The sequence below is a fragment of the Cajanus cajan genome, chromosome 9 (assembly GCF_000230855.2).
Source record: "Cajanus cajan strain Asha chromosome 9, NIPB_CcT2T_4, whole genome shotgun sequence".
NCBI classification, from domain to species: Eukaryota; Viridiplantae; Streptophyta; class Magnoliopsida; order Fabales; family Fabaceae; genus Cajanus; species Cajanus cajan.
The window spans coordinates 26,422,443-26,494,531 of NC_138525.1; the positions used below are offsets into that span (position 1 = coordinate 26,422,443).

At 30.4% G+C, this 72,089-nt stretch overlaps 6 protein-coding genes across 8 annotated transcripts in view; 2 read left to right on the forward strand and 4 right to left on the reverse strand.

Annotated features, from left to right (window-relative positions):
* Positions 1-2,648: 2,648 nt before the first annotated feature.
* LOC109815995 (pre-mRNA-splicing factor) lies at positions 2,649-9,315 on the forward strand. The gene is made up of 3 exons (XM_083063655.1): positions 2,649-2,806; positions 3,403-3,776; positions 7,124-9,315. The coding sequence occupies exons 2-3, from the start codon at positions 3,424-3,426 to the stop codon at positions 9,069-9,071; spliced, it is 2,301 nt and encodes a 766-aa protein (XP_082919781.1). The 5' UTR covers positions 2,649-2,806; positions 3,403-3,423; the 3' UTR covers positions 9,072-9,315.
* A 2,431-nt stretch (positions 9,316-11,746) lies between these two features.
* Positions 11,747-18,356, reverse strand: LOC109790220 (DUF1997 family protein, putative (DUF1997)). 3 transcript variants are annotated; one of them, XM_020349343.2, is made up of 8 exons: positions 18,213-18,356; positions 17,977-18,052; positions 16,816-17,046; positions 16,118-16,226; positions 14,352-14,397; positions 13,716-13,801; positions 13,208-13,266; positions 11,747-12,045 (listed from the first exon to the last, which is right to left on the reverse strand). In XM_020349343.2, exons 2-8 carry the CDS (start codon positions 17,994-17,996, stop codon positions 11,934-11,936), a joined length of 663 nt encoding a protein of 220 aa, XP_020204932.1. In that variant the 5' UTR covers positions 17,997-18,052; positions 18,213-18,356; the 3' UTR covers positions 11,747-11,933. The 3 variants fall into 3 exon arrangements, with proteins under 3 accessions (XP_020204932.1, XP_020204926.1, XP_020204936.1); XM_020349337.3 differs by having other exon boundaries at positions 18,136-18,288; XM_020349347.3 differs by lacking the exons at positions 11,747-12,045; positions 13,208-13,266 and adding an exon at positions 13,282-13,594 and having other exon boundaries at positions 18,136-18,288.
* A 1,810-nt stretch (positions 18,357-20,166) lies between these two features.
* Positions 20,167-23,420, reverse strand: LOC109818952 (mraW methylase family protein). Its single transcript, XM_020384509.3, has 4 exons — positions 22,804-23,420; positions 21,682-21,750; positions 21,015-21,207; positions 20,167-20,776 (listed from the first exon to the last, which is right to left on the reverse strand). Exons 1-4 carry the CDS (start codon positions 23,335-23,337, stop codon positions 20,379-20,381), a joined length of 1,194 nt encoding a protein of 397 aa, XP_020240098.1. The 5' UTR covers positions 23,338-23,420; the 3' UTR covers positions 20,167-20,378.
* A 12,326-nt stretch (positions 23,421-35,746) lies between these two features.
* On the reverse strand, positions 35,747-37,354 carry LOC145952046 (uncharacterized). Its single transcript, XM_083064266.1, has 3 exons — positions 36,925-37,354; positions 36,052-36,745; positions 35,747-35,945 (listed from the first exon to the last, which is right to left on the reverse strand). The coding sequence occupies exons 1-3, from the start codon at positions 37,352-37,354 to the stop codon at positions 35,747-35,749; spliced, it is 1,323 nt and encodes a 440-aa protein (XP_082920392.1).
* Positions 37,355-46,875: 9,521 nt separating this feature from the next.
* On the forward strand, positions 46,876-47,994 carry LOC109795442 (guanine nucleotide-binding protein subunit gamma 2). Its single transcript, XM_020354947.3, has 4 exons — positions 46,876-47,186; positions 47,313-47,365; positions 47,514-47,558; positions 47,709-47,994. Exons 1-4 carry the CDS (start codon positions 46,998-47,000, stop codon positions 47,788-47,790), a joined length of 369 nt encoding a protein of 122 aa, XP_020210536.1. The 5' UTR covers positions 46,876-46,997; the 3' UTR covers positions 47,791-47,994.
* Positions 47,995-71,873: 23,879 nt separating this feature from the next.
* Positions 71,874-72,089, reverse strand: part of LOC109817767 (uncharacterized protein At2g24330) — a 6,253-nt gene continuing 6,037 nt past the window's right edge. The window contains exon 5 of the mRNA XM_020383114.3: positions 71,874-72,089. This exon is cut by the window's right edge and continues 251 nt beyond it. The gene's annotated coding sequence lies outside the window, so the exon portion shown is untranslated.

The following is a 72,089-nucleotide window of genomic DNA, read 5'->3' on the forward strand; positions in this document are numbered from 1 at the left end:
GAGTTTTGAGCTTGGATACTTCCCTCTAAGGCTTTGGCCTTCCATCCGAGAGTTCTCCTTCTCCTAAGGTGTTGATACAATCGGTTTATCTCCATTGAAGTTGATCCGAGCTTAGGAGGAGCTTTGGAGGAGTTTCAATCTTCACTTCTCCTACTCTTTCTATCATCTTCTAGTGAGAGTGCGTAGAGTATATGACCCAACATGTATTCGTAGACTACCTTAGTATATTGTTAGTGATAATGCACAAATGTGATATTTTTACTAGCACTACATACATGATAACATGTAGTCCGTGTCCATTACATTTGCATTATAATCTTATTTATTGTTTCTTATTATGCTATGAATGAGTTAAATAGGATGATGCGTAATTGCGTATGTTATACCTTGTTATATGTGTTATTTGTGTTTGACTAGTCGATTTACATTCTTGCACCATGAGATAGAGTGAGATATTTCTCACTCCTTTTCCTTTTTTATTGTTCCCTTGTGATTTTTGTAGGTGATCATCAACACGGTGCTGGGGATGTTGGTGATGAGGCCTAGACCTCAATGTTAGATTTTGCTCTGATAGGATACATGACCCCAATGATTAGTTAAGACTAGTTAGGATTTGGTTTATTTAAATTGAGTAGTTGATTTTATTTCCTTTGTAATTTTTTATTTTCGCAAGTCTAGTTTATGTCAAAATGTGATCCTCTCTACTTGTATGACTTTTGAGTTCATTTATTAGATTGAGGTTATTTCATTTTTCTATTATTCATATGTTATGAAATATGGGGTAGAGTGTATCATATATAGTAGTATCAAAGCTAGATTGATTAAAAACGGACGTGTGTATTGTGTGTTTATTTGCGTTTTCTTTCTCTAATTATGTATTTGTTGTGTTTGATGTGATAATTAATTATTAATTTTGTTGTTATGTATCAAAATTATGGTTGATAGGAATAACCATGCTATTGGTATTGCTCTTCAAGCATTAATAAGAGCTACAAAGACTAACGGGGTTGGAATTGCTCTTAGTTGGTTGGAGCAATTTTAGCGTTACCACCCGCCCTCTTTCAAGGGAGGATATGACCTAGAAGGCGTGATGATTTGGTTGACTAATATTAAAAAAATCTTTAAGGCTATGGAGTGTCCTATTGCTCAGAAGGTAAATCTGACTACTTTCATGTTGACATCTGGCACTTACTTTTCGTGGGAAGGAGCTTTACAAAGGATGATGGTTGAAGCAATGATGATTAATTAGGATAAATTCCAAAGATGTTTTTTGAGAAGTATTTTCCTAATGACGTGAGAAGTCAAAAGGAGGTAGAATTCCTTGACCTGAAGCAAAAGGATGGTACGGTTGCATAATATGCTGCTAAGTTTGATGAGCTTATTCGTTATTGCTCTCGCTACTATGATGAGAGTGGTGAAAATGCTAAGTATATTAAATTCGTGAACGAATTTCGTCCTAAGGTGAAGATGACAATAAACTATTAAGAGATCTATTACTATCAAACGCTTGTCAACAAGTGTAGGATTTATGACCATGATCACTGGGCGTGTGCTATTTTCTACAAGGGGTTAATTTCACTTGCACTATAACTGTGATTAGTTTAACAAGTTTTTATATGGAGAGATCAAAAGTAATTTACTCTCTATATAAATTACTAAATATTATATATAAATCTTGTATATAATATGTTATAGTTATCAACGTACTTTTTTAATAATAAATTTATATATATATATATATATATATATATATATATATATAGTATACAAAATAATAGACTAAATTGAACTTTTAGTCTCATTATCTTTATCAAGTAATTTTGGCCTCTTTATTTTAAAATAGATATATTTATTCTCCTTATTTTTAAAAATACATAATTTTGGTCCTACATTCAATTTAGTGTTCGTCTATCGTTAAATTTTGATATTATCTACTAATTTATCATCACTTAATAGACGTGATATAAGGATAAAAATAAAAAAAAAATAACATACAAAATTTCTTGTTTGTACCTAAGTATTTATTTTGTTAATAAATCTTATTTACATATTTCATATATATATATATATATATATATATATATATATTATATTAGATGAACTAAAGATCTCTATTATAAAATAGTGGGACCAAAATTATGGATTACCAAAAAATAAGAAGATTAAAAGTACAATTCAACAAAAATAATATTATATATTTATAATTTTATGTGTATTCTCTTTGGATTTCCCTTTTTTATATGTTGAAAAGTAATTTTTAGAATATAAAAATAATTTTCAAAGAAGTAAAAGTGAGAAGAGAAAAAAATTTATACTAATATATAAAAAAAATCTATAATAATATATAAATGAAATACTTTTTTTTAGTAATCATCTTAATCTTCATATTTATTAACTATTATATCCTTTTATTTAAAAAAATTAAAAAAATATATTTTAATCAAATTCAAATACTTAAAATTAATAAACTAATTATAATATTAATTAAATCAATATATTTTTATTATTTAATTTTTATTTTATCTTTAATAAAAACATAAAGTGTCTTAAGAATAGTCTTGCTTTCTTAGCGTTTCAAATAGATTCAGCCCACAAATAAAAAAAATGTTTTCCGACTTATTTTATTTTATTTTATCTATTTATAGTCTTGTTTTCACCCAATAATCAAAGTCGCTGCGAGTAAAACCAAATTCTGAATTTGGAAGGCGCTTTTCGTTTCGAGGAACATCGTTACAATCACAAACCCTAACTCGCGTCCTAGATCTCTCTGTCTTCAATCACAGACCTCTCTCTGGCGTGTTTGGAGGTATAATCGCTAATTCTCTCTTCTCTGCTTTCATCCAATGGCTACCTTTCCCATTCTCGATGCTTCCATTATATACACGCTTCTTCTATTAAGTATCGATCGCTTGGTTGTTTTGAGTGCTGCATCTGATTCGTCTGAAAAGTTTGGTGTCCGAAGGTGTTGGCCATTTATGCACTTAATATTGGCTTTGGGTTTTTCTTCCATGCAACTTGAAAAGGCTTCGCCTAATTATTATTGTTTTTAATGCAAATTGTTGTGAATTCTGGGTAAAATATGTTTTTTTTTCCTTGCAAGAGATTTCAAATTATGCTGATTTTTCGGTTTTTTTTTTTCTTTAAAGTTATAAAGGTTTGTGCCTCTTTGTGTTTCTACTTCTGTTATTATGTTCTTCTTGATACTTCACTTGTTATGTGTTAGCATACAGCAACGAACCTTTGGTCATTTTTTTTTTATCACAATAGACACAATTTTTTTGCTGTGTTCAACTTGTTGAATACATCAGATATATTTTTCTAGCTGTGATAACTCTCGGGATCTCTAAACTAACTTTGAACTTAGTGTTTCTAATCTTTTTGTTCCTTCTCTATTTTTTCCAGTTTTAATTTCAGTGGGTTGATATGTACAACGGAATAGGATTACAGACCCCAAGGGGGTCGGGTACGAATGGGTACATTCAGAGCAACAAGTTCTTTGTGAAGCCGAAGATTTCAAAGGTTGCTGAGAACACGAAGGGGTTTGAGGCAGATCAGGGCACTGCTGGTGTTACCAGGAAGCCCAACAAAGAGATCCTCGAGCATGATCGCAAGCGTCAGATTCAGCTCAAGCTTGTCATTCTGGAAGACAAGCTCATTGATCAGGGCTACACTGATGCTGAGATTGCCGAGAAACTTGAGGAGGCTCGCCAGAATTTGGAGGCTGCTGCCACTGAGGAAAATGACGGATCTGCTTCTGTATCTGCAACAGATAAGAAGTATGTTTGTGTTGCCCAAAGAGGGTCGCTCATTAATTTTGAATTCTGATGCTTATGTTAGGATTTTGAAAAATTGTTTCAATTAATGTTTGCATGTGTTTGCATTCCTTATGTATTGTTTGTGTCTATCATCATAGTTTGTCCTTAACTTCACTGTTAGCTTTTCTAAGAGCAGAAAGATTTATCTGATAACAAAGAAAAAGTGTTATGTGGAGGATCACTAAAACTTTTATTGACGGACTATAAATTAAAGAGTTACACAAAATTCAAATAGTTAACAACATCCTTATCTTAAAAACAAACTGATAACATCATTAAGTTTAGTTGATAGGAACACGATCCTTATCTTCACCTCAACAACATCCTTAAAGTTAGAAGCATAATTAACAAACTCCAAAAGATTAAATTATCCAATACAAGTTATAGCTTTTAATGCATATTTTCAACACACAAAAAAAGAAAAAAAAGGAAAAAAAAAATCGGCTTATTTTTCATACTTAAAGGCATGTTTATATTTATTCAACAAGTTCTAATCAAATGAAACTTATTCATAAGTTTAACAGTGAAAATTCTTGAAACAAGCTAAATAGGAGGGTCACAAGTCTAAATAGGCCCCTAATTAACTCTATTAAAGAAAAAATCATTTAAAACAAAAGCATAAATAAAGTATATAGAACGTTGAAAGGAAATTAAAATTCACCAAATTCCCTGGAGAGTTTCATGTTCTTTTGTCTTCTAAACCCCAACCTTTAATTTCTCATTCAAAATCCAATTATAAAAGTTTTTCCCAGAGGACTTAAGGTATATAGCCCAGATAGTACACCACATACGTAAGTTAATTGCTGAATATGCCTCCAATCACCTTGCATAAACTTTGAGTTCTTATCATTTATGTTAAAACAGAATCCATAGCTAAGTGGAACTTTGGTGCACATCCTGAAAAATCACTAGGAAATTCATATCAATACTTACTAATATAATATCTAATGTCATAATTGGTAATATCAATATTGAATTAGGAAGCTTATTCAACTTGACAGATCTGAAAAAGCACTGTTTAGGTGAAAGATTTACTTGATGATAAACCTCTAATGTTTCACAAAGGCTACATCAGTAAGGAGAAGGAGCAGACACTAACCCATCAATCAGAAAAATAGTGGCTGAAGATTTCTCCCTAAATTTAGTCCCCAATAAAACTTGATAGAATTGATAACCAGTGAACTACAATATGTTAGTATTCTACTCCTCATATTAACTTTATCTTCCAGTGTTCTAGAATCTTTCTATTTTCAAGAAGTGACTTTTGTATATCTTCCTCTTTCCAATGAAGTACAGAGACTTTAGTGAAAGATTATTTAAAAAAATTAGACACATTTATAGTCAGCAATAATTGGTAATTTTAAATTGAGAATATACATTCAATACTTTATGTAAAAATATATCATCAGAGAACTTGACCATGCAGAGCACATAACCTAAAAGGATAAAATTGATACTATTTACCAAATAACTCACATATTTCCAGGACCCTCAACAGCTGAAGTACGCATCATGGTAAATGGATGTGTAAATCTGCAAACAGAGATCATTCTTCTATAGATGAGAGGCAAATGCAAAAACCAGTAATATCAAACTGAAATACAGTTACAATAGTAATATAATAGCTACAAATTTTGATTCAAAACATTGACCTTTTAGCATTTGCAGATACAGGAAATGAATTAGTAAGAATTAAGGAGTAATAGGTCGGTTAACTCATCACTTTTCTTGAAAAGAAACAAACCAGAAATTTCACTTTCACAAAAATAAAATTCAACCGAATCCATGGACTTTCTTTCCAATGAGGCTACCATATAATTTATACGAGATTGATTCAAGTAAGGCAGTTCATGCTTTCATGGTCCTAGAGAACAGATTCAATCATCATGAAGTACAAGAGAAAGAGAAACAAATACGGATGTAACAGTAGTATATGTAATATTGATATATTTTAAGGATAAGATGCACCTCAAGTGTGAGATTTAACTTAACATCAACTTCTAAAAATGATACAGAACCAGCTCCACCCCATGTCATGTGGTTTATCATGAATGCTGCAAATCCATAGAAATTACTAACCAACTTTACCCTGACTATTCTTAAAAATACTTAAAGAACAAAAAATATCACATTAAATATGTATTGCCGATAATATTGATTTCAGCAGAAAACTGTGTCGAAAGACTAGCTATTAGAAAGATAATAATTTCAAAGGCTCTTGAGCAAATTTCTCCAGATATCTGGGGAAACTTCCATTTTAAGCCTTTATTAGTCAACAAAGAGTCTAAAAGACATTTTGTTCTTTTCTTTAAGAGGCCAACTAAATGGTTTTGCATCTGATCAACTACATGAATCCCATCACATTTTCACAATTTTCTCTGTTAGCACCCATCTTAAGTCCCTTCCAGTTCTTTCAGATGGGATTTATGTAGTTGATCAGTATTTTCACAATTTTCTCTCTTAGCTCTCATCTTAAGTCCTTTCCAGTATTTTCAAATTTCAACATCACCGGGTGGGAATATAAAAAAGATAGTATGGCCTTTGCACTAAGGAGAAGCAAACATCTTTCTCTCTATACTAGGGAATAATGATCAGTTTCTTTGCACAAGGCTTCTGATAGAAAATAAAAAAATTTATAGTTCAATTTTACAAGGAAGAATTTATATCCCATAAACAAGGTATGATTATACACATATAGATACCTGAAAAGTGGTTGGTTTGTTCTTTCACAACTTCTGAATCCTCAAACTATGAATAATATAGCAAAGTATCCAACAATATATCAAATATACTACTGTGTGTATATTCATTGATTCTGTCTCTCACATGAACACAAACACATGCAGTTAGATCTGTGAACATCAATTTAAAAACTTACATACTGGCACTATATGATAACTACAAGAGAATTACTTTAAGAAAAATCCAGTTATTGAATAACACTTGATTAATATATTCACTTCATGCAACAAATTGTCTTGGAACTAAAATGATTGATGTATTCAAATATAAAAAGGACTATAATGAGGTTTACTTGTTTTTGGTGGTTTGTTAATGGCATGATGAATACATGCTTGATGAATACATGGGATGTAAGATTGTTTAAATTATTTTAGAGGTTGCTTGTTGTTGATGGATGTTTTGGATGCATGGATGCTGTTAGATGCAGATTAATGTGATGCTAATTGCCCTGTGTCTGCATGGTAATGGAGACTTATATATGTCACATTTTTGTGTGAACTGTGAATAATGTGTCTAAAGTTGATGCCTAGAAATCAATAATAATAGCTCTCTTGGGAATTTTTCAGGGTTTCGGACACACAGACTCATCAAATTGCTGCTAGAAAGGAAAAGCAGATGGAAGCAATGAAAGCTGCTCTTGGCATAGTATCATCTGAAGTCAATGAAATAAATGCAGATGGGAATGATGGGCTTGGAAATGATGGGAAAAATGATTCTAATGCAGAGGGGAAACACAATTCAAAGCCTGAACATGCCTTTTTGGACAGAGATTTCAGTCGGAAGAAACAAGTGGTTGAAGATCAAAAGGATGAAAATGCTAAGAAGAAGGGTGTTAAAGATACAAGGCACCACAAGAAGGTTGAAACTCGGCAGAAAAAGTATGAATTTGATTCATCTGATTCATCTGATTCAGACAGCAGTTTGTATGATAAGAAGGGGGGAGGTAGAAGAAAACACAGTAAAGAGTATTCAAGTAGTAGTGATGAATCTGATTCTGATAGTGATGTTAATAGGAAGTTCAAGGCTGAAAAGAAACGGAAGATAACTAAGCATCACAAGAAAGGTAGGGTGGAGGATAGTGATGATACTGATTCTACTTATGATTCTGATGACAGCAATATTGTAAGAAAAAGTCATAACAAGACAGAAAAGTCTCGTAAGAGGCATGCTTCAGATGATGATTCTGATTATCATAAAGACTACTCCAAGAATAAGACACGAGAAGGGAAGCGACATTCAAAACTGAGCAAACGTCGTGATTCTGAGGAGGAATCTGATGATAATGAAGAAAAGAAATATAGTAGACTTGAGAAGGAGAAGGCAATGAAGCGTAATTCTGATGATGAGGACTCTGGTAAAGGTGGTGGTAGGCGTGTTTTGGGAAAGGACAGATTTGTTAGAAGGGGGTCATACTCTTCTTCTGACAAGAGTAGCAGTGACAGTGATTCATACAGCGATTCTAGTGATCACAGATATGAAAAAACGAGAAAAGGGGGGGATGCTGTATCAAAGAAAGGTAAAGGATATGGCATGGAAGAAAATAAATTCAGAGATGAAGCCAGAGGTAGTGGTGCTGAAAAAGGGAATGGTGCTAATGTTGATGCATTGGACTCACTAAAAAAGTCATATGGCAGAGATTTTACTGAGGGATCAAATAGGAGAAGCCGAGAAATGACACAAGGTAACAGGAAAATTGACGGAGACAGAGACAGGGAGCCTTTCACATTGGCCAAGCATGATGGAGATGATAGGAAAATTGAGTCTGAATCTAAATCTAGAATGTACCGAAATGATGATCAAGAAAGAGATGGTTATTCTAAATCAGCTAGGCATGCAGGGCGTGATGATGATGCCTCTGAGAAGAGAGGTAGAAATTATAATAAGGATGTTGAATCACATTTTGTTGGTCGAACTGCTCGCTATGCTGAGGATCATGAAGCAAGGAGGCACAAAAGAGATGATAATCATAGGGAGCATGAGCATAGAAGGGATAAGGATGACCGTGGAGAAAGAAAGCGTGGAAGGGATGAATATGATCTTACAGGAAGAAAGTACTCTAGGGGTGGGGATGATCTTGGAGAAAGAAAGCATTCAAGGGATGAAGATGATTCTAAAGAAGGGAAACACAAAAGAGATGAGGATGGACATGGAGATGACTATATAGGAAGAAAGCGCTCAAGGGATGAGGATGGGCATGTAGAACAAAAGAACTTAAGGGAGGATGATCATAAGGAAAAAAATCACTCAAAGGATGAAGATGGTCGTGGTGAAAGGAAGCACAGAAGGGATGATGATGGTGACAAAGAAAGAAAGCAGCGCAGAAGGGATGATGATGATCATGAAGAAAGAAAGCAGCGCAGAATGGATGATGATGATCATGAAGAAAGAAAACAGAACAGAAGGGATGATTATGGTCGTGGAGAAAGAAAGCACAGGAGGGAGGAGGAAGAGCGGGGAAATAAAGGTTATGAGAGGGATAGCCGTGGAGATTACTCCAAAAGAGCCAGATACTAGGTTCTCTGTTCAAGTGAGAGAGGCGATGATAGTGACTCATGAACTGTGATCCAAACGTTGAGAATGCTTATTTGCTGCTTTAATGTTTTTTGAATTAGATGTGTCAGTTGTCTTGTACTTTGCTTTTGAAGGATGTAATGTGTTTGAAATATTTTTCATGCGTGCTTGTTTCAAATTGTGTTATGCGATGAGACTATGACTGGTAATATTTAAAAAAAGAAAAATCTACTGCAGGTGTTGTATATTTGCAAGAGTGGAATAGTGTGGCTGTTATATGCATGAAAGACAATGATTTTTCTTTTGTGTTTAGTTTTAACGGACCGTGTCTGACCCCTCAGTTTTAAGATTTTTTTTTGGTTGTTGCATTTGACACTTTGTGTGTCCTTGTTACTGATGTAATTATAGAATTAGGACTCTAACTAATAGAAGACCAGGAACAAAAACTACTGAGTGTTATTCAATTCCAGAAAGGTACTGATCCAAAGCTCTTGCAAAAGAGACAACCAGAGCCCTTGCCTACTTATAGAAAACTATTCTGTCAATAACTGATTGTCCAGGCATGCTTGTCAGACACTCCTTCCTATATTCCTGTTACTTTACTAACCAATTTGTCTAGTAAGCACAAGAAATTCCCCTCCCTTCCCTTTTATTACCTTTTGAAATGAATTACTCAAATTATAAGATTACTTATCCTTTGTGCCTGAATCAAAAACTGTTATCAATCGCGAATTGCGGAAAATGGTAGAAAGCCAATAATCTGTTATATCATAGCGGATAGTGTCTCGGACAAACAGCGGGAGTTGCATAGCAGTTAAAATATATGACATGTAACAATTTTATATATGTATAAAAATGTTAGTTGTATGCAAATAAAAATAAAATGCATAAAAATTGCATAATATTAACTCAAGTTCAATTAATTGGAGACTCGGCAGAGATTACTAGAGGATGTAGGATACATGCTGTCAGCATGAACCAGAGTGGATGTAGTCATGATTGTGGATTCAAGGAATTCCTTAATGCAATTAACAACATTGATCCAACAATTGGTCCTTCCAAAGAACTCAGTATGTTGGTTACAATCAAAATCTCAAGTTTTTGAATTAATCGGTTAATATTTTTAGTAAAATACATAACATTTCTTTTATACGTATCATCTGATCTGGTGAATGTGTATCAATTGTGTGCAAATTTCCTGCAATTGAAAGATTCACCACTACTGTTGGAGTTCAAGAAAACTTGATTTGGGGAAATTCTTCTGAGGTTTCCCTTGTGTACTGAAATTAGTACTGACAAATGTGTAAATGTGTCATTAAAAATGGAATGACAATTGGAGTGACATGGACACAGATTTTGGATCTGAAGACATGACCTTTCCCATGCTTTATCAATCATTTTCAACTACTTTTTATTTTTATTTATTTATTTAGTAATTCGGCGCCTTCTGCAGTTGCAACCTGATAAAATAAAATGACTCATGACAGTGTCTGACGGAAAGCTATGAGACTATCAGTGTGATAGAACTGATCCAGAAATGGAGAAAAGAAGGGAAAACAATGAAATATGAATTTTATTTCAGCAACTGTTTTCAGGTATTCGAGAGACCTCAACTATCCTCCATTCAATGATCCTTCCAAAGATTCCTATACAGACCATTATTCCCCTTTTTATACATCACATAACTCTCTAATTAATACATTCAGTTATTTTGATACAATTTAATCCCCTACTTTCTCCTACTGTACACCCTCCAAATAGGAAGCCGATATCTATCACAGTGTGAGTATCCTCTTTGGTATTAATAAGTTTTTGTAAATACTTTTGCATCATTTGCTGGTTAAATGGAAAAAATGTGTTATGTTCTTAAGAGTAAAATATGATATTAAATACATTGTTTTGATAACTCAAGTGAATTTTATATTGTAATCAATTTTTAGCCATCAAATTTCTGTATGAAATGCTATCTATAGAGATACCCGAGTATCCGCATCATGTTCGGGTTAATTCTAATTATTTTTTCATTAAGATGTTAATACAATGAATGCAATTTTTAATATGACAAAACTTAGGTATAATTTTCTTTTAGATATTGTTGATATTATTATCCAATTAAAATTAAAGTTTAATCTTAATAATATATATTTATTTTTAATGTAGATATCAATTATATACATTTACACATTATTGATATAATTTTTATTGCTGAATTGTTAATATTCATTTTAAAAAGTTATTTTGTTTTTTAAAAAATAAAATAGAAAAAAAATTAAACTAATGTAAATACATTATATAATAATTCGTACAAATTCGGTTTTACCGGATTTTCCGACTAATACATTTGATAAAAACGCCTTGTAATGAAAAAAAAAATATTTTATTGTTATTTACACACTCTTCTTCATTATGCTTTTATTCGTGCATCCCAACGTTGCTATAATACTTGAAAAGTTTGTACCAGTACCATTTCTTGCCAAACTAGATAGAATATTAAAAAATAGAACAAACAAAGAGCCGCTTCTGAGAGTAATTTTTGTTGGAAATATGTTTAAATATTTTTAGAAAAAATAAATATTTTATTTATGTTTAAAATATTTATATTTAATTATTTTGATTATTTTAAGATTTATTTCCTTATTTTGTATCACAATTTTTTTTTTTTTTTTTATAAATAGAGATTTTATGAATAAAATTTGATTATGCTCTTCTAATAAAAAATATATTTTTACAAAAGATAAATATAAAATAATCCATCGATTTTTACATGGATGCAGTTTTTAATACAGGTCTCTTTTAAATCAAATTCTCACCACACACCAACAGTTCTTCCTCTACCAAAAATTTTGTACATTTAACTTCTCCAACCTAGAATCCTGATTTTAGAGAGTATGATTGGTTTTTAACCCATTCATCATAATCTTGTAGCATCTGCTGAAGTAGCAGTGGCACGAGCTTGTCCATCAAAACTTGCATCATTCTGTACATAGCCAAAAGAGATTAATCTTCCTAAACTAATTAAAAAGTAATAGACAAAAGTAAGACATACTTTGAGTACAAGGAGACCACACACAAAAAAAGAAAAAAAAGGGAAAAAAATCTGCTTATTTTTCATACTTAAAGACGTGTTATATTTTATTCAATAAGTTCTTATCAAATGAAACTTATGAATAAGTTTGAGAGTGAAACTTCTTGGAACAAGCTAAATAGGAGGGTCATAAATTTAAATAGGCCCCTAATTAACCCTCTAAAAGAAAAAAATCATTGAACACAAAAGCATAAATAAAGTATATAGAAAGTTGAAAGGAAAATAAAATTCACCAAATTCCCTTAAGAGTTCCATGTTCTTTTGTCTTCTAAACCCCAACCTTTAATTTCTCATTCAAAATCCAATTATAAAAGCTTTTTTTTTTTTTCTTTTTTTTTTCCGTAGGGCCTCATGTATGGAGCCCAGAGAGTACACCATATACGTAAGTTAATTGCTGAATATGCTTCCAATCACCTTGCATAAACTTTTGAGTTCTTATCATTTATGTTAAAACAGAATCCATAGCAAAATAGAACTTTGGTGCACATCCTGAAAAATCTTCTGGAAATTCATATCAATATTTACTAATATAATATCTAATGTCATAATATCAATACTGAATTAGGAAGCTTATTCAACCTGGCAGATCTGTAAGAGCACTGTTTAGGTGAAAGATTTACTTGGTGATAATAAACCTCTATGGTTTCACAAAGGCTACATCAGTAAGGAGGAAGAGGAGAAACTAAGCCATCAATCAGAAAAATAGTGGCTGAAGATTTCTCCCTAAATTTAGTCCACAATAAAATTCGAAGGAATAGACAGCTAGTTAACTACAATGTTAGTGTTCAACTCCGCATATTAACTTTATCTTCTAGTGTTATAGAATCTTTAAATTTCCAACAAGTGGCTTTTGTATATCTTCCTTTTTCCCATGAAGTAGAGGCCAAAATTAAAATTAGACACAACATCAACATCTATGGCCTACAATAGTTGGTAGTTGGTAATTTTAAATTGAGAATATATATGCAATACTTTATGTATCATCCGAGAACTTGACCATGTAGAGTACAAAACCTAAAAGGATAAAATTAATACTATTTACCAAACAACTCACATATTTCCAGGACCCTCAACAGCTGAAGTAGGCATCATGGTAAATGGACGTGTGTAAATCTGCAGACAGAGATCATTCTTTTACAGATGAGAGGCAAATGCAAAAATCAGTAATATCAAACTGAAATACAGTTAATATAGTAATAGCAACAAATTTTAATTCAAAACCATTGACCTTTTAGCATATGCAGCTACAGAAAATGAATTAGTAAGAATTAAGGAGGAATAGGTCAGCTTAACTCGTCACTTTCTTTGAGAAGAAACAAACCAGAAATTGCACATTCACAACAATAAAATTCAACCGAAACCCTGGACTTTCTTTCCCATGAGGCTACAATATAATTTAAATGAGGTTGGTCCAAGTAAGGAAGATCACGCCTTCATGATCCTTGAAAATGGATTCAATCATCATAAAGTTCAGGATTACAACTCTTCCATCCCAAGAAAGAGAAACAGAAACGGATGTAACAGTACATGTAATATTTATATATTTTGAAGATAAGACAAACCTCAAGTGTGAGATTCAACTTAACGTCAACTTCTAAAAATGATTCGGCACCAGCAACACCCCATGTCATGTGGTTTATCATGAATGCTGCAAATCCATAGAAATTATTAACAAACATTACCATCACAATTCTTAAAAACACTTAAAGAACAAAAAATATCGCACAAAACATGTATTGCTGATAATCTTGATTTCAGCAGAAATATGTGTTGAAAGACTAGCTATTAGAAAAATAATAATTTTCAAGGTTCTTGAGCAAATTTCTCTGGATATCCGAAGAAATTTCCATTTGAAGCCTTCATTATTCAACAAAGAATCTAAAAAGCAGTTTGTTTTTTTCATTAGGAGGCCAACTAAATGGTTTTGCATCACAGTTTCACAATTTTCTCTCTTTGCAACCATCTCAAGTCCTTTCCAGCATTTTTAAGATCACGGGGTAGGAAATATTATAAAAGATAGTAATGGCTTGTGCTGTACGGAGAACCAAACACCGTTCTCTCTATACTAGAGAAGATTGATCAGTTTCTTTGCTCAAGGCTTCTGATAGAAAATAAACATTTTTATTATTCAATTTAACAAGAAAGAATTTATATCTCATAAACAAAGTATGACTCTGTACACAGTACATTATTGATACCTGAAAAGTGGTTGTTTTGTTCTTTCACAACTTCTGAACCCTCAAACTGTTGATGATATAGAAAAGTATCCAACAATCAAATGGGATGATAAGTGACAAAAGGAATGTTACAAAGATTCATTTCAATCAAACTAAGGTTTATATGCATTTATTGAATCTTAGGGCATTAATTAATATGCATGTTTTAGGCGTATTATTAACTACCTTTTTTTTCCGTCTCCATAAATAAGTGGAATATAGTTTTAGAAACTTTTTTAGGCTGCACAGAAGGATAACAATCTTAGAAACTTTTATAGCTTCTACAGTATGTGGGATCTATTCTGCTCCATCAAGTGCCTGTTTTTTAAACCAGAATTTTCTGTTTCTTTGCCTGTTGTGCAGCAACAACACATTTGTGCAGCAATTTTTTCAATTCCAAAAGGCTCTTTGGCAATACCATATGAAGAATTTTAGGTAAGAGATAGGTGTGTTTAAGGAGGTCAAGAGTTGGGGTATCATTTGTTTTTCCTACTTGAGAGAGGGTGTTTTATATCAGCTTTGTAAACTTTTAACTCTTTTCAGGCACATCTTGTGCTGTGTTTTTCCTTTATAATATTGACTTTGTTTAGCAAAAAAAAAAAAAAAAAACTATCTTTTTGAAAAGTGCATGCAAACTTAGAAATTAAGAAACTTTACAACTGTGTGTGTATTCATTGACTCTCTCACATACACAAACACATGCAGTTAGGATCTGTGGAAATCAATTTAAAAACTTACATACTGGCACTATGTGATAACTACTGGAAAATTTACTTTAAGAAATCCATTTATTGAATTACACTTGATTAATATATTCACTTCATGCAACAAATTCTTAGAAACTTTAAACAATCACACATGTAACTTCAACGTAAAATTTTATAAGCATGACATGCACGAGCACGACGATCCAGTACGATCCGCACATTTTGCGATCCAAAGCAAGCACGAGCACGAAATTGGTGAAGACGATCGTAAACTCGTCCGATCTTACGCGGCAAACCGCGATTTTGACTACCATGATGGAGTTGAAGATATCTTAAGCGATTATGATTTTAACTTGCAAGATTATTTGCTTTAGAGTTTAGATAGATTATCTTTTTGTAACTAAGATAGAATCTCTATTTGATAACTAGGATGGAGCCACTATTTTGTAATTGGGAACAATGGGAAAGAGTTACAGTTTTATAACTAGGATGGGATTTTTACTTTTTAATATATATTAGCAATTTGGCTTACTAGTTACTACTTTATATTATATAAATATCATTGGTTTTTGTTTATCTAGTTGAATTTTTACTGTTTTTTTACTAAGATGAAGCTGTTTTTTTTTTACTACAATGCATATATGAATTTCATAAGCTTTGTAGGATCTTACGATCCATGTTACGATCTTCCATTTTACGATCCATACTTCCCTTTGCGATCTTGAGTAAGATCTCGATTTTGACTACCTTGTGCATAATGAATACTCATTAATCTGGAAGTGGATAGGGTATAAGATTGATGTGTCTTTGAAACATGTATAAGATAAGGGGGAAAAGGAGAATGGGTTGGAGTGTTGGGCCAAGGTTTATGAGAGGAGAAATACAAATGCAGTTAGGTGTAAGGATTAAAAGTGGTGGGAGAGTAACACAATGTATACATGACAGCAATGTGTTTTTAGGGGCTTTATCTCACGAAAAAATAAAGCTGTTACATCATGAACCAAACATTTTGTTACTTTAGGGTTGAGGAGGGGGGCACACCTTACAAGAAAGCATCTCAACCAAGCAATCTTCATCTGTTGAGGTAACCCGCAGATCCAGCGATGGGGCAGCTTCAAAGTTTAAAAATTGAAGTTTAGGCAGTTCACACCTACACATACAAGAATAATTGTTTGATTCCAGATTCATACTTCTGCTTCAAACCAAGTGCATTAAGATATGTACCAAATTTCATAAAAGCATTCGGAAAAGGAAGTATTTGTGTCTAAAATTCAGGAGCTTATGACAGTTTTTTATATAATCATGCACTGCAATATTACGCTTAGTATTTTCAACCGATTTTGAATATAGTGCAACTGATTTCATCAGCTGAACCATTTCATTTAAGGGTAGGTAGTGTGTAAGCACCAAAATTTAAGAAACAGCTCCACTTTCTTGTGGACTCATGCAAATCAGCTGCTTATCTACACATGTTCTTCATAAATAATAAATACTTCAAATTTATAAAAGATCTAATAATTTTGGGTAGTTCCCTTTGAGCAAAATTCAATGCATGATCTGTTATGTTCATTTGTATCGTTAGTGCTAAATTTAGCAGAATTAGGTGAGCACCATAGCTTGTAATCTGGCCCTTAAATCTAATTTTATGTCCCGATCAAGATGAGTAACAATATTTGCATTATCCAAACCATTGAAAGAACTACTCAAGGCACCAAAACAGAATTAAGGAGGTGGCAGACCTGTATGTGTTAGCATCAAGAGGTTGAAATGATTGCAAGGCCTTCGTGTTCAACACAGCTGCAATTCCACTAGGGTGGCTCAGAAATTTACTGATGTGATATTTCTTGCCTTCAAGATCATCACTATATGTTGGCAGCGTGATTCTCTCCTTTTTTGCTGCAAACAAATTTGCCCTCTTTGCATTTGAATCTAAGGAAGTTACTGCCTTCACCTTGATGTCCATTTTCTTCCTAAAAGTTAAAATTCATAGCCAGAACTAACAATTCTTAGAGAAGATCACAATTTACTACATTTGAGGTACACAACCAACTGAAAAAAAAAGCATAAAAAAAAAGAAGCAAATTACACTAACACTCCATGTGATTTCTTGAGATTGCACACAATATCCTGGTCTTTTTAATTCCTATATTAACACTCCTAATTATTTGAAATAAATCACACCGACACCGATACTCCACTACTCTACTACTCAAGAAACATTATACTGTGTACCTCTATAAGGAGAATTAATCTAGTTGTTAAAATGGTAGTGTGCAATCTCAAGAAACTACAAGGGATGCTATTGTAATGTTTTTAATGGCTATACGCTACACTGTCAACCAATTATGATTTACCGTTGGCATTAAATTTTATTCATTTATTGTAAAAATCAATAAATTCATCATACATGCTGATTATGACAAGATGACAGTATTTTACACTCTCATAGCATAGCCCATTTTCTCAATAACCAAACAATTGCTTGTCTAACCTCTTTAACAAAGCACAAACAAGATGTAATACAAGATTTGATGATAGTAAAAAGAAAAGTTTATCCCTAGTTAACGAAATTGAACTGGGATGAGTTGAAGGTCAATGTGGTTCACGGATAAGGAGGGTCTCCCACACAAAGAAAAAGAAACGTATACATAAGAAGCATATAAAATCAACACTTATTACAACTGCCTAAAGAAGTGATTAATCTACATCAAAGATTATAAGGGCACACAAAAGTAAGTATTTCTTTTCCAACATAGTCTATTTCATTCTGAAGTTGAGGATTCGAAATTGAACAATTTGATTAAGAAACACAAGTCACTATTCCAACAATGTTAAGATACTAATACTAATATTAATACAATGGTATTGGCACTAGTATGGGAGAGAGTTATTAGGCTAACCCGTGGGTGAATTTTTGCATGGTGGAGGAGTGTTGTTGGTGTGCGTACCATTTGGTGCTCAAAAGGATTGCTTTTGCTGCAAAATTCAAGGATGAAGGATTAATAGAAAGTCTAATTTGGCTAAAAAGAGAGAGAAAGAGAACTGAGAGAGGAAGTGACCCATTATTAATGTGTTGTTGGGTTTGTAAGATCAAGATGAAAGGAAAGGAATTGTGTCAGTGATGATTGAGAGCTACCTGTAACGGGAACTACAGGTTCCTATTTAACCGCAAAAACTCTACTCTTGCCATTTGTTTGGAAGAGACATCAATCACTTCTTTATCTTAAAGGAGACACTTTTTAATGTTTTTTTTTTTTATTTTATTGTTTCCTATAATCTATAATGTTTTTTGGGCAAGACATTTTTTACTTTATAACTATCCACGAATCACTCACTCCCAACCCACAAATTTAATTATTTTAACTAAATATATAAAAGTAGAAAATACTTCCTTTTTCTTAGTTTTTCTTATTACTGTTATTATTTAACTTTCATATATTTTTAGGTTGAATGTACGGATTTTTAAAATAATAATTATTGAAGTTAACAAACATCTTATATATAATAAGAGTTTAATAAACATTTACCCTCGATATCAATTTTTATTTTCAATTAATAAAAGATATTTGTAATAAAACTTTTAAAATAGTTATTATAAATATCCACAAATTTATTATTATTATTATTATTATTTTTATTATTATTATTATTATTATTATTATTATATATATACACACTTTATATCTTTATATTATTATTTATTCTATTCGACAATTCATAGCTAAATAGTATATTATTACATTCTAATTTAATCCTTATTCTTGTTATTAAAGATGTAAAAAAAAGTTTTTTTATCGTAAATAATTAAATATCTATTATAATTCTACTTAAAGTAATTCAGAAAACTAAACATAGACATGAGAAATAATACTTTTCACTACACGTAACGCCTCGTAATAACCACCAATCTTAAAACCAAATCATATATATATATATATATATATATATATATATATATATATATATATATATATATATATATATATATATATATATTGGTCATAGGTTCTAACTTTTATTATTTGTTTTTTTTTATAAATTGTACTAACTTTTCTTGAGATCTATTTTAAAAAATACATATCTCTTCTCTAATTTTTTAAAAATCAATTGCCTCCCTTATAATAATGTTATTAGTTAAAGTATGAGAAAAAAAAAAGTCAATTCACCTCATATAGGTATCTATCATCTATTTATGATCATGTATGTTATTTCTCTTTATGAAAATTTTCATTATTCTTCAATTTTGAAAATAATAATCTCTTAGTCCATTCTTTTAAAATTGTTTAATGAAGTTAGTATATTTTTTAAATTACAACATGCACATAATATTTAGAACATAATTTGGAAATTAAAATTGAGCTCATTTAATTGTTGGCACTTGTATTAATAATTTTTTTCTTAATAATGCACAAATAATTTTATTTTATATAAGTGTTTGTATGTATCACTTAAATAAATAAATAAATAAATAAAAGAGATGTGTATCATTTAAAAAGACCTCATAAAAAGTCAATGTAATTTTTTTTTTTTTTGATAAAGATATTTAAATTTTTCTCATCTAATCAATCTTTATAAGAATAAAGTGATATCTCTAGTCATAACTTTATACTCAAGACGATATTTAGTCTTTAATTAAAAAAAACAAGTACTAGACTACTTGAGGTAATGACTTTTGATAACTTTATTAAAAAAATAAAAAATATAAATGAGTCCACTCTATTTTTAAAGTTTTATAAATTACAATTAGTAAATCATCTGATTGAACTTGAAATTAGAATTAAAATATTTAAAATTCATTGTAACAAAATCATTAAAATCGATCTATCGATAAGATTGGAACATAAAATGTTCATAATTCTATGTTCAAGCCCTAATATTTTTAATGTAATTATAGTGGATAAAAAAAATCATGGTAACAATTTTTTTCTTTACAATGTAAATCTCAAACATATTAGACTTCCCCCGTCAAACCAAACACTTCATATAGCATTAGTTAAAACTCACACGACACTTATGCTACAATTATTATTAAGACTTCAAGAAATACGTGCATATAAACTGCTTCAATATTCAAAATTTCACCAGATGAATTACTAAATTTAAATCTTTAGTTAATAATTTGCTAGAAATCATAAATACAGACAGTCATTAGGCAATTTGCAACCTATGTGCAGATCGCCTTTGATCTTTTTTCTTTTAATGAAAAGTTGTGAATACTATTTTCTCTAAAGGTTGAAATGTAGGACTGAATACAAATATTTCTAGGGGCTCTACACCAGACAACAATTGTCATGTTTTAACTTCAATGCTTCTGAATAACTCTAAGCTTTGCACTTCTACTTCTGCGGTTCAGTTTTTCTTCTTCTCCTGACGGCGTGATTGGTCTTTTTGTGAGAATTATTCCATTTGATCCATGTATTACTTGTTTTATCCATGTTTCTTTTTCTTTGATTTCATCACTAGTCTTCTTCAAATCCCTTCCGTCCACATCTTCGCTCCCTTTAATGATATCAAGAAATGTCTGCTTCACAATTCTGTCCTCTAGACTATGAAAAGATATGACAGCAAGCCTACCCCCAGGTGCAAGGCAATCAAAACAAGAATAGAGGGAATCCTCAAGTGTCTTCAGTTCATCATTAACAGCGATTCTCAGAGCTTGAAACACCCGCGTTGCTGTCTTTATCCAACCTTGCCTTCCACCTATTACAAAGTAATTAAAATTTGTATATAGATAATTACAATGAAGAAAAATGTAAGCAAGTGCAAAGTCATGTTATAAATCCTCTTCAAATGTTGGCAAATAGATAAGGAATGGCATTGTAGAGAACATAACAGGAACATATGTGAGAGTCAATTAATGACATGCAATAGAAATGATAGTTTTAGTGTAAGAGAACCAGAAAACAGAACTGCAAAAGAAAACTGGAGAAGGAGCTACCTCTCATTGGAGGTGTAACACGCCGAACGAGATCTAGCAAGTCACTTGTCGAATGCAACCCGCCATGTAACCGGGCATCAACAATTTTCTTTTGCAGAGTTCGCCAATTACTTTCTTCCCCATACTCCCTTAGGATGCGTCCCACTTCAGAATCTGGCCAGGAATTTAATATGTCTTCTGCTTTAAGACTTGCCTGTCACAGGCCTGTCCATCAGTTCAATAGGAAAGAAAAATTATGTATTACTCTGCAGCAAACGGACAACTGGATATCATTACACAAGAAACTTGTGTTCCTTAATTACCAAAAGTATTTGTGTGGTATAAGAGGAACTAGGCACATTTCGTTAATAAGAAAGACTAAAGAAAGCCATGTAAGACACTGAATTCCAATCGATGGTTATAACTCCACACTTTCCCTCTAAAATGAATCCCTCTCTCTAGAGTAGCAGTGTACGTCTTGGATTTAACCACCCTAACTAAACAAAGAGACTACAAAGAAAATCACCAGACAATGTTAAATAAAATTTGTCTGATGTCATACCGGCAACTTTCAACAACATTACATATAATTTAGAAACAATCAACAGTTACGATCATATCTATTGACTCTATTCTTCCTCAAAAGAGTACAAATTTCACACCGAGACCAAAATGCCTTATACTATACCTGAGGATCCATCCGCATATCAAGGGGTCCATCATTGAGCACACTGAATCCTCTTGCAGGATCGTCCACCTAAAACAAAAAATACACAGAAAAAAAAAAACAAAACTTTATCCAGACTTGACCAAAGATTCAAAACAGTCAACCATGAATTCTAGTGCCATTTGATAGCATCATATCATAGTTCTAAATTTTGATCCATAACCTTATAATTTAACAACTAATGCAACTGCAATTTAAAACCATGATGAATGGAACCAATGGTATAAAAATTAGCTTGAATCAACCGGTTGGAACTGGTGATATAACTAAATCAGAAATATATGGTACTTGTATGAACCGATGTGACTTAGATAGTTGAACCAGTCCAGACGAGTAGGACGAATGACTTGTTTAGGTAAGTTTCTCTGAAAACACTTTTAGTAGACAAAAATAGAAAGAAAAATGAAATAAACCTCTCCTTAAGCTAAAATTAGCTTTGGTATAACATAATTTGTAGAAGCTCTCTTCTATTAGCTTCTTCAAATCTTATTTTTAATTTATTCATAAGCTAATTTTATTAGCTAGTAAATAAACTTCTTTCAACTTTTCTTCCTATTTTATTCTCCTGGTAGTATTTTTGTTTTGGAAAAATTTATTCAAACAGACCCAAAATTTACATAGTACTAAAAATGTTATTGGTGTTTTCTTTAATCGAAAATAGGGTTTTACCTCAATAATACTTGATGTCATTTAATGAAATCCTTTATTAATCATGTTAGCACCAACTATCAGTTTATAAAACATAAACAATCTTTGTGGAGCTTAAGCTTAAAGCGAACAATATCTCATAAGTATATTATTGTGCATCGGGGGTGTTACCACACACATACACATGTCTCCACATTAGTAAGATATTGTCCGCTTTGAACCAAGCCCTCACGGTTTTGTTTTTGGACACCATCCAAAAAGCCTCTATACCAATAGAAACAATTGTGTGTATATAAATTCACGTACATCTTCTTGTTTGAACGACATGAGACTTTGCTTGCATCCCAACATATATCCTTCAAATAAATCCCAATAACATAACCCAAAAAGATATTGCAGGTAAATAAGTGAAGGCTATAAAGTTGTGGAATGAACCTGCATAGAGGACATTCCCAAGTCCATTAAGATGCCATCAACCCCCAATTGCATCTCACCGCTTTCTCTCAACACAGACTTGACATGTCTGAAATTCCTCAAAACGGTGACCGCTTTGACCTCAGCGCCGCTTAAAACGGCGTCGAGGCGAGGCTGCGCGAGGTGGTGCGCGGCAGAGTCGACGTCCATTCCGAGGAAAAAGCTCAACTCGGGATGGGCCCTAATGACGGCGGCAGAGTGGGCGGCGGCGCCGAGGGTGCAGTCGACGAAGGAGGTTAGGGGGGCGGCGGAGAAGACGTCGAGGACCTCGGCGAGCATGACGGGAATGTGAGAGGAGTTGGTGGTCATCTCATTTAGGGCGAATTGCTTGTCGGAACGCGTCCTGCGCTTCTCCTTGGCCAACGCAGCTTTTGCGTTCTTGTTCTTTGTGACGGTGGTGGCGGACGAACGAGAAGGAGAACGCAGAAACGCGTTGGTGATGGTGCGTTTGGGAGATAGTAGAAGTGAGGATGATACCTTGGAAAGCAACGCCATTTCTATCACACACTTCTTCACTGTCTTTTGCTTCCCTCTCTGCTTTCACTCCTTCCTCATAACACCTGCTTTTGCCATCCGAATCAACCCATAATTATATTAATAAATAAATTATATTATATTTCAATAATTATATAAATAAGATAAAAAAAGAAATAAATTATAAATAGAAAAATTAAGAATTAAATTACATATTTAATTCAAAGTATAATTTTAAGTTTGAAATAATCTCTGGTTGCAATCTAAAAATTGTTGCTTGCTGGGAATGAGAAAAGGCATAATGATTTTCTCTCTGTGTTTATTGTTGCTCTCTCTTAATAATAAGTCACTCATACAAACCTAATTGACTTTTATCACTTGATCAAGTGGAATATAATGAGCTTATATATTTGAGTCTATTATTATTATATAAAAGGAGCTCAAAATCCATCACTAAAGATGAGGATTAATTTGTGCTCATGTAGTGTGACTTTCATTAACCAAGCATTATAATGAATACTAGAAGCATAAGGTCGGTCCTTTGTGTCTCAAGACAAGCCTTACAACCACTAGGCTAAGGGGACATTTGGTACACGAAATTTTTTTACTTTTTCGAGAATCTAATGTCAAGAATATTAGTTTATCGCATTTGGTTTGTTATTTAAAAAAATAATATTTGTAGGAAACATTATTTCCTATGAGTGGTTTTTGCATAATTTTCCACGAAAATATTCTCATGAAAAGGTGGGAAACTAACTTTTTCAAGATAAAAATAAAGTTTTAATGTGATAAATGTGTCATGTTACCTTTATTTGGTTATTTAATTTAGTAAAAGATCCTTGATTTCCATGTAAAATTTATAAACATTCATAGAAATATTTATGACTAATCAAACAATTTTTCATCATTCTTAAGAATCATGATTCTTGAGATTCATAATTCTCAAGTATAAAAAAAATTTTCATATACCAAATGTCCCTTGAGTGTCTTGGTTATTAAGAAATTTATTTGGTTATTTAAAAATGTATTTGATACATAGACACAACAATCGTTCATAAATATAGTACTACTTTCACATATCCGTGACTAGGGTTGGTGCTTTTGAAGGTAAGATTTTTATATTTTGATGTTTTGGGATTTTTGGTCACACATTGTTACCATGTTTAATATTTTGGGGTTTGCAATCACATGTTGCCACATTTATATTGGGCTTTGAGTGTGTGATCTAACACATGGTGGGTAAAGGATATATTTGTTTGATTCTACTTTATATCTCTAGTCTCATGACAAAGTTGTGTATATGAATACCCTATGCATGTTGTGGGTATGTGATATTCATACATGTTTGAGATATGTGTGTTGTGGGGTTTAAGGCTTCACTTTGAGGTAGACCCATTTGCTTATTTGCTTGTTTATTTATTTATGACCTTATGCAAATTGTTGTTTTAACCTTACTTTTTTTTTAATGTTAAGGGTATGTGAATTTTGCTTATGTTGTTGCTTTCTTTTTGTTTCTTTATTTTTGACCTTGTGTCCATGGTTATATTGAAGATGCCATTATTTTTTGACCCAAAGCATAATATATGGGTTGTATTCTTTATGTTTTCCTATTCTAACATTATTTTTGTGAACAAGTTAAACCTAGTGTTTTGACTTGATTATTTTTTATCGCATTGATTCATACCCTAATTTTTGTGCATATATTATCTTGAATTAATATGTTTGATATGATTTAGTCTTTGTGTAATTAGTGTAGTTATGAAATTATTAAGGACTTTGACCCTAATGTTTTAACTAATTTTATGGTTGGTTAAGGGATTGTGAAATTAATATGTGTGGTTTATGGATTATTTAATTAGTTTAAGTCCAATGTGTTAAATTGGTTTAATAATTTGGGATAGAATTGTTAGTTATTATGAATAGTTATTTTGATGTTTTTGTCCACTATGGGGAAATTTTGTTAATAGAGAAACCTTAGACTATTTAGATCATGTGACCACATGGAAATGTGACTTCAACAAGTGGAATTATTTTGAGATTTTAGACATTTTGAAGGAGATGGGTTATGTGAAAGTTATTAGCATTTGATATCATGATCCAAGTGAATCACATGAATTATCATATTTGGGCTAGGGTGTTGGTTGGTGACAAATGAGCAATGGATATGGTTGATTTGGAAAAGACTAGTAGAAATGTAGTTAGTTCTGCATCCAATATTTTAGCATCCTGAAATAGTTAATGGGCCACCTGATCCAATTGAGCAAGCCCATGTTGGTGAGTAGTGTGGGAAAAATATGGAGGACAATCCAATTGAGCAAGCCCATGTTAGTAAGAAAAATGGGTTAAATATGGAGGATAGTCCAATTAAGGATACCGATTGGTGAGTAATGCGAGCCAAATAAGGAGGATGAATAAGTTGATCTAGTTGGTGAGTATTGTGGGCTAAGTGGTCCAGTTGTGCAACCCGATGTTGGTGAACAAGTTGAGTGCGATTTAGATGATGAACCAAGTGATGAATATGATCTAAGTGAGACAGATGGAGAATACCATGATGACATCATGCCTATGGCCAAGTCTAAAAAGAACCAAGAGGAGTGGGTTATTTTTAGTAGTCTAATTTCTCTTATTTATATATTTTTTATTGTAAATATTTTCTTAATTTTTACCTTGTACTTTTGGGTCAATTAGTGTAATAATTTATTTCTTTATAATTTTTTATTTTAGGGGTGTAAATAATATTTTAGGAAGATGTAACTAGAAAATGATATATGTGCTTATTGGTCTTAGATGATCCATGAGAACATCATTGGACATGTAAGGCATCATGTTTAGACATCCATATGGTGGATAATATGTTCTCATAGCCATTCAAACTCCAAGTCACATGTGTCACACCTAGTCACACTTTTGGCACTTTGCCATGTGACAAGCCCTCATTGGCTCTTCTAGATTTAGGATATTGACATAAGTCACACTTCTTGCACCTTTTCATGTGACATGCTTCTATTGACTCTTCTAGATCTAGGATAGTGAAATTTTTTTGGATGAAAATTCAAATTTCAAATTGTAACTAGAGTTAGTAGTCTTAACTACAATTTAAACTAACCTCGATTACATGTAATCATGGTTAGTTTAACTTGTACCACAAGCTAACAAACTCTATATGTAGCTTCCTCCACATACATTTTTGTCAATTTTGAGTTGTGAATGAAATTAATTTCAAATTTCTCTCTTAAAAGCTCTAAGTTTTTTCTTAGGAGAATCTACTCCTTTTAAACTTTTATCAAGAAATTTCTCCTTGTAGCAAGCTCTTCACCACTTGGTCATCCTCAACTTGAAGTGGGATGTCATCCTCTCTTGTCTCTCCACCATTTTTGAATTTATTTCAAGCTTTGAGTTCCATAAATAAAGATCAGAGCATCAATGGAGCTAGTTGAAAAGAAACTCAAAGCTTCTCCTCCACTAGCTGAATCATACTATGCAATGGATGTTAGTTTTATTGACTTTGAATAACATACAAATGTGGGAAGATATATGTTGATGTCGATGTTTCCCTCGACCAAGGAAGTAGTAATTTAAGAAAACCAAGTATAGAAACAAGATGTGATTTAAAAAAACAAGACTCGAGATTGGAAAAACACATAAGGATGCTAAGAGTGTTATAGTATTATACTATTGAAAAAAGATAGAAAAAAAAACTAGTGATAAATTTGAAAGTAATTTACGGGTAAAATTTTTACGAGAAAAAAATAATTAAGTAAATTATTTTTCAAACAACTTTCTTTTATAAAAAAAATAACTGAAATATAATAATTTTAGTTGTGCTAAACACAATTTTAGAAAATTTTATTTTTTTCTTCATTATACTTTTTGTCACTCATTTTTTATGTTTATGAAAATTTTGTTACATAACTTTCATATTTGCGCATTATACCTTTCAACTTTACCTTCTAACTTTCAAAATTTTGTAAATTTTATTACTCTTTTAGTTGTCCATCTAACATTGTTTGTTGATCGTTAACATAACATGTTGACGGTTGACATAATATGTTAATTGTTAACAAACACGTATATCATATCATCATATATATGTCACATCATTAATCCACATCAATAATTATTGTGTAATACCATCAATTAACATGTTACATGAGTAGTTAATTAGCGATGGTAGATGACCAATTAATGAGATAATAAAATTTGTAAAATTTTGCAAGTTGTATGACAAAATGTACAAATTTAAAAATTATTTACCAAAATTTACAAAATCATGCAAGATAGACAACAAAAAGTGTAATTTATTGTATTTTATTTTATTTTTGCCTCGAGAGCATGCTTGTCTTTATATTTATGAAAGTCTAATGGTGGATCCAACAAAATGAGTAGTATTCAACAATGATAATTACATGAATGTTTAATTATATTTTTAGTCTTTATAGTTTCATAAATTTTATCTTTTATTTTCTATAATTAAAGACGTGTCAATTTAGTTTTTATACATCACATTTTTGTTCTTTTGTAGTCCTTGATGTCTATTTTTATAGGACTTAAATGATAAAATTTATGAAATTATAAGGATCGAAAATAAACAAAAATGGTATATATGTAGATGAAAATGAACTATTTTCAATTATAGAAACTAAAAGATAAAGTTTATGAAATTATAAATACCAAAAGAGTAATTAAAAATTATTTGAAAAGAAATTGTCCTACCGTAAAGTAACTAATGGAGAATTAGGATTGTTTGGTTTTATTTTTTTTATAAATAAAAATAATTATTTTAATAAAAATATTTTATGCAAATCATTTAAAATAATATTATTTTAATTTTTAAATAAAAATTAGAACATTTTTAAGTTTTTTTTTTGTAACCATGATTTAAGTACAAAGTATTCACTGCCAGAAACAATGCTTAATCTCTGTGGGGAATTATGGTTAAGAGATACAAACTACTACCACTTGTGCTAGCCAATGTTGATACGCTTTAAAATTATTTTAGTTTTTTTACATTTATTTTCTATTATTCATAGTTTTCTTACATTCTAAAAGCATAGTTTTAAAAACCGGACCGGTCATCGAACCGGTTAAGGTACTGGGTCAGTGGGTCAAAGGTTGAACCGGTGGGTCACTAGTTGAACCGCATGACTCGATTTTTATTTATTTTTATTAAAAAAATATTCATATTAAATATATTTTATACTTATAAATTTTAATAAATTCATATCTTATTTTAAATTTCAATTTTTCTATCTTATTTAAAATTATTTTTATTTTTATTTTGTAAAAAAATACATAAAAAAATTACATGTTAAACGATATATTAATACAAATTAAAAATATAAATAATATGTACATATATAATATACTTGCAATTAATATCACAAAATAATATATGTAATATTTACATAGATATTGCATTATTAAATATATAATTTAAAATTAATAATATACTATAAAAGTTATTTAAGTTGTATATATTGCAAACAAATATATTAGAACAAGTAGTCATTGTTATATTTAATAAGACTCCTTGCTTTTTCATTAAGAGATTCAATTTTCATTATTATTTTTGTGATTTATGGTCCCTTAAAAAATTTAAAAAAAAAAAGAAAAAAAAGTGGTTGAACCGGTTTGACCCACCGGTTCACCGGTTGAACCAGAAAATTGACCGGTTCAATCCGGTTTGAAACGGGTCGACTGCATAACCGATCCAACTTCAGATTCGGACCGGCTGAACCACCGGTTCCCGGTCCAACCGGTCCGACCGGCCGGGTCGGTCCGGGTTTTAAAACACTGTCTAAAAGTCATATTTTGTCTCTTCTACTCTCTAACATAGTGTTTGTTTGAAGGTAAATGAAGATGAAAGGAGAAGTTTGTTTAAATTTTTTCTTATTTGGTTCAAATTTTAAAAGGAATGAGGAGCGAAATCTCTCCTAACCTAATTTTAGTTTAAAAATTATTTTATAGAATAAAAAATAAACATAATTAAGCACTTTCTTAATATATTTTGATTCCAGTGAATTTGACTATATTTGATATGTAAGTAGTTAAAAATCGAAAAAGTTAACCGTGAAATTTATTATTTGAATATTGTTAAGCTAACTTATTGAATAATAAATATTTAGTAAAACCATTTATAGTTGATGAATGTTAGATAAAATAAATAAATATGTTTATATAATATTTTTTTTTATAAAAAACATTTATACATACAAACAGGGGCGGATGCTTGTGGTATAATGCAGGGGCCATGACTACCCCATAAAAATGTGAATAAATTATATATATATATATATATATATATATATATATAATTTTATTTTCTTATATTTTAAGTTAATTAAAATAAAAATGAAATAATTAAAAAGATGTTGATAGAATTATAATTACGAAAACAAGTTTCCAGACATATTAAAATTATAATTACAGTTTCCAGGCCACCACGAGTCCATTGTCCATGACTTGACAATCAATTAGTCACAAATCGGTAGTTCACCAGTTTCACAGTTCAACAATTCACCAATTTTGCAATTCGCCAGTTTTGCAGTTTAGCAGTTCCATAATTCTATACTTGAGAGACCCATTTATTCATTTTGATGAATTGTTTTGTTGCTTCTTTGTGTTACTCTTAGAGTCTTAGTTCCAGACTTGCAATGGCTACTAGTTAAACTTTTTTCTTTTATAACTTTTTTCTGTTCATAAATTACTTTTTTTTTATAACTTTTTTTCTGTTTAATTTATATTTTAATTTTTATTATCAATTAGCTAGTTTAAATTTATTAATTTTAAAAAATATATTTACATGTAACTTGACCCCCTCATAAAAATTAAGCTAGTTTCACCCCTACATACAAATATATTTTTGGATAATTATTAATTTGTTTGCTTATAAAAAATATTCATATGTTTTTTTTAACTAATTTTGAACTCTTATAATTATATTTTTAGTGAAAATACTTTAATTACACTTTTTAGTTTCAATTTTTTTTCATATTGTGTATTATACTTTAATCTTATGTTATTATATCTAAAAACACTTCGACTGAGTTTAAAATAAAATAAAAAATAATTTACAATTGAGTTAAAGTCATACTTTTATTATATATGTTGGTTAGTTTGATAATAATATTATGTGTTTTTAAATACCATTTCTATTGTCATATTAATCAATTATCAATATTTTGAAGTATAATGCTAAAATAATAAAATAAATAGCATAAACAGTGTAATCATGTTTAAAATAAATAATATAATATAAAATATATGAAAATAAAATAGCATGAATTAAATTTAAAAATTCCTATTATCCATAAAGGAAGTATAAATTCCTACTCTATGTAAAAAAAAAGATAAAAATATATAAGAGAAAAAGATAAGAAGTTAAAAGGATAAAATATAATATCTTGTTGAAGTAATTTATCTTATTGAAGTAATTTATCACAAAATATTACAACCTATTAAAATGATTATTTAGCAAATACTACTAATATATATTATGGTGAAACAAACTTTTTAACTAATAAAAAAAACTTGAAATTAGCTTAAGATATTTGTCAAAGATACATCTCATCACAATATAAACTTTGTTGTTGCAAAGTTGAAATGTTTTTTTCTTAGTAGTATTTATTTACAAGTAAGTTTACAATAAATAAATATGTTTAAAATTGAATTTATTAGAGAACAAATGATTTTCAAAACTCAAATTATAACATGTTAAAGAGATAAATGATAAAGTAATTGTAGATAAAGGTTGTAACAAATTAAATAGATAAATGATAATGTAGTTAGAAATGAGATATGATATTTTGTTAAATAAGATGATTTTTGTTTATCTTTCTATTGATGGTTTGTTATGCAGTATTGTTGTTATAAATATTTGTATAAGCTCTTTAATTAAATATACATTGCATCATATTTCAATATGGTATCAAAGTTAAAAGATCTTGAGAAAACCAATACGAAGACCAAGATGTATACCTATGACGATAACAAAATTTTGCCATATTATCTTAATTCATCAGATAATCCAAGAACACCCTTAGTCGTGGCGATTCTCAATGAAAAAAATTATTGAATGTGGTCGCATTTGATGAAGATAGCACTTCATGCAAAAATGACTGGGTTTCATTGATGGAACAAGGCAAATTGTAGATTATCAATATTGGGAGAAGGTAGATTCGATGGTTATGGCTGGGATCATAAATGCAATTGATCTAAAGGTTCATGGTAGTATCTCACATGCAACAACCACAAGGATATTTGGCTTGATCTTGAAGAACGTTTTGCTTAAACAAATGCACCTAGGATCCAAAAGGAGATGACTTGAGTGTAACAAAACTTTACACTCAATTCAATAGTCTATTTGATGAACTTAGGAAGCTTAGACAAAAAATAGTATAGGCATGTAGAAACCTCTATTATGAACTTAAAGCCATTACCATCACTCAAGTGTGCCTTTAATCATGTCTTGAAGGGAGAGGCATGTTTCACAGTTGTGAGAGAGAAAGGAAACAATGAGATGGAACAAGGAGTTGCCTTTTATTCAAATTTTAGAAACAGACAAAGAAGAGACAGGCCAAGGCCCAAGTGTGATCACTGTGGGAAGATTGGACACATCAATGCAAAATGCTTTGAAATAGTCAACTATCTTTCTAATTGGGACACATGTAGGACACAACACGAAAACAACAAATTGGGAGGAAATGATGTTGTAATTCAAGTTGATGAAGATCAAAGAGGCAAAAAAGATGTGGAGATGGATAATATAGGCCACGCTTTACATGGAATACGACTAAAAAATACTGGATTGTCAACCATGGCTGGTAATAAAGAGATCCGATGGATCTTGGATAGTGGCGCATCTTATCATATAACTCCCCTTTCCTCAATTTTAGAAGATATACAAACACTTAATAAACCTTTTAACATCATAGTGCCAACTGAAGATGTTATACTTGTAGAGAGAGTTGGAAGTCTAAGCCTCGATAAAAATGTTAAAATGATCAATGTATTAATTATTCTTGATCTTAACTACAATATAATTTCCATACACAAATTGACACGAGATTTAAAGCGTGTGGTCACTTTTATCAATCTAATTCTTGTGTGATATAGGACCTAGCCAAAAGTTGGATGATTGGATCGGGTAACTTACAAAATGGGGTTTATGTGTACAAAGGGATAAGACAAGGAGTTGTTTATGCAACTAGTCACAAAAACAACACGGTCCTTTGGCACAACAGAATGGGGCATCCCTTAATCAAGTCTCTTCAACAACTTGCTATCTTGATTAATTATAGTTTTGATTTCAATAAAATAAACTATTATGATATATGTCATAGGTCATAGCAATGCATACTTTCATTTCCTCATAATATTAATAAAGTTGATGGACCTTTTAATTTAATACATTATGTTTTATGTGGGAGATATGATGCTCCCTCAAATGATGGTTCCCATTATTTTCTAACTTTGGTTGATGATCATAGTCGTGAAATTTAGGTATATCTAATTAAACACAAGACTCAAACTTTCGATATCTTCATGAACTTCTACAAAATAATAGAAACACAATTTGGTGCCAAAATCAAGAAGATTTGCATTGATAATGGAACTGAATTCATCAATTTGAAAGTGCAAGCATTTTTCAAGCAAAAAGGAATATTGGAAGAAACATCATGTGTAACCACACCACAATAAAATGTGTGCATGGAACGAAAGCATAGGTATATTTTAAATATTGCAAAGGCCCTAAGGTTCCAAGAAAACCTGACCATCCAATTTGGGAGTGAGTGCATACTTGTAGCAACCCACATTATAAATAGGACTCCTATCGTGGCCAATAAAGGAGTCACACCATTTGAAATGCTTTTTGGGAGATCACCAACTTATGATCACCTTAAAGTTTTTTAGTGTTTGCATTTGGTTGGAAAAAAATCGAAACAAAGAGATAAATTTGGCCTAAGAGCAAAAAGGTGCATCTTTGTGCGTTACCCACAAGGGCAAAAAGCTTGGAGAGTTTATAATCCTAAAACTCATGAAATTTATACTTCACATGATGTGGTATTCTATGAGCATACATTGCCATATGTTATGCATCAAGGAAACATAACCAAAGAAGTACCTACTCACAACTTCCGTGATGTTTCTAAACTACAAGAGGAAGGGGATCATGAAGAGGAGAAAAATGATGTCAATGTTGAAAGTTAAAGAAAAGAGGATTCAAGTATGGTATAACTTGAGGTGTAGAATGAGAGGGAGACTCATCAAGAAAGCAAAATTGCAATCCTTTTGCCGCACACTAGACAACCACCTTCATATTTGAAATATTTTTTTGTCACGCAACACATAAACCCATAAGCATGAAGCCGAAACAATCACACTCCTCAAGTAAGGTTTATCTTGTCACTAATTTTTAGGGGTGTGCAAAAAATCCAAATTGATCCATAACCAATTCGATCCATATTGAAAAAAATCTGAACCAATCCACTTTATAAAATCAGTTCAATTATCCGATCCATTTTTACAAAGTGGGTTGATTCGGTTTGATTTGATTTTTTTAAAAAATCGATCCATGTATGAGTAAAAAATGGATAATCACACTGCACCAATCCGATCTAATTTCAAAAGAACCGATCCATATTTTAAAAAAATCAAATCGATACACTTTATAAAAAAATGGATCAGTTAATCGATCCACTTTTATAAACAGATTGGTTCGGTTCGGTTTGGATTTTTCAAAAAACTGATCCATGAACACCCCTACTAATTTTATCAATGATGGTTGTTTCTCCCACAAGCATTAAGCCTATCTCATAATAATCAACAACATTCAAGAGCCAAAATGTTACCAAGAAGCAACTAAAAGTTACGAATGGCAAAAAGCTATGGCAATAGAACTCAAGGCCTTGGAAGACAATGGAACTTGAGAGATAACATTGCCTCCAATCAAGAAGAAGATTATAGGATGTAGATAGATTTACAAAGTGAAGTATAAGCATTTGGGAGAAGTTGAAAAATACAAAACACACCTAATAGCATAGAGGTTCACATAGGTGGTAGGAGAAGATTTCAATGAAACTTTTGCATTTGTAGCAAAGATGACTACCTTTTGTTGTTTCCTTACAATGGTAATGGCAAAAGGGTGGGAGCTCCACCAATTGAAAGTGAACAATGCCTTCCTATAGGTGAACTAGAAGAAGAAATCTACATGCAAGTTCTATATGGATATGAGATCCTAGGAAAAGGAATGGTGTGCCATTTAAAAAAATCACTATACAGGCTAAAACAATTTTCATGGAATTGGTACTCCAAGTTTTCATAATCACTTATAGATTATGGCTTTTAAGAATCTCATGCAGATCATAGTCTATTTATTTACTCCATGGGAGGTGTCTTCATGATTGTGTTGATATACATTGATGATCTTGTAGTTGAAGGAAATGACAGCCTCACATGCAACAATTTCAAACAATATATAAGATGTTTTCACATGAAAGACCTTAGGCCTTTCAAATTTTTCCTAGGTCTTGAGCTAGCATAAGGAACAGGTGGGTTATTCATTTGCCAACGCAAGTACACTATAGATATCTTAAGTGAATGTAAAATACTCGATTGCAAACCATTTCCCTTCCTAATGGAGCAAAACCAAAAATTGGATTTAGACACAAGACCTGCCTTTTCAAACCCTCCTCGCTATCAAAGGCTTATTGGTCATTTAATTTACTTGACCATTACTCACCAAAGATCTCTTAACTTGTTCACATATTAAGTCAATCCATGCAGTCTCCACACCAAGCTCATTGGATACTGCTATGCATGTGTTAATGTATTTGAAATTTTCACTCGGACAAGGCATTATTTTACCCAAGGAGAATGACCTTCAATTAGTGAACTATGGCAATTCAAAATGGGGATCATGTCCATTAACTCGAATATCAACTTTAGGATACTTAATGAAGTTGGGATCAACTCCAATATCTTAGAAAACAAAGAAACACTCTACTGTGTCAAAGTCATCAAGCAAGGGAGAATATAAAGCCATGGGACAAGCTGTTAGCAAAATTATTTGGTTGCATAACTTATTATCTAATTTATAGATTCATTATTATTCACCTACTGTTTTGCATTGTGATAATCAAGCGGAAACCCATCTTGTAGCTAATCTAGTTTATCACGAGCGGACAAAGCATATCAAAGTGGATTGTCATTTTATCTGCACACACAATGACGAATCCAGAAATTTTAGGTAGTGGGGGAAATATTTAAATACATAAATTTGTCAAATATAAAATAAAATTTCTATAAAGATAAATACATATCATAATTGTTCTCTACGAGTTTTCATAGTTTGAAAATATTGAATGATTTGCTTATTTTCAATACTATCAAAAACCTCTCTCTTTATATAAGTAACTAAACAATCATTAAATCATTCGTCTCCCATACGATTTCGCATCCGATTCTTGATGATATTCATAGCAGACAAAGCTCTTTCAACTGATAAAGTTGCCACTAGTAGCATCAAGGCTAGCTCTAAAAGCAAATACACCAATGGATATACAACATGTTTTCTTATCTCCACAAGATTCATCAAAAGATCACCAATCCCTTCTAATTTTGAAAAAACACTGTCAAAAACATACATTTGTGAAATAATTTTCAAGTTGGTTATCTAATGCCAAAAGTTCAATTAGAGAAAATTCAAAAGAATAAAATTGAGCAAAACGAATCAACTTCTCTTTGTCAAATGCAGAAAATGAATCTTTTGGATTTAAACATGCTACACAAAGAAGCAACTCAGTATTTGGTTCTGTGAAACGGTTGTTTAACTCTTGAAGTTGTTGATCAATCACTTGAAAAAATAATTCAACTTGAAAATGATGTAGATTAGAAACTTGCTCTACCCTACGCCTTGACCTTCCTTGTGTTTGAAAAGTTTCATTCATATTTAGAATCACAATGTTATGTTTTTCACAAAATGATGAAACATTATTGAGCAAAGAAGACCAACCATCATCTGTCATTGCTTGTAATTTTTGTTTGGACACTGAAACTAATTTCATAGCATTTACAATATCTTGATCACTTCTTTGCAATGCTTGAGATAAATCATGAGTAATCCCTAAAATATTTTTTATCAAGTACAAGGTGAAAACAAATTCAAAAGTTTGCATAGAATTTAATAAAGCACATGCTTCACCTTTTTCTACCAAACTTATGCCATCTTCCTCAACTATTTCAAGCATATCAATCATGGAAGGGAACAAGGAAAGTAGACTAAGTAATGTATCATAATGTGAGCTCCATCTAGTATCTCTTGCCCTCCTGATTGTAGTTTCTTGATTCAAGCCATGTCCACTAGATATTTCTCCTTTTTGCAATGCTTCTTTCACCTTTACAATTTGACTTTCTCGAAGAATATCCGACGCTTACATGATGCTCCAACAACATTAGAAATATTAGTAACCAAGTTAAAAAATAATGCAACTCCAACATGTTTTTTTGCCAGTGTAACAAGAGCTAATTGAAGTTGATGGGAAAAAAAATGAATATAAAATACGGAACAATTCTCTTTTAATATCAAGCTCTTGAGACCATTAAATTCACCTTGCATATTACTTGCTCCATCATATCCTTGTCCATGCAAACTTGATAAACTTAATCCATATTTTGAAAACAATGAATCCAAAGCTATTTTTAATGATAAAGCATTAGTATTAAAAACATGAACAAGACCAAGAAAACACTCTATAACTTGTCCCTTTTTATTAACATAATGTAAAACCATAATCATTTGCTCGTTCATTGAGATATCTCGAGATTCATCAATCAAAATAGCAAACAAATTATCTCCTAGATCGTCAAATATAGCTTTAGTAGTTTCACTAGCAACACATGTAATAGTGTATTTTTGTATTGTAGGAGCTATCAACTTAAGATTTCCACGAGCATTTTTTACCACTTTATGAATAACCTCATTATGGTCAACAAGAAAATCTAAAAGTTCAAGATAATTTCCCTTATTACTTGATGACATTGACTCATCATTACCACGGAAAGCTAATCATTGGCATAATAAGAATCGAATGCAATCAATTATTGCAGTCAAATGAATTCGATATTCCTTTTTAGTTTGATTAGACTACTTACACATTGTAACTTCAATATGTTGCTTTTGTTTCATCAAAGATTGACAATTCCTCTAAGCTTGATTATGAAAACTATTTGGACCTCCAACATGAACTTGAAATCTCTCACTTTTTTTTTTCCAATTTGTAAAACCTTCTGTTATGAATACATCACCACTACCTTTATGTTCCCCAACATGTGATCTGATAAGATAACAATATAAGCAATATGTTACATCCTTCTTTTGACTATTTCTAACCAACTTCTATATTTTAAACCAATCCGGATTAAATATTTAAGAATGGTATCTCCAAATTGTCTTTCTGGAAAATTTATCTCTTTTGATTGACAAGGACCCTTTTACAAATAATATCTTCTAACTTCATCTCTATCACTTGGATGATAATCTGAAATTTTTGGCCTTAGACAAGGATTACCAGGAAGCCTTTCCAAATCACATTCTAAAAATATTTTTTTGGTTGATGGACCCAATTTGACTTCTTTTTCAACATGTATTTGAGGAGAAGATGGTTGCTCTAAAGATGTTTTCTTTTAAAATACCTTTCCATTGCTGCAACTAAAAGCAATATAATTTTAATTAAAGTAATATTCATAACATACAATGTTTCTTCTAATCATAAAAATAGAATGAGTAAATAAAAACTAAAATACTGAATTTCTCATTGAAAATTAAAAAAAAAATTCAAATAAAGTAATATAAAAACAATAACTTTAAATACACTAACTTCAAAGATCACTTTAAATGTATAGTTTAGCTATTGAAACATGAAGGAGTAGAGATGGAGGAAGAAGTTTGTTTTTATTTTTATTTTTTCAATTTCACTCTTCTACACTTTAAAATATGTTAGAGGTAGAGGGGAACCTCAAAATATGAATAGAATTGAAAAAAGTAAAAATAAAATAGAAAAAAGATATAAAATATCCAAAGAGAGGTTAATAACAATTTTTTTTATACTTAAAATACATACATTATTAATTTAAATTTTTTGTCTTGATTTATAATCTAAATGCATAACAACTTTTTTTTCTTCTGAAACATGTATTTTGTTGTTAATTTTTATGATATATTAAAATATATTTTTTTTAAATCTTCCTTTTCACATAAAGATAAATGCAATAAGATTCAAATTCAGTTTTAATTTTGTAACTTTTTCAATTTTTAAATTTTTTTCTTTTGTTTTTAGATTTTAAATGGAGATAATATAATATTATATATTATTAAAAAAAATAATAAGTTAGTGGGAGTAACTGCCCCCACAATTCAATATGTAGATCTTTCGTTGCACACACACCTATAGAATGATATAGTTTCTACTAGTTACATCCATACTAAGAAGCAACAAGTTAACATATTCACGGAGGCATTACTAGTAAAGCAATCCCAAGAACTTACAATCAAATTGGGTATTCATAATCCCCACACTCCAACTTAAAGAGGAGTATTAGAGGATAGACGAGTTTCAAAACTCAAATTATAACAAATTGAAGAGATAAATGATAAAATAGTTGTAGATAAAGTTTGTAACAAATTAAATAGATAGATGATAAAGTAGCTAGAGATAAAATATGAAATTTTGTTAGATGAAATAATTTTTATTTATCTTTTTGTTACTGTTTTGTTATGCAGTATTGCTACTATAAATATTTGTACCAGCTCTTTGATTTAATATACATTGCACCATATTTCAATAGAATTAGAGATTAAAGTGGTAAAAACTTTCTTGCAATGATTTAATTGATTGACTCAATTGATTTTGTTGATAGAATCATAATTAAAAAAAAATCATCCATAGCAAAGATTATAGAAACAACAATAAAGATCAAATTTATGTTCATCTATTCCAAATCCTCCTCCAACTACTAGGAAATCATAGTTGAGTTGTACACTCATTTTAGTCCATGGTTCCCTTTTATGATTGAGTTGCTACCATTTTTTTATTACTAAAATTAAGATAAAAAAAATGCAAGTTTCTTCGGAGAAACAAATTGATGTCACTTTGTATCACTAGAAGTTAAATTCAAGGATATAAAAAGGAATGGGCTAGCAGGGAGGCCAATGGTCTTGGTCCCCTAATCATTCATAGGTACTATAAATCTTTTCATAAGCCTTAGAACTTCGATTTTACCATAAATTAAATATTAGTAATGGGGTAGCTAAGTTTGTGTTTGATGAGGTAATCTACCAAGTTATATATGAGCTTTTATTATGAAAGTAAGAGGTCACGCGCAGAGACATTAAATAGAATGAGAAAATTTGCCAAAAAAAATTTAAGCTTATACACATTTATGAGAGGAGACTTGTGAGTGTGTGTGAAAATGATAGATTACTAACATGTTAAACAATAAAGCATGAGATAATTTAGTATCTATAATACAAAAAAATCACTTTTAAACAAAATTGCCGCTAATTTAATCATATATATAAAATCCAATCAATTTCAATATATATACGATTAATAAAGAGATAGCTCCTTTTGATGTATATAAATTTTGGAGTAATTTATATAATTACTTCTAAATCATTTTTTTATTATCTTTTAAACTCTAAACTCTTTATTTATATATTTTTAATAGACTTTTTTTCACTACATTTCATCACACAATATTATTAAAATAGTAAAGAACCCTTTTCAACGATTTAAGATATGCACTAGTTAAATTTTTCTTGATGAGTTAGGTAGGTCTCATCTTCTCTATGAACGTGAATTCATCTCTTTCTAACGCTATTAAAATATTTTTTGATGAACAATCCTCCTTATTAACACTTGACCAATATTAGATTTGGAGGTGCTCCCCGTTTTATATTTTTATTAATAATAAAATAATCGAGTCTCATTTTTCAACTCTTGGAATTATTGTAATTTGTCAACTCAAGCATGAGAAGTGAGACATTTTTTTAACCGGATTTTTTCTAGTTGAAAATTAAAGATTAATTCTTTAAAATACTGATATTCATTTAAAGATTTTATCTTTTTTAATAAATATTTTTTTATACAAAAATTAGAAATGGTGTAAACAAATCGAATTAAGTCAAATTTAGATAAATCTATTATTTGACTTGATCAAACTAATTAAGTTGAGTTTAGACATTTTATTTTTTTGAAATCCAATCCAACTCAACTTGATCACAGACAGGTTAGATTGGGTTAAGTCAATCAAGTCAAACATAATTAAATTTATGTATTTTTTTTAGAAAAATTTAAATATTTATAATAGACGTAATCATTCAATATCTTATTACAAATGTAATGTTATCAACTCATAAAGTAAATAATGATATAAATTACATTTCAAAATAAATTTGTTGATTATTTGATATGCATTGTTATCAAATCAACTCAAATGACTAACATTAATACTAAATAAAATTTAAAATAAATATATTATATTGTTACAATGTTATTAACCTAAAAATACAAAATTTATTATTGTATTGAGCAACCTAAATATTATTATTATTAAACACTAACTTATAATAATAATAATAATAAAGTCATGTTAGATCACGAATAAAAAATTACAAAACCTATTATCCTATTCATATAGTGTCGAGTTTTACCGGGTCGAATTGAATCTAAGCTAAACACTAAAAAAATCTCACCTAAACTTACCGAATCAATTTAGATCATTTCAAATTAATTTGTAGATGATCAATACTCACTTACATTCTACAAATTTGAAATCAAATATCAAACTATCTATTTACCTATGTATTTAAATAATAAGATTATTAGCAAAATGTTACACATTATAGTGAGGCATTTTGATTGGATGATTGGGACATGTTATGGAAGAAAATTTAGTAAATTAAGCAATTTGATAAGTGAGTTGACAAAAGAAATGGCGTTGTGTCACGTTTTCCTCTCTTCACATGGCGTGTCTTTGTGGGTTGTCGCCGCAATGCCAATGCAGTGCTGTCCACTATCCCAATCTCACAATTCTAAACAAAATTATATTATAAAATATGTTTTAGGTTCTTTAATTTTTACTCAATTGCTTCCTTCTTTATGTTTTTTAAATAATAATTTTATTTTTTATATTTCTTTAAGAAACTTAAGATATTAAAGTGATAGACGGAATTTATTAATTATAAAAAAATGAGGACTAAAATCATTACTTTTAGAATATTAATATAAGAATTAAAATTAATTATAACTTCACATTAAAGGACCTAAAATATATTTTAATCTTTTTTAAGTATGTGTGGTGTGGAATTCAGACTGTTTATTTCTATAAAAACAAGTTATTGCAAGTCTAACTATTAATTTTTATGGTAAAAAAATATTACAGCAATAACGATGCAGATCCAATTTAAATCTTCGTATTTTTATTTTTATTTTTAACTACAGAAAGATTTTAGTGATTCAAATTATTAAATTAACTGTCTATAATAGAAACAATTCGATTTTCATATAAATAAATAATATATTAATTATACGTTAACTTGTACCAAGATTTTAAATCTAAGTTACGACAACTTCGTCACAATTGATTATGGACAATTTTGGGTTAATTATAGAAATAATTAGTCAATAATTAATTGTTAAATCAAACTATAGTCTTAGATTCCTCATCAATATATATTTCAGTGATAATAAATTTAAATGATTTTAATAAAGAAAGATTTTTAAGATCATATAAATAAAATGATGACATAACACGATTTTATGTGATTATATATCTTTTTAGGATTCTCTCAAACAGAACACTTTGTGTGTCTAAAACGGATGCATTAAATATAACATTTATTATGTATAATGACCATATCACTTGTTTCTGTGTTATTTCTCAACAGATAAAAGAAATAAAAGTTTTTTTGGTACTTGGACTTCATAAAAGAATGAAAAATTCACTTTTCTTTAGAGAAAGGATAATTAGATATCTCCAAGTGTGCAAAGTTATCTAAAATGTCATTTCTTACTATTAGACGTGACAATTCATCTTGTTTTGTATTAAAAAGGTGGTAAGTAATTTCCTTGATTAAATAAGTAATAATTTGATAAAAATGTATTTAATGCACTCATTTAATACACTAACAAACATCTTACTTTATGAGGGAGGAAGATGAAAAAAGTCCATGAAGGAAGCTCAAAGATTTACAACAATTATCTTCTTCATGCACTTATATAAAGAAGTTGGAAGAACTTAGGAAGAAAACAACTTCAACCATTTATTCATTCTTTCTTTTTGTATAAAATCATTGAGAAAAACGAATCAATTTTTATCTTTCCCCTATTTTAGCCTTGTGTGTTAACTATGAGATGTTTGTTTAAAGAATACTTTATATTAAAGTTTTGAGAGACTGTTGTTTAAAGAATACTTAATATATATTGCCTAGAGAGACTTTCTTGTTAAAAGAATACTTGAGTAGTTTGTTTGAAGAGACAAATCAAAGAACACTTATATTGAGTCAAAAGTGGATTAATACTTGTATCTTTATAAAAAATAGTGAAACTTGATCAAGAATTAGATGTAGTCTCAGTGATTAAGACGAACTAGTATGAAAACACAATTTGTTTTATATTTTTGTTTTCTCTACATTCTTTAAGACTTTCACTATTTAAAAAAAATGATGAACTTTTATTGACACTATTCAACAACTATTAATTTTTCTCCATATTAATATAATTAATATTTTATTATTTCATTATATTTTTAGTTTCCTATAATTAATGCTCTTTTTTTAGGAAAATTTCAAAAGAAAAATAATTCAGAAATTGTTTATTTAGAGAAATAATACTTCAGAAGTTGTTTCCTTTTAATTTTGTTTATTTATTTCATTTATTTTAAATTTCTCATAATTATTAATTAATATAATTAATGTTTTATTTTTTTTATGCTGTTACAGTTTCAATCGCCTCTAATTATTTTTTTTTCCAGAAATCTCAAGAAAAAATAAGAGTTAATCACATATACACTGTTACTGTAAAAAAATTTTACACTGGTAGTCAATCAGAGCTGTTAATAGTGTCTTCATCTGCTCATTTAATTAAATTAAAATAATAAAAAAAAGCACTATTAACGACTCTGATTGAATGCCAGTGTAAAAAACTTTAAACTGGCAGTGTATAGGTGATTAACTCAAAAAATAATGCTTTAGAAGTTGTTTGAAAAAAAATACATAAAAAATTGTTATTTTTTGTATATTTATATTTACATTAAAATTGTCCATAATTAATAAAATTAATGTTTATTATATTGTTACAATTTCAATTTCTTATAATTAGTTTTCTTATATAATGACAGAATAGGTCGCTACATTTTCTACAATTCAACAACTAAGCAATGAAAAATATAAATATAATCTAACTTGAGATTATCATGTGAGCAGTTCATGAGTATTCATGCAACAATGTATATGTAGGGAAGAGACGATTGAAAACATAAAATTCTCTTAGCAGCTTACAACCAAATCTTTTACATATACATATACAAATATCAAACTACAAAGCATAAAAGTCTTAGGTTATCAGTCAAGCAATAACTATAAACACATTGCGTTAGAGCAACTAAAGAACATGCCATCTCTTGCTTGGAAAATTTACAACAAGCACTCCAAACCTAATCCTGGCTTACTCCTGTAAAGATATGATTATTGCAATCCAACAATATAAAAAAGTAAAGGTAAGATTGTATGCGAAAGAAATCAACATAATATAAAAGCAAATAGTCAATTATATAAACATCATCAACATCAACTACTCTAGTAGACAATCATATGCTCAACTTAACAACACAAATCAATTTATCAATTTCACAACAAATCAACGTAGTTAAACAACTTATAAACTAAACATTCAACAATTTAACAACATACAACAATTCAACTATTTCACATAGCAACTTGGTAACATGTCATACAACACATCATATAACTCATCAACGTATCAACAAAATAATTTAGCTAAACAGTTTATCAACATAGTATACTAACAACAAATCTACTCTATGCAATGTTTTATATTTCAATTAAGAGATCTTTTACAACATAGGTTAATAGGCTAAGTGGTTTGACTCTACCAAAGCAAATATAACAACTCTATCTTTTTGGCTTCCTAGATCAATGATAAAGTTGGATATCAATCTACAACATAAGGTGATTTCTCAAATTTCTTCTACTAGGAAAGTCCAATACCCGTCATTGGGTATAGTATACCTTGGGTATAGGTTCGTCACGACATTAACATGTATTAATCAAGTCACATAAGGGTTAGTCTACTAATTATACTTGTGATATTACACACCTTTCTAGAAATTAGTTAAGGTTTATCCCTAAACTTCATACCTTACTCAATAGGTCACAACATTAATAGTATGACTTGACCTATCCTTATATCATATCAACTAAGGACTTAGAGAAAACTTAACACTTCATCTCAAGAGACAACAACACTCAAAAACGGTTTTTCAACATTTAAAACAACATATCTCTACTAGTCCTAAGTTCACAACACAACTTAACATCATGTATCATGCATCTTATCAACATAATTCAACACTACAACATGTCTCATGCATCTCACAACACAATACTAGACAAAAACATATTTCTCATGCATTCACAACACAACACAACACACAACAACATATTACCCATACTCATTTTAGCACACTCACGCCCAACATAATCAACCCATGTCTGACGTTAATGTGATAGGGAGCCTTTGAATTACTCACAATAGGCATTAATCCTTCCACACCCAGGGTCAACGAGACAATGAGTCTCTACCTTACCCATGCTTGGTGCTACTCATCTTGCACTTGACATCATTAAGGCAAAAAGTCTCTAACTTGCTCACGCTTGACACCACTCATCATGCATCCGATGTCACCAAGTCAAAGAGCCTCTAATATAATCATGTATGGTGCCTCTTATCCCACACCCAACGCAACCAAGTTAGAGAACCCTTAATTGACTCACGCTCAACACTACTCATCCTACATCCAACACCATTAAGGCAGAGAATCTATGACTTGCATCACACCTAGTGCCATGAGGTTGAGCCTGGCGTGAAGGCATTTCTACACCCATAAAATCCAATTTCGCTCAACCAATTCAACAAACAATTCAAACCAAATCAACATGAAATCCAAAAATTGACATATATACATATAAAACAAGTTAAAATCACCAAGATAAACCACATGCAACAACCATATAATCTGGGACCATCAATTTTCCTTCAAGATATGCAAATCAACCACAAACCTAAGAAATAAAGATTTTCCACCTCTTGATTCAATCAGCACAGCCACAAAGGGATGAATTTAGGCAACAATCAACACATTCAATATATAACAATAATCTAGCTAAAAGCTTCTCTTACCTCGAAATTTCCAAAAATGAGGAAAAAAAGGAAGAACAACGAAGAACGAAACATCTTGAATCCTCATCATACAAAAACTTTGAACTTCAATTATTGACTTTTCAACTTGAATCTCAACGTTTACCACATCAACTAACAATCAAGAAAAGAAGTGAGATCTTTTGAAGGAATCTAATCGAACATGTTGACTCCAAAACACCATTGTCTAACTTCTCTATAATATTCTAGAGTTATGAACTTATGAGGTTCATTCCTTAGAATCTGCCTTATATACCTCAATCTTCCTTGGACTAACTTACACATATTTATGCTATATCTATTATAATTTAAATTTAGAGTTATCTCGACTCTAACTTTTACCCCACATAAATTAAAATAAGAAAAACAACATAAAATTATATTTTTAATCACATATATCATAAATATATTAGTTAAGAAAGAACATGACATTATATTTTACTCATATTTTTATTATAACTTCATATACGTGATATATTCTTTACGTGAATTTTGTGAAAGAAACTTTAGTATAATTTTTTTATTTATATTACATAAAAATATTACATGAATTTCTATTGCAATTTCTTATATATGAAATATTTTTTATAAAGCCGTTAATGAATAATAATTAGTATAATTAATAATAATTATTTAATATAATTAATATTTAAATATATCATTACAGTTTCAATTCGCTATAATTAATATTTTTTTTGTGTGAAAAGTCTCGTAAAAAATAATATTATGAAAAAAAGATTATTGCACACAAATAACATAAAAAATAAAAATTATTACATGAAAAACTTATAACGAGGTTATTCACTTTATTATAAAGAAGATATAAACTGTAAACAAACATATTATGCATTAATTGTAACATATTGTAGTCATTAATTTCTGCACAACCTATTTTCTCCATTTAGGTTTGGACCCACCAATCCAATATTAACATGACTACTTTTTCACACAGCACTTAAAATACACCTAATTCCACAAATCACATATGACCTATAATGAAACCCCCACACCCACCCCACATGGTCCCCTCTTGTGTCTATCATTTGGATATTTAATCCTTTGGTCCACCCCACTTTCAAGTCATGTTCCTCCCTCCTTTTTTGACCCTATACCTTTTTCTCCCTTCCAATTCCAATACCCCTTTGTGATTTTGGTTCTTTAGTTCTCTATCTCTCTTTGGAGTACATGGCCATGGATGCACAACAACACCAACAATCTTCAGAATTATCAGCAGAAGAAAATGAGAGAGAATCTGAGGACTTCAGAGAAAAGGGTCCACAAACTGGAACTGGGTCTCTCCCTAGTGGCTTCATTGGGAAACATAGGTTGCAAGCTGCCATAAACCACCTCAATAACCAAATTACCATTTTGGAGGTCAACCCTAATCTCATATCTCTCTTTTTTTTGGTCATCCATTTTATTTTGTTTAATCTAATTTGCATGAATTTTGTTCCTTCATAGTATATCTTAACTTAGAAGAAGAATTTGATAATGATGCAGGAAGAATTGGAAAAACTTGAAACAATAGGTGAATCCTCCACCGTTTGCAAGGAGTAAGCAAACCCAAAATAACACAATTATACATATTTTTCTTCTTCTTCTTATATATATATGGTTATGATTAATATGTAAATACCACAAACAATAGTGTTAATTTATTTTAACTATTGTTCATCATATCCTTTCATTGTGCTCTTGCAGTGTAATTTCAAGCGTTGAATCCATTCCAGATCCTCTCCTTCCTTTGTAAGAAATTCTCTTGATATTACATTTAAGGATCCAATGTTGCGTTGTGTGTGTTTTTTAATGTAAAATAATAAAGAAAGCATATATTATAGTATTTATATTTTTAATTAACTTATGAATTGATGACATATGTAAAATTTTAATTTGCAGTACTATAGGTTCGGTGGATGCTGGTTGGGATCGATGGTTCGGAGGTGCCCACCATTCTCGAAATCATAAACGTTGGATTTAGATATATTTCCTTTTGCATTTATATGTTTTTGGGTTAATTATGAAAATTTAAAATTTACCTGCCAGTAAGAGAGAGATCACTCTAATGTAACACATTGATAAATGATTTTTATTTTCTTTCAGTTTTTAATGATTCGATTTTCTTTCCAGAAAAAGAAAAGCATAATGATTATATATGAATCAAAATTCCTTCCTTAGCTGTTTATTATTTTTATTTGATACTTGTTTTGTTTTGTTTTTTCTTTTTTTCTAGCATTGTTTATTTCTTGTTTTGCCATATTTGTGTTAACAATGACTAGATAGTTGTTGCACTAGTTTTAAGTCGATTAGTTAAGGATGAAGCATTATTTTCTTACTTATTTTGCTAGCATTATTTTTATCAATAATAACAGAGTCAAAAAAAAAAAAAAACTGTCTGAAGATGATGAAATAACAAACACATAATATGCTGTGTCCTTTTGGGCCGGATTTCATCACCTAACTTGATAAAAATTGTATAGGTTGAGTTTATGCAATTTTTTATTTGTCAAATTTAAGTTAAACATAAAGTTAGATTGAATTGTGTCAATTGAGTCTGAGCATTTAAAATTATGTTCATATTTTTAAAGATTAGAATTTTTTTCTTTCTAAATGTTAGCTAATCTTTATATATAAAAACTCTATTTGTATCTATATAATATATTTCTACCATACACGTTAAACAATATACAGTGTATACATACAATTTGAACCAATATATATGTATGATTGACTTGCTAAGACCCATCAAAAAGTGCCTTCCCCACAAGATTGGTCATGTATGTGCATGTTGAATCTATTAAAAAGAACAATCTCAACTAAACAACAAAATAAATTCTCCAAATTAAATGTTATCCAATACTATAATTTAAAAAAAATGAATTATGTCTTCTTTTTTTTTTTTTCTATATTTGTGTGTCGTTCAAATATGTAATTATATATATATATATATATATATATATATATATAATATATATAATATATATAATATATATATATATATATATATATAAAGAGAGAGAAGATGGATCCGTTTACTCTAGGAGTAAGTCTATCTACACTTACTCTATTCAATTACTCATGTTCTATATCAAATTTCAACGATTCAACCGTTGAATTTAAAGTTCTTAATGCATAGATCAATTTTGCAAATTTTTAAAAAAATTAAAAATCATTTGATATTTCGTTTCATTAATTCAAATTGACGGATATTTATAAAATCATATTTATATATATATATAAGAAGAGATATTTGTTTACTCTAGGAGTAAGTCCATGTAAATTTACTTCGCTCAATAACTTATGTTCTACATCAAATTTCAACAATCCAACCATTGAATTTAAAGTTCTTAATGCATAGATCAAGTCTACAAATTTTTAAAAAATTTGAAAACTATTTGATACTATTCGTTTCATTAATTCAAATTGATAAATAATCATAAAATCATTTTATACATTGATTTGAATTAATGAAACAAAGTATCAAATAGTTTTCAAATTTTTTTTTAAATTTGCAAATTTGATCTATACATTAAGAACTTTAAATCAATGGTTGGATCATTAAGATTTAATATAAAGCATGAGTTATTGAACGGAATAAGTCTAGGTATACTTACTCTTAGAGTAAACAAATCTCTTCTTTTATATATATATATATATATATATATATATATATATATATATATAATAAGTTTAATAATATGTAATGAGCACAATTAGATTGAATTTGAAAATTAAAACTTATCATCCAATCCAAAACATAAATAAATTTGAGTTGGGTTGAGTTTGACATATACACTAAAAAAAATTGATCCAAAATGATTAAATGAGTTTAAATCACTTTAGATTCTCAAGATATTCCAAAAGATTCTAATTACTTGCAGATATATCTTGTACAATGTTATACCATTTGCACAAAATTTCCAACAATTAAAGAGATTTATATAGAAATTGAATTTATATGTCAAATTTTTTCATGACCGATAATTATAAATTCTAAAAATATTCTTATAAACTATGAAAATTTATTTGGTTAATTATAAATATTTATAGGAATGTTTTTAATGTCATCCGAGAATAGAGAATTTTTAATGCATTAAATAAGTAAATAAAAGTAATATAATATTATTGTCGCATTAAAATTCTATTTTTACTTAAACAAAGTTAATTTCTCACCTTTTTTATCATAATCATTTTGTGTGAAGCTTATGCAAAAAATTATTTCCAAGAAACTATTTTCTCATAATGATTAAAATCTTTTCATATATCAAACGTATGTCAAGTTTATGTTTGGGATTGGAAATTTACTTATAAATATATCAACGGCGACAGATGTAGAGTACATAAAAACATGGTTTTTAATTTCATGTTCAATTGAAGCAATATTTCTTATTTCTACGTATTTTACTATTTAGACAGAATTATAGGTCCATGTTTTAAAATCTTTTCCAAACATGCAAATATTGTACTATAGGATGAGTTAAAAACCATGGCCAATGTGGCCTATTACATGCTATGTTCAAAACAATTCATTTTTTTTTTTTGCATAAAATTGAAAAATAATGAGTAATGATGTAAAAAAAAAACACACGAAGACCATAAGTTCACCCTTTCAACAATATATCTGTATTATTATAAATAAAGAAGATTTATTTATTTTTACACAATATTTAAACTATTTTATCTTTTTAACTATGTGTAAATTTCGGTATCTTATCAATAATATCTCGCCTTTTTTTTTCTCCACACTCTTATAAGAAACCATTGATTATATTTGTATTTATATATTTTTTATTATTTTTAAAATAAAGAAAGGCATGAATTGTCTCTTTTTCCCTAATCATTAATAAAGCTTATAAAATCTTTCAAGGTATATGTATTGTAACATCCCGATTTTCATAAATTATACGAAGGCTTAAAGTTCAATAAGAGTGATTTAGTAATCCAGAGCAGGCCATTCCAAACTACTAAAAAGACCTATTTTTGGTAGCTTAGAACGGGCCGTTCCCAAACTAGAACGGGTCGTTCCAAACTACTAAAAAGGCCTATAACCCTAGTTGGGAACGGGTCATTCTGGTTTAAGAACGGGTCGTTCTAAACATGACTGTTATGTGTTAAAACGCAACCCCAGAACGGGCCGTTCTAGATGTGAATTTTACACACGACGAATGACTCCAGAACGGGTCGTTCCGGATTCAAAACGGACCGTTCTGGCCACTCCTAACATTTATAAATAGCAGACTCTGACATTGCTTCTAGACACACTCTCTGAGACTAAGGAGAACCAAAAGAAGGAGATCAACCAGATTCTGCTCGAGCTTCATCTTTTGCTTATCCAGGTAAGGGGGGAGTGAGAAACCTCACTCTGGGTGTGGGAATGTATGTTGGGTAGTGGGATTGATCCCCAATCCTATGTTTGTTGTGTGCTCATGTATGAGGGGTTTTTCCAAATTGTATCTGTTTCATCCATGTTTCTCCCTGAATGTTCTAATTGATGTAATTAGTATGTATATGTATGAGTAGTGTTAGTGTTTGGATTATAATTGCAGACTTTGGTATTCCTATGGGTTCCTATGGGAAACCCTAAGGGAATGCATTGGTGATTGTAAGAGGAGATTATTTGAAGAGACAATTATATGAGTAAATTGCATTGTGTTAAATGTTTATTGTATAAATTAGAGTGCTTTGTAGGTTCCTGAAAGAACCCTATGAGAAACAGACAAAATATGAATGTTTTCTAGTTTACTCTTTGATTGTTCTATTGTGTTCCTTGTTGGATGAGATGTACGAATATGTGTTTAATTTCGCAAATAGACAAGTTTTGATATGAATTAAAGTGCTCTGTGGAAACTATGTGAATATGATAAGATAATGTGAAATGTGAATATGAGACATGAGATATGAGGATATGTGATAATGTTATAAGACAATGAGAGATGATAATGTCATGTGATAATGTGATATGAGAATGCATAGAGTCTTGATTGGCATGCATCATTTGCATAAATATTTTTATGGGTACGATATGGAATACACCGCCATGGAAGGCCCCCTTGTGTAAAAGCTTGGGGATTAGTCCTTGGGGATAGCTCGGTTTGGAAGTCCCAGTCTCGCCCATTGTGTGCATGGGATGTATCTTACGTGGCTTAGCTATCCCGACGAGACCCTGGTAGTATGTCCTTCTAATGAGAGTGCGCAGAGGGTGTGACCCGGCATGTACTCCTAAACTACTCTCGTGTATTGCTAGTGACAATACATCATGTGATATGTGTTACTGGCGCCACATACATGATAGTATGTAGTCCGTGTCCATTACATGTGCATTTTAATGTTATATATACTAAAGTGATTTTTATGTCTTTGATGAATGAAATGTGATATTGTTGTACATATACATGTCTTGCTTGTGTTTAGCTATCTGGTGTGTATTCCTATGTAACAGCCCAATTTTCACAGATTGTACGAGGATCCAAAGCCCAATAAGGGTGATTTAGTAGCCCAGAACAGGTCATTCCTAAATTGGAACGGGCCGTTCCAAACTACTAAAATGAGGGTGATATAGTAGACCAGAACGGGCTGTTCCCAGATTAGAACGGGCCGTTCCAAAATACTAAAAGTGCCTACAAATATTAGTTGGGAACGAAGCGTTCCCAAATTGGAACAGGGCGTTCCAAATTACCAAAAAGGCTTGTAACCTTAATTAGGAACGGGTCGTTCCAATTATGGCCGTTATGGGTTAGGTGCAACCCCAGAACGGGCCGTTCTGGTTTGAGAACGGGCCGTTCTGGTTTAGAACGGGCCGTTTTGGATGTGAAATTTTACACATGCCATCAGAGTCTAGAACGGGCCATTCCGGATTTGAAACAGGTCGTTCCGACCACTCTTGATGCCTATAAATAGAGCACTCTGGCACTCCCAAAAATCACACTTTTTAGTTCTGACTTCTTTCAATTCTGACTTCTTTCTTCTACATTCTCTTTTTTTCCTTCTACACTCTCTAAAGACCGAGGGGCACACAAAGGAGGAGACCAAGGAGATCTCTGTTTTAGTTTCAGCTACTACTTATCGAGGTATGGGGGGAAAAGGGGATTATTTGTATGCAGAGTTACATGAGGGAATTAGGTAGAGGAAGAGTCCCATAAGATTATGAGTAATTTTATAATTATTTCTGTTTGAGGACTTGATGATCCCATTAGATTTTACATGTATTGAGGATTAGAAATATATGTTTAATTTGTAAGAATGATGATTTGGGGGAGAACGAAATTATAGAAAAGTGTCTGTAAGTTAGGTTTTGGAAACATTGGATTATTTATGTTTGAGGAATTGATGATCCCATTAGATTCTGTATGTGTTGAGGATTAGAAATATATATTTAATTTGTAAGAATGATGATCTGGAAGAGAGAACGAAATTGTAGAAAAGTGCCTGTGAGTTAGGTTTTGGAAAAATTGGGGGTTTTATTATTTGAGTTAAGATTCTACTAAATTGATGATTCTATTTGGTGTCAAATTAACTTATAAATATTATTATTACATTATTTGGTAAAATTGATGATCTAAACATGGAATGTGGTGTGCTGCCTTCGTACAAATATATACATTATATCTACTGTTTTAATATTGAATTGATAACATGATGTGAGTATGTTGACATGAAATGAGATGTTGATGTGATATGATTGTGGTTCCTCACACTAATGACCAGGGATGAGACGGCCTCTAGGTAAGTGATGCTACAGGGAGGGCGTGCCCTTGGCATGGTGTGGGATGAGTGAGGCAATTAACACGTATCACTTATGTCAGATGTGGCGTGGCCTTGACATAGGGTTAATTGTAAGATTTGTGTGAATTGTGATGTGATTGTGGTTCCTCACACTAATGACTAGGGATGAGACGACCCCTAGGTAAGTGGTGCTACAGGGAGGGCATGCCCCTGGCATGGTGTGGGATGAGTGAGACAATTAACCTGTATCACTTATGTCAGTTGTGGCATGACCTTGGCATAATGTTAATTGTAAAATTTGTGTGAATTATGGATGTGAAAATGATAATGTTAATTGCAAGATTTGTGATGAATTGGTGTGATTGTGAGTTATGACGTGAAGATGATGCATGATTGATAGAGTTATGATATATAGAAATGCTTGTGAATATTTCATTAAGTAATGAATTATGATAAGATTATGTTGCGATTTTCCTTGTGTGCTTTACATATAGATGTTTTCTTTTCTCACTATATAATTTGTGGATGTTTTAGGTGAGGAAGATCCGGTTTTGAGTGGCATCTAGAATGCCAACAATTGAATTATGGGTATCCTCTAATATTGTGACATTGGGGCAGAAGATTTCTAGGATATGAACTTTTTATGTATTTGGAGTTGTACCTTCCGAAAATAATTTGTAAACTCTCAAGTTTAACTTTCCAAGTTTTATTTTCAATTATTTTGGTTATTAAAAAATAATTATGAAGGTTTCATGTGAACCCTTTTACCAACGTTTAAAAAATTTATTTTCTTAGTTTATTTACATTATTACAATATATGTGTTGGGGTAGTAAGGGTGTCACATCCTACACCGTGAGCCAGAGTGAGATGTTTCTCACTCTCTTTTCTTTTATGTTGTTTTCATGTGATTGTTATACATGTGATTATCAGCATGAGGCTGAGGATGTTGGTGATAAAGCTTAGACTTCTATGTTGGACTTTGCTTTGATATGACATGTGACATCAGGACATAGATAAGATTAGATTAGGATGTTGTTCTTATTAAATTATTTTGGAAAACTCAGTTTTATTTTTTTGTAATTTAACTGACATGTTATTTGGATTAAGTTTATGAATGTGAACTCTTTACCCTTATGTTGTTAGAGATTTGGTTTTTAATAATGAAGAATTTTATATTTTTATAATTACTGTATATATATGTTGGGGTAGAGAGTGTCACATATATAATACATAAAATCATCATTTACAACGATTATTCTTCATTTCAAAATTATACACATCAAAATATTATCGTTCATTCTATCTTTTAGATCCTCTAAAATAAATCCAAAATCTTTTAAGGTTTTGATACAGAACTTTAGATATTCAAAAGAATTTAAAATTCTTGAAATTTAAATTACTTTCATTTTAATTTTTATCATTTATTAAATACTTTATTTGCATAAATCAATTCAATTTTTTCAAATTTTAAATTCTTATTTTAGATGGGACAATTTAATTTACACCATTAAAAAATTAATTATATATATATATGTATATTATAATTTAAAAATTAAACTTTATAAAAAAATATTATCTAATTTTTAAATATTTAATACTTTTTTAAAAAAATATTAGATAATATTTAATAATTTTTAAAAATTAATATTTGGTAATTAAAAATATTATTGATATTTTTTAATATAAGTATTGAAAGAAATGAGACGGGGACCAGGAGAAGAAAAAAAGGAAAGACAATGAGGAGGTGAGAGAAAAATGATAGAGAGATAAAAGATTTATAGTTGAGATAAGAAAGAAAAAATATGAAGAATTTTAAAAAAAAAATTTAAAATTTAAAATTTTACTATTTTAAAAGTTTTTACAAATGTTAAAATTTCACATTCTTTATCAAAACAATGTGTTTCATCCAAAAGTATTTGAAATTCTTTTAAAAAAATAAATTATTATTTTAAAATTTCTCATCAAAACACTTATAGAAAATAAATTTTAACACAAGTATTTGTAAATGATTATAACAATTTAGGTTATGTTTGATAAGATAAGTACTGAGTTAAATAAATTTTAGAGGGGTACTTAGTTAAATATTAAATCTTGTTAAATTAACATTAAAGTAAAAAAAAAAATTTAGTAAAAATAACTATTAAATTAAAAACAAAGTATAAAATGACAATCATTTTATTTAAAACTGTTTTTAATTTCCTTTATTTTGCAAGTAAAAATATTTCAGGTTATTCTGATTTATTTAAGTTGATTCCGAACTCTTATATTTTTTTACTGAAAAAAAAATATTTCACTAAAAATTATAAATAAATATTGTAATATTAAAAACATTTTATTAAAATAAGTAGGGTACAATTAAATGCGTTTGAAGATATTACAAGTTAGTAAAATAAGCTTCGTTTACTAAACACTTCTACCTTGAACAAATACACTTACTACTACTTACTAGATAATTACATATTACGGGGCTATTAGATACTGAACTTAATTTTATAAAAGAATATATATATATATATATATATATATATATATATATATATATAAAGATAAAGAAATTAATTAAAAGATTTTATGCAATTTGTAGCACCATATTTTTTTCTTAATTATGTAGATTTGTGATATATGTAATTAAGAATTATATTTAATGTTGTTAATTTGATTACTTTTAGCCTTTGTAGGCTGAAAGTTAGAATTGATATAACTTTAAGTTTAAAGTATATAAGATATAGTTTAAGTGTGTGAGAGTTAAGGAAGACAAAGTATATTAGGATTTAGGGTTTAGGGTTTAAAATCTTACATAGAGGTGTTTTAGTGCCAATGAAGTATGATCTTTGATCAGATTGCACCGAAAAACCTCTTTCAAATCATTAGTTGGTGTGGTAGAAACTCAGATTCAAGCTGAGGAGCTAAGAATCTTAAAGAGAAGTCATTGTACGAGAATTCAAGTACTCAAATTTTCTCCCTTACATCCTTGTTTTCTGAAGTAATTGAGATAAGAAAAGTTTGTTGTTTGATTCATTGAAGTTGTTGCATGTTGTATTTGTTATTAACTTGCCATTGGTGGTTTAATTTGTTGTTTTTGAGTTAATTGTTGAAGATGGTGAAAATATGGTTGAAACTATTTTGAAGTCAAATTGGTGAGCCAAATTTTTATGGTTGGGCAAAAATAAGGTAAAGGTCATTTTAAAGTCAAATTAGTTGGGCAAAATTATTTGGCTGGTCAATTTTTGGGACATTCAAGATATTTATGTTTTTACCTATGATATTATTGTTGCAAGTTGAATAATTATGGAGCAATATTATATTATGTTGTTTAAAATTGATGAATCATGTTGTAAAAGGTTGAAATGAAGTATGTTGAGTTGTTTAAGTTGAATTGAATAATATTTCAAGTGTTGATTTATTTCGTGGTGCTTAAGTTGTGAATGTAAATTGATAATAATTAAATCTAATTTGTAATATGTTGATATATGATGTTAATTTAAGTTGATTAAGAAGTAAGTTGTGACAGACTTCCTTAACACATACCAAAATCACAAAATTTCAAAATTTATTTCCTTATTCATATTTTTTCCGTACAAATCCAATGACAAAAATAAAAAGAAAATTATCTCTTTAGTGTAATTGCGTAAGTAGATCCAAAATGTATATATAATAAAAACTCTACCTCCTTAGTGTAGATCCAAAAAAGTCATGTAAAAAATCAATCGAAAATCATGAAACTTCTTATAAAACAATAATCTTGTACGACAGCTATTAGTCCCTACATTTTTCCTGCATAAGAGTTTAAAACATGAATAATTATTACAAAATTTAAACAAATTAAAATAGTCCAACCTGTCAAAATATTACTATTTGTCTAGGCTCTAATCAAAACATCGAGAGTGGAGCCTTAAAAACATTAATAACAATTCCAAAATATTTTGCTTTGAAATATGATTGTGAAATTATGAGATTGTTTTTGTGAGGATTATGGGAAGTTAACTAAACACCATGCAACCGTATGTGAGTGGGAATGAAAAATTGAAAAAAAAATATAGAAAAAAAAATTAGATGAACAAAGGCAAAGTATTCGCATATAGACGGGAAGATGAACTTTCATAGCCTCACCAAGTGGGAGGGATTCGAGGGAAGCATTTCGAATTTTTTATTTGAGTTATTTCAATCTCAAGCAATTAATAATATAATTATATATGATAAAATATAATCTATAAATGGACTACCTTATCGTACTTGAAAAGTCTTACTCTAAATGTAAATTTAACTTGTTTGATTAATTTTTTTTTAAATAGAGTTAAAAATAACTAATAAAAGTATAAGATAAATATTTATTTTATATAATTAAAATTTATAATAAATAAGTGTTTTAAAATATATAAATAGATTGGTGTAAAAAAATATTTAACTAAATTATAATTTTGATTTTTTATCCTATTTTTTAGATTTATTTTGGTGATCTATCTTTTATATTTGAATCAATTTGGTTATTTAAAATAATGATCATTTTAAAAAAAAATTAACATGATTTTAAATCAATTTTTAATTGATCCAACATGTAAAACTTTAAAATTAAATTTATCTATATAAGAATTATGAAATTCAATTAACATTTGAATCTAACGATTTATATGCATAATGAAAATTGTGTGGAAAATATTCCACATGTAACTAAAAAATATTATGAAATTATATCTTTTGAATTTTTGGATTATTTTTTCAACTTATTTTTATACAACTTTCATCATATTTACAATATTTTATAGTATGAGCTTGAGTTGCGAACTTGCATTCAATAATTTTCATATAAATAAATCTAGGTTGAATTGCACTTTTGGTCCTTTATTTTTATAAATCTATAATTGTGATTCATCTATTTTAAAATATAAGCATTTAATCTTTCTAATTTTAAAATATTAAATTTTGGTCCTTATTCCATGAAATTGACATATACTAATTGTTAAGTTTTAATGTTTACTCATACTTAAGTTATATGATATTTAGTAATATGACATCTAGAAATAAAATCTAAAAAAAATATAAATAATTAATAAAATAAAGGCTTAAATATGTTTTGATGCCTTAAATTTAAGATAAATTTATTTTTAATCCCTCAAATCTAAAATTAGTATTCTTAGCCCCTATAATTTAAAAAAAAAACTTATTTTAATCATTATACTCAAATTTTGTTTAAAAATCTTTTTAATATCATCGTATAAAATCTACCTATTAATATCCTTATTAGTGAAAACATTACATTAAACTCAACTAATACTGCATAATTGTCTCAAACCGTTACTTTCAGATATGTTATTAGTGACTTGAGGGACTAAAATAAGATTTTTGAAAATTAAGAAACTAAAAACAACAATTTTAAATTTGAGGAACTAAAATCAATAACTCATAAAAATATATATAGATGAAAATCATATATATGTTATTTTTAATTTTTATCCTTATGCATCATGTCATTAAATATCACATCATTTAAATGGTGATAAATCACTAGACAACATCAAAATTTAACGATGAATAAACATCAAATTGATAGGAAGACAAAATTTCAACATTTTAAAAAATAAGGATAAATATCTCTATTTTAAAATAGAGGTTCTAAAATTGTGAATAGATAAGAATAAAATGACCAAAAGCGCAATATAGCAATAAATTTAATGAGGCAAGTTTCAATTATTGAATTATTAAAAAAATTTAAAATCATGTCCCATAATTTTAAAAAAATATTATTTTAAAAGGACCAAATTGACTTAAACTTTGGAAATAAAAAACTAAATTAAATATTTTAAACCTAAATTACTAAAATAAAAATAAAAATAAGATAAAAGACTAAAAATAAAATTTAATATAAATATATATTTTTATTATATTAAATTCAATTAAATCATATTAAAATTAATAAATAAATTTTTTGAACAAATAAATTGTTTTTTAATACATTATAATAAAATTATTATTTTTTATTGTTAATAGATTTTAAAAATTATTGAAATTCAATTAAGAAATAAAGATGAAAATGATAAGTTGGAAGAGATAAATAATTTATATTATTATACATGATTATTTTTAAATACTAATATTTAAACTTAATTTATAAATAAATATGAAAATAGTAAAATAAAAATTTGTAGGGATTGATAAAAAATTAAAAATTGATCAAAAAATTAAATAAAAAAATATTTAAAATGGATCAAAACTAAATTTTCTTATTTTATAAAATTAAAAATAATGAATTCAAATTTTAGAGATGAAATTTTTACAAAAATTAAAATTAAAATTTGCTTGTTTTGCATAGATTAAGGTCCGTTTGGAAAAGTTTTTCTAAGAATATACTCAGAGGAAAAAATTTCATAAGTTCAGGTTTAAATTTAAATTAACTTATGTATAACTCAACATCAAAATTTTGAAAAAAAAATTAGTAAGACAAACATTCTACAATTAGCATAATTTTTCCTATAGATAAATTTATTTCTAAATGTACTTTGAGTTCAGATAAATTTACCCAAATAAACCATAAAAAATATTTAATTCTTTTAAATTTTATATATTTAATAAATTTTTTATATAAATTTAGAATTATGATAATCATTTAATATACAAGATGATATGCAATATAATTTTATATATAAGGTAAAAAAAAGTAAGTTAAATTTCAAAATTTTATAGCCACATACATACAAATACCACATTATTAAAAAAAATAAAAGTATGACAAATAATTTACTTCAAAGAGTAAATTTAATTGTGTGAGACCCTCTACTCCACATACATAATACACAATAATATAAAGTACATTCTTGAGTAAATAAAACTGTCTTAATCGAAACAAGGTTCCAAAACACATAGATAGATTGTAACACCCCAGTTTTCATACTTTTTATTGAGGGTGATTTAGTAATTTTCATAAAATTTATTTAGGGTATTTTAGTAGCCCAGAACGGGCCGTTCCAAGCTATTAAAAAGTTTGATATTTAGTAGTCCAGAACGGGTCGTTCCCAAACTGGAACGAGCCGTTCCAAACTACTAAAATGACCTATAACCCTAGTTGGAAACAGGCCGTTCTGGTTTAAGAACGGGTCGTTCCAAACATGACCGTTATGAGTTAAAACGCAACCCCAGAATAGGCTGTTCTGGTTTGAGAACGGGCCATTCCATATGTGAATTTTACCTATGACGAATGAGTCCAGAACGGGCCATTCCAGATTTGAAACGGGTCGTTCTGGCCGCTCCTAACATCTATAAATAGCAGACTCTAGAACTGCTTCTGGACACACTCTCTAAAGACCAATAGGAGAACCAAGAAAAAGAGATCAACCAGATTTTGCTCTAGCTTCGTCTTCTGCTTATCCAGGTAAGGGGGAGTGAGAAACCTTGCCAGAGGGTGTGAGAATAATTGTTGGGTAGTAGAATTAGCCTCCAATCCCTTGCCTGATGCATGTTTCTAGGAACAGGCAAAATATGAATGTTTTCGATTTTGCCTTTTGATTGTTCTGTTGTGATCCTTGTTGGATGTGATGTGTGAATATGTGATTAATTTTGAAAATAAACAAGTTTTGATATGAATTAGAGTGTTCTGTGGGTTCCTGTGTGAAACCCTATGAGGAACAATTATGAGTATGACTATGTAAAATATGAACAAATAACATGAGACATGATGTGAATGAGAATGTGCTAATGTGAACACTATGACTATGAGAATGTGAAATGTGATGAAATGAGATAAGCTATGTCTATGAGAATGTGAAACGTGATGAAATGAGATGAGCTATGACTATAAGAATGTGAAATGTGATGAAATGAGATAAGACATGAAATTCCATGACAAGTGAAATGTTGAGTCAATGAAATAATGAATGTGTGACATGCATCATGTGCATATATGACTTATTCCAAGTGTGTCGCTTAGGTCGCATACCAGTGATGTAACAAGCTATATGTTGTAACATCCCGAATTTTTTTCTACTAATACGAATAATTATTATTTATTTTTGTATTTATGAAGATTATTTCCTTATAATTAATTTGATTAATTAAATGGGTTTGATTGAATTTTTAAAGGTTTTTAATAATAATCATTTATGAAAATTATTTTGTATAATATTATTAATTATGATATTTTGTTATAATTATTATTTCAAGAAAATCATGTTTTAAATTGTATTGATATTTTATTTTAATTTGATATATATATATATGTTATTTATTTATTTATTAATTAGTAATTTTAGATTTTCATAGCCCTGGAACGGGCCGTTCCACTTTGGGAACGGGCCGTTCCAACTCGTGCAAGCATGGGTAAAGTTTCAACCCAGAACAGGCCGTTTCAATTTGGGAACGGCCGTTCCGGATGTGGTTTTAAAGAAAAAAATATTTGACTCAGAACGGGCCTTCTGGTTTAGGAACGGGCCGTTCTGGGAGAGACTTTTGTACATGTTCTATGTGCCCAGAACGGGGCGTTCCAGATTCAGAACGGGCCGTTCTGGCCAAATTTTGATGCCTATAAATGCGTTCCGGCACTCTAGAAAAACGCATTTTTTTGGCTTTTGACCCTTTTTCTTCTACGCTTTATGGAGACCAAGGAGAACCCGGAGGAGGAGATCCTGCTTCAGTTTCAACCCCTGTTTATCGAGGTAAGGCAGGAGTGAGAAACCTTACTCTGGGTGTGGGAATGTATGTTGGGTAGTGGGATTGACCCTCAATCCCCTGTTTGTTGTTGTTGTTATATGCTCACGTATGGGGGGTTTTCCTTAATTATATATGTTTCTTATATTATTTTTCCTATATTTAAATATAAATGTATAATTTGAGATCTCTATGGTTTCCTGTGGGAAATCCTAAGGGAATGCATTGGTAATTGTAAGAGGCAAATTTTAAATGTTTTCTGTTTTACCTTCTGAGTTTTCTGTTGTGTTTCTTGATATTTGTTGAGTGTAAATATATGTCTAATTTATTAAATAAACAAGTTTTGATATGAATTAGAGTGCTCTGTGGGTTCCTGTGAGAACCCTATGAGAAACAGACATATTTCTAATATTTTCTGTTTTAACTTCTGATTGTTCTATTGTATTCCTTGTTGTATGAAATCGCAAATAGATGAGTTCTGATATGAATAAAAGTGCTCTGTGAAAATTGTGAATATGATGTGATAATGCGAATGTGATGATGAAATGTAATGAGGAGATGTGATGATGAGATGTGTTGAGACATGATAATGTGATATGAGAATGAGACATGAAAATGTGATATGAGAAAAGCATGGAGTCTTGATTGACATGCATCATATGCATAAATGTTTTTAAGGGTACGATATGGAATACACCGCCAGAGAAGGCCCCCTAGTGTAAAAGCTTTGGGGATTAGTCCTTGGGGATAGCTCGATTTGGAAGTCCCAGTCTCGCCCATTGTGTGCATGGGATGTATCTTGCGCGGCTTAGCTATCCCGACGAGACTCTGGTAGTATATCCTTCTAGTGAGAGTGCGCAGAGGGTGTGACCTGACATGTACTCCTAGACTACTCTTCATGTATTACTAGCGGCAATATGCCATGTGATGTTTTATTGGCGCCACATGCATGATAATATGTAGTCCGTGTCCATACTTATGCATTTTTAATGTTATATGATAAAGTGATGGTTTATGTCTTGGATGAGTGTGATGTTATTATTAATTTATCTATGTTATATCTGTTTTGTTTGTGTTTGGCTATCTGGCGTATATTTCTACACTGTGAACCAGAATGAGATGTTTCTCACTCCCTTTTTTGTGTTGTTTTGCTTGACTATACAGGTGATCATCAGCGTGAGGGTGAGGATGTTGGTGATGAAGCTTAGGCTTCTATGTTGGGTTTTGCTCTGATAGGACATGTGACATCGGGACATAGATAGGATTAGTTTAAGATGTTCTTATTAAATTATTTTGGAAAATTCAATTTTATTTCTTTGTAATTTTACCGGCATGTTATTTGGATTAAGTTTATGAATGTGAACTCCTTACCCTTACATGGTTGGAAATTTGATTTTTAATGATGAAAAAATTTATTTTTTTATAATTACTGTATATGTATGTTGGGGTAGAGGGTGTCACATATGTGATGAAATGACCTATTCCAGGTGTGCTGCTTAGGCCGCATACCAGTTAGAGCTGTCAAAACGGGCAACCCGGCCCAGCCTGGCCCAGCCCACCACGGGTTGACCATTTGGTGGGCCAACCCAACCCGACTCATTTATCAGTGAGCTCAAAAAAATCAAGCCCAGCCCGGCCCACCACGAGTTGGTGGGTTAAACGGGTTGGCTCACCTTTAAAAAAAATTTCATTTTTTTTTCTTAATACACAACTAAAGCCCAAAAATTTAAACTTATTTTAAAAATCTGAGATTCTTAATTAAGACATCCATAAATGAATCATTCATCCCAAACATTAAATGATAATTTTAAATACAATAAAGTCAAATCTAAATAATCTCAAATAGATAAATATAATCCAAGATCATCTTAAACTTTAAATATAATCCAAAGTCATCTTAAATTTCAAATACAATCCAAAAATCATAAAAATTACAAATCACAATCCAACATTAAATCATTATTGTCTCATGTTGGGCTGCACTATAGCCCAATAATTATTGTATTTTTTATATAAAAAAAAATTAATCACGGGTTGGTGGGCCAACCCGGCTCATCACGGGTTCAACCCGGGTGAGCCGGGTTGTTAGTGAGTCGGGTTCAAATTTGACCCATATTAAAATTTTCAAATTTTTTTTAACCCAACCCGGCTCGAACCCGTGGTGGGCCGGGTTGGCTCACCGGGCCAAGCCCATTTTCACAGCTCTAATACCAGTGATGTAACAAGCTATGTAATGAAATGACTTATTCCAGGTGTGTCGCTTAGGCCGCATACCAGTGATGTAACAAACTATGTGATGAAATGACCTATTCCAGGTGTGCTACTTAGGCCGCATACTAGTGATGTAACAAGCTATGTGATGAAATGACTTATTCCAGGTGTGCCGCTTAGGCTGCATACTAGTGATGTAACAAGCTATTTGATGAAATAATTTATTCTAGGTGTACCGCTTAGGCTGCATACCAGTGATGTAACAAGCTATTTTAGGTGTACCTTGGGTCACTAGTGATGAAATGATACGAAATGTGAAACTTCCGTATAGCGCCACATGCATGCATTTATAGTTGAGTCCATGACATCATTGCATGATAAATAAGTGTGCATCCGATATTGATTGTGTATGTATATTTTTTACATGTGATTTGTGCTTGTGACTTATGTTTGTTGTGTGTGTTATCTAACATTTATTTCTACACCTAAACCTGAGTGAGATGTTTCTCACTTCCTTGTTGTTCTTTGTATGTGGTTAAATTATGTTGCAGGTGATCATTAGCATGAGGATGTTGGTGATGAGGCTTAGGCTTCAGTTGGGCATGCTCTGATAGGATATGTGACATCGGGGCATAGCTAGGCTTAGTTTAGGATGTTATTTCCATTAAACTATTTGAAAAATCAGTTTTATTGCTTTGTAATTTTGCTGACATGTTATTTGGATTAAGTTTATGAATGTGAACTCTTTACCCTTATGTGGTTGGAGATTTGGTTTTTAGTAATGAAGAATTTTATTTTATAATTATTGTATAAGTATGTTGGGGTAGAGGGTGTCACATTTAGTGGTATCAGATCTGGTCGATCCAATCAGTCGTGAGTTATGAGTCTACTATGCTTGTTTGGTAGATGAATGATGGAATGAATTGGTTAACGGAGATCGAAAATATTTTCAATGTCATGGAGTGTCCTCTCGCTCAGAAGGTGATGTGGGCCACCTTCATGTTGACTGCTAATGCCCACTTTTGGTGGGAAGGAGCACTTTAGAGGATGATTGATGGAAGGGTGCACTTGAATTAGGACAACTTCAAGAGGGTCTTCCTTGAGAAGTATTTTCCGGATGATGTGAGGAGTTAGAAGGAAGTGGAATTCCTTGAGCTGAAGTAAGGGAATGATACAGTGGCAGAGTATGCTGCCAAATTTGATGCTTTGGTTTGCTATTGTACTCACTACCATGGTGAGGGTGGTGAAAGAGCTAAGTGCATAAAGTTTGTAAATGGTTTGCATCTTAAGGTGAAGACTGCAATTAACTATCAGGAGATTTATCACTTTCCTACTCTGGTCAATAAGTGCAGCATTTATGATAGTGACAATCGTGCTCGTGCTGCTTTCTACAAAGGAGTTGGAGGTCCTATCCGTGCTACAAGTTCTAATGCTTCGAGTAGGAGTAATCCTTACTCCGCTCTTGCTAGATTCCTAGGGAGTAAAGCTGCTGCTAGTGGAAGCAAGTAATTTACTAGAGGATCTATTATTAGTGCTACTGGAAGTGTTGGAGGGTTTATGTCAACTCCTTCAGGCAAATGTTGGAAGTGTGGACGTGCTGGTCATAATCAGTTCTAGTGTCATAACAAGGAGGTTACCTGCTTCAACTGCAATGGTAAGGTTCACATTAGTACCCAATGTCCTGAATTGCCAAGACCACGTGTTACTGGATCGGGTTCGCAAGCTGAGTGTCCAAAAGCTGTAGGGAGAGTATTTGCTCTTAGTGGTGCTGAAGCTACTCGGTCAGAAAATTGGATACAAGGTGCTTGTTTCATAGTTGAGACTCCTTTTGTTGACTGTATATTGTTTAGATTTTGATTTGATATGCGTGTATGTTGATACGAGGATAAATGACCTTATGGATTAATTAATGGGTGTTTGTGTGTTTAGTAAGATTGACCTTAGAGAGTGATATCATCATATTAGAGTTGAGGATGAGGATATATCCAAGACATCTTTATGCTAAGTTACCTAAGTATGATTTTTTATTGTATGAGGTGAGTTTTCTAGGTCTTGTAATTTCTAGCGGAGGTATAATGTAGATCTATCTAAGGTAGAAGTTGTACTTAAGTGGGAGATACCTAAGTCAGTTAGTGAGAACTAGGAGTTTTCTTGGGTTAGCTGATTAATATAGGAGGTTCATCAGGGAAACTTTATAAGATAGTCATACCTTTAACTAGATTGACTAGGATAGGAGTTGCCTTTGTGTGGGATGGAAAATGCGAGAGTAGGTTCCAAATTCTTAAGGAAAGATCGACTAGTGCACTAGTGTTAGCATTGGTCGATCTTATTAAGTCTTTTGTGGTATATGTTGATGCTTCTAAGATGAGTTTGGGTGGAGTGTTGGTGCAAGAAGGAAGGGTAGTAGCTTATGTTTCTAGGCAAAGTACAAAGCACGTCTGGTTACAAAGGGTTACACCCAAAAATATGGTGTAGACTACACTGAAGTTTTTGCACCTGTTGCACGTTTGGAAACAATTTGAATGGTAATTTCTTTTGCAACTTAGAAAATTTGAAAAAATCTTCAGCTTGATGTCAAGTCAGCTTTTCTCCATGGAGAACTTAGTGAAGAGGTCTTCGGTGAGCAACCACCTGGTTATCAACAAAAGGGTTATGAACAGAAAGTCTACAAGCTAAAGAAGGCTTTATACAGGCTAATATACAGGCTAAAGCAGGCACCACGAGCCTGATATAGTCGTACTTTGCCAAGGAAGGTTTTAGGCGATGTCCTTATGAGCATACCCTGTTTGCCAAAGTAGGAGATGGGGGTAAAATCTTGATTGTATGTCTCTATGTTGACGATCTTATTTTTATGGGCAATGATGAACACATGTTTGAAGAATTTAGAAATTCTATGATGCATGAAATTGATATGTCAGATCTTGGACAAATGAGACACTTTCTTGGCATAGAAGTTCTGCAAAGTCAAGAAGGTATTTTTATTTGTCAAAAGAAATATGCCCAAGAGGTGTTAGAAAGGTTTGATATGGATAAGTGAAATCCAGTCCATAATCCGATTGTTCCAGGGTGCAAACTCACGAGGGATGAGAATGGAATTAGAGTGGACAGCACTCGATATAAGCAGCTAATTAGCAGCTTGATGTACCTAACTACTACTCACCCTGATATTATGTTTGTTGTTAGTCTTTTAAGCAGATATATGGAGTGTCCCACAGAAATGCATCTCCAAGCTACTAAGAAAGTATTGAGATATATAAAAGGGACTTCCAAATTTGGGATATTCTACAGAAAGGGAAGAGATGAGGAGCTGGTTGCTTATACAGACAGTGATTATGCTGGAGATGTGGATGACCAAAGAGTACTTCAGGTTTGTTTTTCTATTAAGTTCAGGTGCTGTTTCTTGGTCTTCTAAGAAACAACCAATAGTCACTTTGTCTACCACTGAAGCTGAGTTTGTAGCTGTGACTTCTTGAGCTTGTCAAGCCATTTGGATAAGGAGAATTTTAATTGATTTTAATCATGCTCATAATAGTGGCACAACGATTTTCTGCGACAGTAGCTCAGCTATTGAGCTCTCAAAGAATCCTGTTCTTCATGGTCATAGCAAGCATATAGATGTCAGATTTCATTTTCTTCGGGAGCTCACAAGGGATGGAATTGTAAAGCTGGTCCACTGTCATACTCAAGAACAAGTTGCAGACATAATGACCAAGCCATTAAAGCTTGATCAATTTGTGAAGCTTCGAGGTCTATTAGGAGTTTGTTCTGATGTAAACTGAATACATGGTATTGGGAAAAACCCAAGTCCCACATCGACTAGAGATTAGGCAATTGAATAATATATAAGTGGAAAGTAACCCTTACCTTACAAGCCGGTTTTGTAGGGTTGAGTTAGGCATAGGCTTAATCCACTATTCTAAGATGGTATTTGTAGGGTTGAGTTAGGCTTAATCCACTATTCTAACATGGTATCAGAGCCATTTAGATCCACTTTAAAAATGGGCCACCCACCATTGATGCATGCCTCACAGGCATGAGGGGGTGTATTGGGAAAAATCCAAGTCCCGCCAATCCTAGATCATTAAAAAGGGTCACCCACCATTTATCCACGTACCAAGCCCAATAGTGCTGGACGTGAGGGGTGTATTGGGAAAAACCCAAGTCCCACATCGACTAGAGATTAGGCAATTGAATAATATATAAGTGGAAAGTAACCCTTACCTTACAAGCCGGTTTTGTAGGGTTGAGTTAGGCTTAATCCACTATTCTAAGACATGGTTTTCAGTTTAAGGAAGGATGTTGAAGTTTGTTATGTCTTTAATTTGAGTCTGATTGTAGATTTAGATTAGATTTCAAGTCTGTTACTTAGTGCTTTGAAGAATCCCTATCTTTTAGGAATTAGATAATGTTTTCCTAGTTATTCTCCACGTTAGTAGGTTGTAAAACGTGGGTTGCAATTTTTCTTTAATGTGTCTTTATGTAAGGCTATATATATGACCATAGTGCAACTTTTTTTTTTCATTGTTTTGAATTTGCAACAACATAACAGATCTATCACACTGTATGTTAGTATTAAAAATAAAAATTAAATTTATTCATATTTTCCTCTCCTTTTATTTTGTGACGTTTAACTCATTTTTTCCCTTTCTATACTGACATGAAAATTCGACACCAATGGCATTCCCCTTAGTGCCAACTAGAACAAAAACTTGATTTTTTTCTTTCTTTCTTTACTTATGGTTGATTTTGCCTTTGCCAATTTGACATACGCTGACTAAACATCAAATTTTCTCTATTTCAAATTAGTAATAGTAATTAGTAATTAGTAATAAAGTTCAGCCTTTTAGTATTCAACATTACATAATTAAACTGACACTAACAACTACAATGAGTGGACGTATTACCAATTAACTAACAGACCTCAGTGTTCTCCAATTGACACACTCAACATGCTAGTAAACTTGAGATTAATTAATATGAAACAGGGATTATCCCTCACTTGAGCCAAGTGAAAATTTGAAGAACATAGTAAAGTTTGACAAATATATGTGTTTTTACCGGAGATCGGTCGGGAGGGACGATCTACTAGGCAAGATTGGTAAGCCTTCCTTGCTGGGTACTCGGCTGTTCCGAAGTGGGGGTGGTACTTGCAAAAGAGACTTCGATGCTAAAATTAGTCTTTGATAGTGTAATCGTCTCATATATATAGTGCACACGTATCTTGATGTGAATTAGAGTTTTCTTCTTAGGCGAGGGTAACGTTGATTTGGGTCTGAGGTTGACCTCGGCCCTGTAGATAGTGGCCTTTGCTCTGACCGATGTCATGTGGCGTATATTCGATGTCGTTTAGTACTTTAGTGCCGAGCTCAAGTTCAGCTTCTCGACGCAGATAGTACAATATGGTTGAGAAAAAGTTTGGTTCAAGAAAGCATATAAATCCTAGAGCATTAGTGTTCTAATACAATATGTGCATATGGACCTGTTCTTTTTATCTTTGCCACCACATATTCTGTTAATATCATTATTCTATTACACACATACTCTCTACGGTTCTTAATATAAGGAAAGAAAAAAAAAACTTCATGTTTGTTTTAAAGATAAGTAAATCTCAACTAAATATACTTTATTTAAAACTGCCATATCAAAAAAAATAACTTCTCCGTTTCATTGAGATTCGATCTTCAATGATCTTTTATACTTTTATTTTTAATAACAAGTTCTAAAAAAGGTAACTTGAAAAATTTGGTTATTTTTTTAATAGAATTAGTGTAATTAAATGATACTCTTTCTGTCCTCTATTATAAACAAAAAACATACATTTTTTTAAAAATATAATCAAATTTAATTATTTTTTATCAATTAATGATATTTTTATAAAATAATTTTTTTAATGCATGATCTTTTAGTTATTTTAATTTTTTTGTATTTATAAAAAAAATAATTTAAGAAAAAATTTATGGAAATAATAAAATTTAATATAAATAATTTTTTTAATATACGAAAAAAAAAATTTCTTCTTCTTATAATAGAGAATAGAGGAAGTGTTAACTAATTTTTTTAGTGTGATTTTTTTATATACTTAGGATTGGAAAAAGTTACTGATTATAATTTACATAAAAATCATTTTAGACATGCATGCGTATGCGAGGACTTTTGTCAACAGTAGGAATATTCCATTTAGCATTAAAAAATATTAATTTTATAAGCAATGAGATTATGAGAGCTTTTCCAACTAAAAGAAAAACTATAAACCATCATTGGTTCTTGACTTATCCGCCTAAAGATGATAATGGCATACTTTCTGCTTTAAATAAATAATATTATGGAGTTACTTTTCCTATTTCATACTTTTCGTTTATTTCTTTTTACCCATTCAATACTTTCTATTTCTAACCAAATGTGGTGTGCTAATCATTGACAATTAACTAGGGAGCTGATTAGAGGTAGCCGTGGATTGAATCGAATTATCCAATGAATTCAATCTAATTTAAATCGAAAAAATTGAATTGATTCGAACAATCGGATTAATTTAGATTTAAAAATTGAAAATTCAATTAATTTGATTTATATCTTAGAACTTGGGTTATAAGAATTGATCAAATTGATTCATTCGATTAAGTTTATTTTTTTAATTATTATTATTATTATTATTATTGAGTTATCAAATTTTTACTATTAATAAAAGATAAAGATGAGATAAGTTAGGTATTAAAATTTTTGTAGTGTTGGTTATAAAACTTTAAATATTTTGTTAAGTTTGTAATGTTGAGAATGATATACGATAAATTTGTAGATTATGGAGTTGAGATTTAACTTTTAATTTAATAATATGTTACTTTTTAAATTTGTAATTTTTAATGTTTTAAGTAGTATCATATTTTATGTAAAAAAAAGGTAATATTTTATAATTTCTATTTTTACAATAAAATTTAGATGAGTTAAATCGTGAGACTCAAGACTTTATAAGTATTTGCAAAAGTACTTACAAATCATCTATCAATAAAATTTTCACATCAATAGAAATAGAACCCATAACTTTTTGAGATAAATTTAATTTTTATCAACTAAACCAACCTTTACAAACAATACTTTATAATGTTAAAAAAGAAGTCTATAATATTAAATATTTTATTAATTGATGTCATGAAAATATATTTCACTAGTTTTTATTGTGATTTTTTTTTAATTTTACAAATAAATTCAGGATCTATCCATCCCAAACTAAATATAATTGAATTGAATTAAAGATTAAAATATAAAACATCAAACTAATTCAATTTAATTAAAGTGAATTTGATGAGATCAAGATATATTTCAGATTCAATCCGATCCATCTATTTTCAACATTGTGTATAAGATCATAATGGAGTTATGGCTGCAACATTTAAACCCTTTACATATTCGATAAATTGCTCCACATTTCCAAGATACAGTCCAATTTTGAAACCAAGCCTATCCCAACCAAAAAGAAACGGAAAAAAATTATCAAAATTGCCTTAATTCACAAACGAGACATCTAATTTATGTATTATAATTTGTAAATCACGAGTTTCAAAGTACTATATCAAAACTCTTCCTGTTACAACAACAACAAGGAAACCAACCATATGCAAAGTTGTTTTCCTTATAGTTGGTCCGTGACATGAAACAAGGGGCAAGACATGTCACCTAAACAGTCCATCCCCAAATGAGGCTCGTTTTTTCTTAACTAG

Bases quoted from the DNA above. Each gene is read 5' to 3' on its own strand.
- LOC109790220 (XM_020349337.3), bottom strand. The intron at 16,227-16,815 runs GTCTGCCACCTC...TTGTATGTGTAG, and splicing joins CTTGATGCTAACACATACAG to GTGTGAACTGCCTAAACTTC. The intron at 13,802-14,351 runs GTATCAATAATG...ATGGATTTGCAG, and splicing joins ACAAAACAACCACTTTTCAG to CATTCATGATAAACCACATG.
- LOC109818952 (XM_020384509.3), bottom strand. From the start codon at position 23,337: ATGGCGTTGCTTTCCAAGGTATCATCCTCACTTCTACTATCTCCCAAA. The intron at 21,751-22,803 runs GTTCATTCCACA...TTTTTGTTTTAG, and splicing joins TGGGAATGTCCTCTATGCAG to GTGGACGATCCTGCAAGAGG. The intron at 20,777-21,014 runs GTAGCTCCTTCT...ACTTTGTAATAG, and splicing joins TGTTACACCTCCAATGAGAG to GTGGAAGGCAAGGTTGGATA.
- LOC109815995 (XM_083063655.1), top strand. From the start codon at position 3,424: ATGTACAACGGAATAGGATTACAGACCCCAAGGGGGTCGGGTACGAAT. The intron at 3,777-7,123 runs GTATGTTTGTGT...GGAATTTTTCAG, and splicing joins GTATCTGCAACAGATAAGAA to GGTTTCGGACACACAGACTC.
- LOC145952046 (XM_083064266.1), bottom strand. From the start codon at position 37,354: ATGTCATCAAGTAATAAGGGAAATTATCTTGAACTTTTAGATTTTCTT. The intron at 36,746-36,924 runs GTGAATTTAATG...GCATCATGTAAG, and splicing joins TGGAGCAAGTAATATGCAAG to CGTCGGATATTCTTCGAGAA. The intron at 35,946-36,051 runs GTTGATTCGTTT...TGTTTTTGACAG, and splicing joins TCTGCATTTGACAAAGAGAA to TGTTTTTTCAAAATTAGAAG.
- LOC109795442 (XM_020354947.3), top strand. From the start codon at position 46,998: ATGGCCATGGATGCACAACAACACCAACAATCTTCAGAATTATCAGCA. The intron at 47,187-47,312 runs GTCAACCCTAAT...ATAATGATGCAG, and splicing joins ACCAAATTACCATTTTGGAG to GAAGAATTGGAAAAACTTGA. The intron at 47,366-47,513 runs GTAAGCAAACCC...GTGCTCTTGCAG, and splicing joins TCCTCCACCGTTTGCAAGGA to TGTAATTTCAAGCGTTGAAT.